General features: G+C 32.9%; 1 long non-coding RNA gene across 1 annotated transcript; it reads right to left on the bottom strand.

Annotated features, from left to right (window-relative positions):
- Nucleotides 1–32,593: 32,593 nt before the first annotated feature.
- On the bottom strand, nucleotides 32,594–33,400 carry LOC126890574 (uncharacterized). The gene is made up of 2 exons (XR_007700376.1): nucleotides 33,222–33,400; nucleotides 32,594–32,923 (listed from the first exon to the last, which is right to left on the bottom strand). It is a non-coding gene; the product is annotated as an uncharacterized LOC126890574 (long non-coding RNA).
- Nucleotides 33,401–72,089: the final 38,689 nt, after the last annotated feature.

Raw genomic sequence — 72,089 nt, 5'->3', positions numbered from 1 at the left:
GTATTTTAGGCAACCTGAAAATTTTTCAGGTAACTCTTCCATGATAACCTAATACAAAAATGCCGGTCTGGCTGGAGGGTAGCGGTTATTTTCCCCAAAATTCCCCCCCAAAGTTAAACAAAAGGGTAAAAATTGTCATTACAAAAAATATCATTGACGTGACTTTAAAGTAAATTTAAATATTCAAATATAAAGAAAATAAACAGGCCAGGCGATTTAAGGGCGATTTTAACTCTGGAAGATACTTGCATGGGCGCCCCAGGATTATTTTCAGGGGATGCATCTGAACTTCATAAGATTTCATCTGAATCTGTACATACTATTAACGAGTATAAAATATACAACTATACATGCATAGCTATGTACATTCTTTCCGGACAGGGAGGTGCAATTGTTATTTTGACAGGGTATTTTTAAATATTAAAAATAAATATTCTAAAAAAGACAGGTTTTTTTGTTGGAATTTTCCAACTGCCAGGTGATTAAACAAATTACGCGTGCATATAAATGAAAAGCGCTATAGGTAAGCAGAAGTGTGAGAAAGATCGTATATCGATAGCTGTTTGCGTCCTCTGTTGTAGCTAGAAAAATCACGTGACCTTTAGATATCCATGTTGTTGTTTCTCGAAACGTTAGAGTAATTATTATATATCATAGTTTTCTAATTTTTCTTAATTAAAGAAGAAAAAAATACGTACTATACAATAGATTTTGCAAATATGATAGAAAAAAGCCAAATTTATTATTATAAATATATAGGTAGAAAAGTATAAAACTATAAACTAAATTAATTATGTGTCCGAATCTTGTACTTCTTCTTCAAAATCCACATCTGAGCTTAAATATTCATTCTCTTCTTCTTCGTCAGACTCCCCTCGAGACTAAGATTCCTCTTCTACATGATCTGTAAATAGTTGTAATATGTATGTAGAATTATCTAAAAATTAATTAGTCATTAATTAGTTGAGTTGCTACGTATTCTCCGTCCATTTATAAGGAGTAGAAGCCTGGACAATCACGGGTGCATCTGAAGAAAGACTTGCCATTGTTGAGATGTGGAGTTATCGAATAATGTTAAATATATCATGGACACACGTAACAAGCACGGAAACATTAAGAAAGATGAAAAAGGCAAAAGAAATACTCAACACTATGAAGGAAAGAAACATGACCTACTTTGGTCATATACTACGAAATAAAAAACGTGATGTGATTGGTTATATAAGGAAAAGTATTGAGCATTGTATGTAAGCATGTGTTGAGTATTTCTTTTGCCTTTTTCATCTTTCTTGATATTTCCTTGTTTGTTAAGTGTTGTTTCCATGATATTTTTTAGATTATTCGATAACACCACATCTCAACAATGGCAAGTCTTTCTTCAGATGCGCCCGTGATTGTCCAGGCTTCGACTCCGTATAAAAGGACAGAGAATACGTAGCAACTCAATTAATTAATCACTGATTAATTTTTAATTAATTCTAAATACATATTACAACTATTTACAGATCATGTAGAAGAGGATCTGAGTCTCGAGGGGAGTCTGACGAAGAAGAAGAGAATGAACATTTAAGCTCAGATGAGGAGTTTGAAGAAGAAGTACAAGATTCGGACACAGAATTAATTTAGTTTAAAAGTTTTATACTTTTTTACCTATATATTTATAATAATAAACTTGTCTTTTTCTATCATATTTGCAAAATCTATTGTATAGTACGTATTATTTTCCTTTTATTAAGAAAAATTACTTAAAATACTGTAATATATATAATAATTATTCTAACGTTTCGAGGCACAACAACATGGATATCGCCAGGTCACGTGATTTTCTCGAGTGAACGGACTCGCTCAGCTACAACAGAGGACGCAAACAGCTATGGGTATACGCTCTTTCTCACACTGCTGCTTACCTATAGCGGTTTCATTTATATGCACGCGTAATTTGTTTGATCACATGGCAATTGGATAATTTCACCAAAAAACCTGTCTTTTTTAGAATATTTATTTTTAAAATTAAAAAATACCCTGTCAAAATAACAATTGCACCTCCCTGTGTCCGGAAGGAATGTACATAGCTACGCATGTCTAGTTGTATATTTTATACTCGTTAATAGTATGTACAGATTTAGATGACATCTTCTGAAGTTCAGATGCACCCCCTGAAAGTAATCCTGGGGCGCCCATGCAAGTATCTTGCAGAGTTAAAATCGCCCTCAAATCGCCTGGTCTGTTTATTTTCTTTATATTTGAATATTTAAATTTACTTTCAAGTCATATCAATAATATTTTTTGTAATAACAATTTTTACCCTTTTTTTTAATTTGGGGGGGATTTTTGGGGAAAATAACCGCTACCCTCCAGCCAGACCGGCATTTTTGTATTAGGCTATCATAGAAGAGTCACCTGAAAACTTTTCAGGTTGCCTAAAATACCTACTCAAAAATGTCTCACAGCTCTTATACTAATCATATTTGCTAGAACAGATGAAACAATAAAAATACATTTTTATAATTTCGTAACCAAACTTATGAAAATCTAATACAGCGGATTCAACGAAATATTGTATAACTCTTATAACTGCTCATTTTCCGCCATTGATATATCTTTATGCAGTCAATAAGTCTCAAGTACACTTCGCGTCATATAAAACTGGTACACTTTTTTTTCCCAATGTAAACCTGTGTTCAGACTGACAACTATTGTTCGTGAATCACTTCGTTGTTGCCATCACAGATAACGGAATTGCACTAAATCTAAATACAAAAAAATAACGTTTAAAATGTATATTTCGAATTGTAATACATATTTAAATTACACACTTGTTCACGGTAAAAGTAATTCATTTTGTATTAATTTCAAATTTAATTGTTAATTGTTCTAGTGTGTTTTATTTATTCTACACAACTTAATGCAGATTTGTCTAACAATTTACGAAAAACCAATCACACCTCTCGATTTGACATTAAACATAATAATTTAAAGTCATGTCAAGATTTATTATCTATCATTATTTTTGAATTTAAATATTTTCATAAATTATAATAAAACACGAATCAATGTATGGATACTTAATTGAGATGACGGAAAATTACAATTGTTTTTGTTTTTAGTATATTAAAAAATGCGGTCTGTCGCACAGCCCCGCTTTTACCTAGTTTGATATAATATTTTCGTTGAACTGGCAACGTTGCCCTAGAAATTAGAATGAAACTTGTGACAAGATCAACTTACACAACTTGAAAAATACGATTTTCGGTTATAAGAGTTGTACCAGTTTTTTTTGACGCGAAGTGTACATTATCAAAAAACACTTAAAATTCGTTATACAATAGTGACCACTTTCCAGTTTCTAGAACATCAGATCACAGTCACCCCGTGATTTCCAAATATATTAGTCCTGGAAATTTAAAAATGCCAACTGGATATCTTACCAATCTGATGTCGATCAAAAACTTGAAAATTTGCATTAAAGTATGTATATGATATTACCTTATTAACTAACATTATTGTAGAAGCAGCATAAAAAATGTAGGAAAGAAAATCTATATCTTCGTGGAATAGAGAAATTGCACAAGCATTATCATCTTATAAAAACACGTTTAATAATAAAGTTAAAAAATATAATACAGACGAAAACGTAATTATTTTATTATGTTATCTTAGGCCGGCCGCACACCAAAGAAACATGAAACGTAAATCACGTTTCATGGAAATCAAACACTGCTAAACAAATATACGTCCGGCCATTTATGAAACTTTCCGAAAATTAAAATGTGTTATGAGCATGAATCACACTCGTTTCATTGGTAGACGGACTTCAAGATTTGTTTAGCCGTGTTTAATTTTCATGAAACGTGTTTTACGTTTCATGTTTCATGTTTTTCGTTTCATGTTTCGTTGGTGTGCGGCTTGCCTTACTTATCATTTATCATGAAATTATTTTTGCTTTGCAATAAACTTCTCTACAGACCTTTTTACTCTTTTCCTTATCTGAATTTGTAGATACTTATGATATATTTCTAATTACTTCTTTTCTCACTATTTGCTTAAATTTTAATAATTCTGTTTTTATGTTGTCACCATGATTAACAAAATAAACTGCTCGTCAAAAGTTAGGGATATAGAAAATTATGCTTATTTTCATAGTTGATTTTTCCGCGAACAGAGGGATACCGCTATTTTTTTTATTTTAGATTTTTCTTTAGTAATTACACAATTGTGAAAAAGTTTACTCAAACTTATTTTTTGTACTTATACCGGATGGAATAAAAGAAATGTTTTTCTTATGTTAAGTTTGAGACGCCGTGTAAGGAGAACGAGGTACAAATGTGAATATACATCACAATTGTATTGTAGTCTTATGTTTTGTGAACATGTAGTTGTTTGAATGTCCCTGATATCTTTAGAAACAAAAAAAATAGACGATTTTGTCATTTAACATGTGTTTTAACCGAAACAAAAGTTTGAGACACCTTGTAGGAAGAAAAAGGCACATACCTCGATATTATGTTGTAGTCTTGTATTTTGTTAATATTTTATTTTTTAATTTCTCTGACGTCTTTAATAACAAAGAAACTAGAAGGTATTAGGTACTCTTTAATATGTGTTTCTATGTTTCACATGTGTGATGTGATGCATGTCGTCAGTTAAAACACATATTAATGAGTAATACCGTCTAGTTTCGTTGTTATTAAATATATTAGAGAAATTAAAAAAATAAAATATTCACAAAATATGAGACTACAACATAATATCGAGGTATACTCACCTTTTTGCCTTTTTCTCCCTACAAGGTGTTTCAAACTTTTGTTTCGGTTAAAACACATGTTAAATTACAAAACCGTCTATTTTTTTTTTGTTTCTAAAGATATCAGGAACCTTCAAAAAACAAAATGTTCACAAAACATCATAGCCTAATAAAATAAAAAAAAGTCAAAATGTAAATTCGTACAGGTTAAAACAAATCTTATATCAAATTTTAGGTGGGTACAAAAGATATTTTCAAGAAAGTATCCAAATCATACAAGGGGATCATTGTTTAAATAATTAAAAAGGGGTCATTTTTTCAAAAAAAATACTTTTTTAACTGCTGAGGTAATTCACTTATAAATAAAGGTCTATGGGATTTTTTTCTGCCAAGTTGAAGGGTAAGTCTTTCACATAAGACTTACTAAATTAAATTTGACCCCCTATTTATTTAAATAATTGTATATAAAACTTTAAAAACAAATTTGCAAAAAATTATTTTTAGCGTTTTAAATAAGCACTATAAAATATCTTATTTTACATAGTAAGTTGCACTATGTTACCAGTATTAAGCAAAAAAAAAGTTGGCCGAAAAATATTTAATATTTTTTGAGATATTGAATTTGTTTATTAAATGTTACTATATTTTCAATTGCAAAAACGCGGTTGTTGGCAAAGAAATATTCATCTGCTTAACATCTCACTATTTTTATTTTTATGTATATTTTCGATAGATATCTTGATAAATTCAAATTTCCATTAAACTCCCCCCTAAAATGGCATTTGAAAATTATTAAAATTTGTTTATAATTTTTTTTTTCAATACCGTCGCGGGGATTAAGTATTTTGAAATGCCGTTTCGATAATTGGGTTCCTGGGAATTTTTTACTAATTAACAAAATTTTTTTGTCGTTTTTATTCTTCTTTTTTTTTTCTTGGAGTTATATTACTACGGGCCCTTTTAGGGTTAAATTTTATTAAGAATCTCGAATCTCTGAATTGTAGAATCTAGACCTAAAAATATTAAGATTTAACAAAAATCTCCTAAATAAAATGTGGCTACTTACTGAGTTACAGGGTGTTTTATTTAAAAATTTAAAAATTATTGTTATCAATTACTTTAAAACTATTTGACGTATCCTTATCATACTTGGCAGAAAGTGTGACTTTTATATACCCCACTAAATTGTGATTAATAAACGTTTCTAACTAGTGCCAGAGGCGTACGACAGGGGATATTGAATGATTCACCCTTTCCAAATTCTACGCCACTGAGTGAATTACTATTTTAGCGAAATTTTTCGATTCTCCAATACTTTGTATGGAAATAACTTTATTGGTATCGATAAAGTCATAAGTTTGAGAGATATTGGAAGTTTAAAATGAATGAATGACTAATCAAAATAACTATGCCGTTTCATTTTTAACGTCCAATATCTCGAAAACTAATGACTTAATCGTTACCAGTAAAGAGTATATTATTTACATAAAAAGTATTGGAGAATCTAACAATTTCGCTAAAATAGTAATTCCCTCAGTGGCGTAGAATTTTGGAAGGGTCAACCATTAACTATTCCCTGTTGTACGCCTCTGGTAGTAGCTAGAAACTTTTATTTATCACAATTTAGTAGACTGTATAGTACTTACACTTTTTGCCAAGTATGATAACGATACGTCAAATAGTTTAAAAGTACTTGGTAAAAATAATATTTAAATTTTTAAATAAAACACCCTGTAACTCAGTAAGTAGCCACATTTTATATAAGTGAAATTAGACCCATCTTAATATTTTTAGGTCTAGAATCTACAACTTAGACATTCGATATTCTTAATGAAACTTAACCCTAAAAGGGCACGTAGTAATATAACTCCAAGAAAAAAAAAGAAGAAAAAAAAAGAAGAAAAAAAAAGACAAAAAAATTTGTTAATTAGTGAAAAATTCCCAGAAACCCAATTATCGAAACGGAATTTCAAAATAGTTAATCCCCGCGACGTTATTAAAAAAACAAGTTATAAACAAATTTGAATAAAATTTCAAATGCCATTTTAGGGGGAAGTTTAATTGAAATTTGAATTTATCAGTACATTTATCGAGAATAGACATAAAAATAAAAATAACAAGATTTAATACAGGTGAATATTTCTTTGGCAACAACCGCGTTTTTGCAATTGAAATTAGAGTAATTTTAATAAACAAATTCAATATCTCAAAAAATATTAAATATTTTTGGACCAATTTTTTTTTCGTTAATAATGATAAAATAGCGCAACTTTTCCTGTAAAACAAGATATTTTCTAGTGCTTAGTTAAAACGCTAAAAATATTTTTTTTCAAATTTGTTTTTAAAGTTTTTGTATAATTACTTAAATAAATAGGGGGTCAAATTTAATTTAGTAAGTCTTTTGTGAAAGATTTGCCCTTCTAGTTTGTAGAAAACAATCCTATAGACCTTCATTAGTAATTGAATGACCTCAGCAATTAAAAAAGTAATTTTTTTGCAAAAATGACCCCTTTTTAATTATTTAAACAATGATCCTCTTATATGATTTGGATACTTTCTTGAAAATATCTTTTGTACCCATCTAAACTTTGATATAAAATTTGTTTCAACCTGTACGAATTTACATTTTGATTTACATGTAGTGTAATTTTATTTTACTAGACTACAATACAATTTCGATGCATACTCACATTTTTACCTCGTCCTCCCTACAGGGCATCTCAAACTTAACATAAGAAAAACATTTATTTTCTTCCACCCGGTATAAGTACAAAAAAAAGTTTAAGTAAACCTTTGCACAACTGTGTAAATACTAAAGAAAAATCTAAAATAATAAAAAAAAATAGCGGAATCCGTTAATCTTTTCACGAAAAAATCTACTATGAAAATTCAGCAGAATTTTCTATATCCCTAACTTTTGACGAGCCATTTAAATTCTACCATATTTGAGCAAGTTGTTCTCAAAGATGTCTCCAAAATATAACGAATATTAGTAGCTATGACAATCGAATATTACCATTTAGAAATATAGAAACAATATCACATTGTCCTTTCACGTTCATCACTCTAAAGAATGAAACGGCCTTATTGCTCGAGTCTACACCCTTTACATATTGTTCAAAAATAATCCCGTCTTTTGCTTAAAAAGTTATTATTCCCGGAAAGGAAAAAAATTCAGAAGGCAATATTAAATCGGTAAACTCATTAATTTTTCATTAAGTCAGACAAAGGATGGATCTATAAAAAGTCCAGAAGAAGGAAACGGGAATGGCGCGAGACAACGGCCTGAGCCGACTCGGCAAAGTGTAAAAAGTCTGACGAGGAGCTGCTGAAATCGAAATTTTAATAAAATTACTCCTGCGAAATGGGAAAATTGTTTTTGGAGTGTATTGCAAATGGGGGAATCGTAACGAGAAAGGCTTGAGATTTGCTATACACTGGTCTACAAAACTATAGTTCTCAAAAACAATCGTTTTTAGAAATTACTAGTTTTGCTAATACAAATTATTCGTGTAGTCCGTTCTTTAACGGTAAAATATTGCAAAACCTCTAAATTTTAAAGAACCGCTTGGATTGACATGAAATTTGGCATACACACAGCTAACAAGTCAAAGAAAAGAAGTGATATTGTGCCGATATGTGCTTTTGCCCTGGGGGTGGTTTTCACCCCCTCTTGGGGGTGAAAAAATATTCGTCCAAAGAAAGTCAGGAAATGGATAAACTGGCTAATTTTAAGTAAGTTTTCTTCTATAGAGTTTGTTCACTAAATCAATACTTTTTGAGTTATTTGACAGTGAATATGTTCATTTTTTCAACAAAATAACCACGCTTTTAGACGGATTTTCGTAAATAACTCAAATAGTAAGAATTTGGTCGAAAAAATATTTTCAGCAAAAACATAACCTGTAAAAAATTTAAAAAATGGTGTATATATCACGTATCTACACCTAGTAGAAGCAGAGTTATAGCTAATAAAAAATAGGTTCATATTCGTAAAATTCCAAATGGAATACTTTAACGTGAAATAACCAAAAATTAAGCATATTTCGGGGAAAATTCATTACAACTTGTTTAAAGTGTTTAAAAAAAGCTTCATTTTTGTTTTATAAAAAAAATTTCTAACATCAAAATTAAACAAGTTACGCTCAAAATAAAGTTAGTCCCTTTTGGTTTTGGTAAAAAAATCGAGAAAATCACCCCCTAATTAGTATCTTAAATGAACTTAATCATTATCACTTACACTTACTTAATCACTTACAGATTCACAAGTTTCTTGACTCGTGTATATATTGTTTATATGATCTGTAAGTTTCATCGGTTCAAAGTCCTTATTATTCAAAGGGCTGTAGTTAAAAGGGGTTGAACGAGTCCCTGATCACGAATGTATGCAAATTTAGAAACACCATATCCTAATCAATTTTTGTCTAACAGAAAAACAAAAAAATACATGATATTCAGAAAAGCAAATGTGACTTTTTTGTTTATCGAGATTTTTGGTATCTCTAACAATTTTCAAATTATTTTGAAAAAAAGGATATTTTTTAAAATTTAAATTTTTAAAAATTTTACTTTGAAACCAAATTGTTTCAAAAATAAGCACTTTGACTCAATCAAACTTACAGATCATATAAAAACAACTTAAGTAAAATAATTTGTGGAGCGATAACGATTAATTTCCTTTAAGTTGCTAATTAGGGGGTGGTCTTCCCGATTTTTTTTTGCAAAAACAAAAGGGACCAACTTTATTTTGAGCGTAACTTGCTTAAATTTAATGCTCGAAACTTTTTGTAAAAACAGAAATAAAGCTTTTTTAAACACTTTAAAAAAGTTATAATGGGTTTTCCCCAAAAAGTGCTTAATTTTTTGGATACTTCACGTCGAAGTATTCTATTTGAAATTTGGTGAATATGAATCTATTTTTCATTGGCTATAACTCTGGTTCTGCGAGATCCAGAGGCCTAACGCGTACACCATTTTTTTTAATTTTTTATGTGCTATATTTTTGCTAAGAACGTTTTTTTGACAAAATACTTACTTTTTGAGTTATTTGCGAAAAACCGTCCAAAAATGTGGTTATTTTGTTGAAAAATGAACATATTCACTCGTAAATAACTCGAAAAGTGTTGACTTGGCCAAAAAGCTCTATAGAACAAAAGTTACTTAAAATTAGTCAGTTTACCCATTTCTGGACTTATTTTGGACATATATTTTTTCACCCCCAAGAGGGGGTGAAAGTCACCCCCAGGGCAAAAGCACACATCGGCACAATATCACTTTTTTTCTTTGACATGTAAGCTATACGTATGCCAAATTTCATGTCAAATCAAGCGGTTCTTTAAAATTTACAGCAAAAACTGTGAAAGAATGGACTAGTGATGGATTGTATTTTTACGTATTTTCGATTAAAAATATATTTCTATTAGTCCAGGAATCGAAGGTTTTCACCTCGCAATTTTTACAGAATAGATCGATTTGCGTGAAATTTGAGAATAAGTATAGGATGGTCCAAGGATAAAAATCTATATAATGCCGAAAGGCACTTTTATCATAGAGGTTTTTCCATTCAATTTCCTATCAAATTTTCCAATCAATTTTATTCTTAGGGTTAATTTTGTATTTGATACAATACCTGTAATCTGTGGATTCTAGTATTTCTAGTTGCTTACTTCTTCCAGGGTAGAAACAGGGAAATTCTTCTTCTTCTTTGAGTGCCTCTCCTATCGGAGATTGGATATCATTAGGGCGATTCTAATTTTATTTACTGCTGTTTTGAACAATTCGTTAGTGGTACAGCCAAACCACTCTCTCAAATTTCTCATCCAGGACATTCTTCTACGGCCTGGATTTCTTCGTCCTTGGATTTTTCCTTGCATTATATTTTGTAGGAATGTGCACTTTTGTCCTCTCATCAGGTGGCCTAAGTATTCAAGTTTTCTCTTTTTTATACTCCGTAGAACTTCTGGCTCGTTATTTATTCTGCGTATTACTTCTTCATTTGTAATTTTATCCACCCAACTTATTCGTAGTATACGGCGGTAGCACCACATCTCAAAGCTTTCAAGATTTTTAATATTCCTCTGTTTAAGAGTCCATGACTCAACACCGTAGAGCAAAGTACTGAATACATAGCATTTTAACATTCTAGTTCGTAGATGAATACTAATATCACGATTACAAAATAATTTTTTCATTTTTATATAAGTAGACCTGGCAATTTCAATACGTCTTGTTATCTCGTGATTTTGGTCACCTGTTTCATTGATAAGGGTTCCCAAGTATTTGTATTCGTTTACTTTTTCAAGTTGGGTACCGTTTATTGTGATACTAGTGTCATTTATTGGATTCTTATTGAAGGTCATATATTTGGTTTTTTTGACGTTCATCCTTATGCCGTAGTTATTACATATCTCATTCATAGTTTCAACTAAATGTTGTAGATCTTCCGCTGTTCTTGCCATTATCACAGTATCGTCAGCATATCGAATGTTATTGATAACTTCTCCATTGACAGGGAAATTGACAACACTCAAATTCATATAAATGTAATCTACTGTTTTTATCAAATGCCGTGTACATATGATTCAAAAATATTAAAATTTAACTTTGTTGCAACAATTCCTAACTTAATAAATTAAAACTCTAACTCTGATATCTCCTTGTTTTGACAAAATTATTTATTTAATTAATTTCTTATTTCCTCATACTAAATTGAATGAATTTTACTTTTCTTCTTTTGAATTGATTTCTCAAATTTGAAATGACTTAACTGCGTTACAAAAAAATTGTTCAATTAACAAGTAAACAAATATGGTCTTGATATAAATAACTTTTCTCCATTCAGACAAAAGATTTGACTAACCTTTTATTCTTCACTCCCTCGTTTTCTGGATTGCGCTGTCCTTGATTCTCTCAACACGTACTCTCTGGTTGTTGTGAAAAAGTCCCCATTGTCAAAACTGCTTCCAAGAAAAACACACAGGACTTGCTCGAATATCTCGTGCACAAACGGATAATAATCAGCTACTCGTTCTAGACAAAACAAAGTAATCCCCTCGGACCAGGAAAATTAACTCTTCAACCGGTCGACGATTTGGTTTCAACTTGACTCTGCTCGCAAAGGCTGATCACACCACTCTACAGTGATTATACACTTTTAAAACTCGACTGCTTTCTTCCGATGTCAATTAAACAGTGTCCGTATTTTTCTCTCAAATCCATACTCTCACATCCATTATCCCTTCTCCCCATATTTTTCGTCCACTCAACAACAACCTCTCTCAAACCATTTATTTCTTAAGAAACCCAATATTCTTCCACATAACTTTTCCAATTTGTCAAATTCAAGGAAAATCATAATTAGTTATTTTCTACTTTCTACTCTTACAACTAAAATAATACCGTTTGTATACCACATTAAAATACCTTCCCGGAAGGGTCTTAAAAACGTTATTGTCCCGTCAACGCTCTCTCCACTTTCTAATCACCGAAATGTTTTGTTAATGTCCCGTCAATTTTGTCGAATAATTATCACTAATCGTTTTAATTTTTCCGAAACACTTGTTTACTAGTAGAATTAAATTCTAAACAAATTTGGCCATATACAGGGTGATGAAAAACTATCATTTCATGGTCGTTGATATAAATTTAATTTTTTTGAATTTCCTTAAAAAAAGAAATTCCACAACAGTACATTGACTTATTTAGACATATTTAGACACGACTGGTATTACTTCTTTCAACTTATTATGGAAGAAAATATAGAAAGGAAGATGCAGCCCGGGTAGACGACAAATAACCTGGCTGCGCAACATCAAAGAATCGACGGGATTAGACTTTCAAAGTCAAATAAGAAAAGCCCAAAATAGAAAAGTCTTTGCAGAAGGCATCGCCAACCTTCGCTAAGAAGACGACACCCAAAGAAGAAGAAGGCAATAATTTTAGCAAAACGGTACACTTTTCAGACCGGCGCCAGATAGAGTAAAAATAGTGCACCAAAAAAAAAACAGATAATTTAGCGTTCAAATGTATTGCTTTTTAAAAAATAGTCTCGTTCATTATCACATTTTGTCGCAAGAGCCCTCTGTCACCAAAATATGAAAATGAACTCTATTAGTTTTTAGGCAATACGATTTCAAGCAAAATTATAGATAATTTTGATGTACTTATGTAACTTACCACGATAATCTCATGCTGTAAGCTTATAAATAAATAGACTAAGTTTTCACTCTAATGGCATATAAAACAACATAATGCTATTCTACACCCCACCAGAATGAAAACAATGGGAACCTTCTCTGGTTACACCTCCGCGGCTTCTACAATTTGCAAGCCATACGGATACTGAGACTAAGGAAGATGAGGGAATTCTACAATTTACAATTCACGTCCCATCGGCTCAGCGCGGTAAAGTTCCAACGAGAATGGTTCCTTTCATACTCCACACAGAGTAAATGTAAATCAAAACTGAATAACCATTTTCAATTTCGTTGCAAAACGAAAACACAGCCGAACTATATTCTAGTCCAATCAGAGAGTGATGCAAGCACCCCTACCGGTTTCGAAACTTATTAGTCTCTCATCAGGAGGCACATATGCTGCTCTCCCTGATCCAACCAAAACAAACCCCAGCGTGCAGTCCCGGATTGCAACGAACGAAATGGCATAGATGCCCTAGCGGCAACTGCTAGCAAAAAGACTAGAACATTAGAGTGAAAACTTAGTCTTTTTGCTAGCAGTTGCCGCTAGGGCATCTATGCCATTTCGTCCGTTGCAATCCGGGACTGCACGCTGGGGTTTGTTTTGGTTGGATCAGGGAGAGCAGCGTATGTGCCTCCTGATGAGAGACTAATAAGTTTCGAAACCGGTAGGGGTGCTTGCAGCACTCTCTGATTGGACTAGAATATGGTTCGGCTGTGTTTTCGTTTTGCAACGAAATTGAAAATGGTTATTCAGTTTTTATAAATAAATAGTTTTATATAAATTACAACCCCTAGTTGTATTTACACTCGCTATAGTATTTTTAATATATCTGCGCCAGTTCAGGTGCGTTAAGTCTCAACACGTTTTTTGCCATTTCACCTTTTAAAACTTTGAATGATGATATTTTTCAATGGCTCGTTATAACAGAATGGGAAACTTGCATAAAATTTTAAATTCGAAAAAATGGTATAAATCACAACAGAACATAATTTAGAACCTGTATCAAAGATAAAAAGCTTTGTTTGTCTTTCGTTTGGCCCCTAAAGACGACTAAAAATTCAACTTATACCAGCCACCCCAAAACGCGTCGTGACGTCACGGGGTTGTATGTTTACATTCTACACCAATTGTATATATAGTTTTAAATTAGACATTATAAACGTCAGTAAAAAATACAGTTATGTGACGTAAAAGTGCTTTTGATCGTTTGAACTATTCATAGAAAATTTTTACTTTTACAAAATGGTTTTATTTTCAATAGTAAACCTTCTTTCCTTTCCCTCAAAAACTGTATCAAACTCCAATCTCAACAAACTGGTATATATTATTACAACGACATATGATAAATGGCATTAGAATATAAATATTTTTCCTTTATTCCCTGACGACGAGCTGGCCAAATACCCAAGTAGGTGGAGGCCAATAAGCTAAAGAAGAAGAAGAATATACGTAAACATAACCATAAACGGAACCACAGAGTTAAATTCTGACGTCACGGGTCGTTTGAACTATTTTAAGATAAAGAAGACTTTAAATTTGTACTTAAAGTTATTATGAGTTTTTGAAGCGTGACATTTTGGAAATCTCATTTTTATACAAAACTGAACATTATTATGTAATAAAAAAATTGTTCACTATTATAAATCAAAATGGAGGAGCTTTTGCTGTGTATCATAAAAAACAATTTCCGATCATTATTCGTTCTCCCCCGTCCGCTTCTGAACTTCCCCACTAATATCAAATATGCCCCATCAAACTTTCTAACACACATCGTCCAACATATTAGGTCTCCTTGATGTGCTGTAAATCTCCGAGACGTAACTTTTCCAGTAACCAAATTGTTTCGATATAATGAACCCACCACTGAATTGTGGCATTCGGTTGAAGTTTATGAAGCATGGCATTAATTTTAGCAAAACGGAACACGTCCTGCTTCCACCTCAGCCTCAGAGACAGACGACACGTCACGAAGCCGCTGCAGGCTTGGAGGTGCGCTGCGGTGGCTGCAAATGTTGGCTATGTTAATGCTGAACTTGACGGGAGCATTCCGGCTACATTTTACTACAATATACCGCGCGCGTGCAGACTAAATAAATATTTAGTAAAAAATTAGTGGTTAGTTTAATTATTAATTAGTAAATCTCTTCTTCTTCTTCTTTTACTTCTTGGAGATCTTTCGATCTGTTTAATAGGGTGTGTCGAAAAAAAATAATATTTCATTTTTTAGTCGCTATACTGCGGAAAACTTGCCTTTGGGGCATATAAGTAAAATGCAAAGTAAAATAAAGTTATATATTGAACCCCCAGCTAGCGCATCATACTTAAAATTTAGTTTTTTTCAAAAATCAAGACATTTTTCAATTATTTTTACAATCTTTAGCCAATGATATTTAAACGTGCTATAGTGAAAACTGTTTAGTTAATAGTTTAAAAATTAGAAAATAAATTTGAAACAGACAATATCTTTTAATTTGCTGTAGGCAAAATACTTAAAAATTGGTAAAATGCACATATTAGCACCTTAAAAGAAGGTGTGGTCTAGTATGCTGTGTTGGGTGTTAATAGCACAATCCATTTTTTTCTCTACTTTACATTCCATTTAATTGGAATAGAATTATTATAGTGTGTATAAAGTTATAAAGGATATAAATAAAACAGCTTGTAATTTTAATAACATGTTTAATTGGAACAAAAGGAAACCAAATGGTAGCCAAACAATGTCAACAAATTAAATGAAATATTGACTTTAGGAAGAGTCTTTTACTCACTATTTCTGAGTGGGTACGTTAAAGCTGAGCTTGCTGTCAAACTTTGGCATCGAAGCTCTGGATGCTACGGCAGATCTTATTAAACCATCTCATTACTTAGCACAGACGACTTTTTTAGATGCTTCAGTCACTAACTTGACGCAGCGTTCCACTGCTTGAGTATGACATGGAAATTTTTTAAAGTTCCAATCCTCGGGTGTTTCACCAACATTGATTTAAGCCCAAACTTCATCATTAGAGACTCTCCTGAACAGTGATGGTGGTGTAATTTCAGTGGTGTTCCAATCAATTAATTCAGTATAGTCAGTCGCATGAAAGTTGATTTTTGGAAGTCGAAAAACTCTAATTGTTTCTGTTTCTGTAGCTAACATCCTTGCTTTGATTATTCTTCGGAATCCTAATTCTCTTATATGCTTGCTTTCATCCACTATCATCCTCAGTAGCAAATTTTCTGGGTGGGAAAAAATGCATTTCTTTCGATTACAGGATCAACTACTTTAATCAAATTCTCTGGTAGAAATTTGGTTGATTTCATAACCTCAAAAACGTGTACAGCTCCATCTGTTATGTATTTGCTGTACTTTATTTTGAACCATACAGGCATGTATGATTTAAGAATGAAGCATACTAACAATTTATGTTCAACTGAAGGCACTTCTACACTTACATACAGTCTCAAAACTCTGTTAGCTGTAGTCAATTATCGAGAGTGGGAAAGTGGACCTGGTTCTCAAACAGATAAGTCCACAGGGCAGTTACCTGACTTTATCACACAACATATGTCTAGAAGATACTATTCATCTTTACTCAAAAGATTGCAATTATCTAGTCCTCCTAGTGGTTAGGAACGAGATGGTTTCATAAGATCTACCGTAGCATCCAGAGCTTTGATGCCAAAGTTTGAAAGCAAGCGCAGCTTCAGCGTGCCCACTCAGAAATAGTGAGTAAAAGACTCTTTATAAAGTCAAAATTTCACTGTATTTGTTGACATTGTTTGGCCACAGTTTGGTTTTTTGTTTGTTTCAATTAAACAGGTTATTAAAATTATAAATTGTTTTATTTATATCCTGTATAACTTTAAACACACTATAATAATTCTATTCCAGTTAAACGGGGTGTAAAATAAAACAACAAAAAATGGATTGTGCTAGTAACACCCAACACAACATACTAGACCAAACCTTCTTTTAGGGTGCTAATATGTGAATTTTAACACTTTTTTGCGTATTTTGCGCTACCGCAAATTAAAAGATATTGTCTGTTTCAAATTTATTTCCTATTTTTTAAACTATTAACCAAACAGTTTTCACTGTAGCACGTTCAAATATTATTGGCTAAAGATTGTAAAAATAATTGAAAAATGTCTTGATTTCTGAAAAAAAACTAAGTTTTAAGTATGATGCGCTAGCTGGGGGTTCAATATATAACTTTATTTTACTTTGCATTTTACTTATATACCCCAAAGAAAAGTTTTCCGCGGTATAGCGATTAAAAAATGAAACATTATTTTTTTTCGACCCACCCTACTGTTTAATTCTAAAGCTGCCTCTGGGTAATTTCCTGGGAGGTAGATTGTCCCTCCATCTTTTAGGTGGTCTTCCGGGGGGTCTTGAACCGGGCGGGTTGTTTTCTAGGGCAATTTTTGGGAGTCTATTCGTCTTACATGGTGGTACCATATTCTCTTGCGCTGCCTTTCCCATCTTACAATATTTTGAATTTTGCATTGCTCTCTAATGTTTGTATTCTCACCCTGTCTGTTCTTGTTTTACCCACTATTGTTCTTAGGGTTTTCATTTAGGCAACTCTTAACATCTGGTTTACTAAAGAAATTAGAGATTTATTAAAAGAAACAGATTTCCAATTACTATTTAGACAAATATAAGGAATTAAGGAGTAGGGTCAATAAATTGAGTAAGTTAGAGGAACGTAAGTACAGTCGGAAAAATGAAAGAATACCCATGAACGAACATATAAAACACGCTGTATTTTCCTGTCACCGTGTCACAAATAAAATTGTCCAGTGCAAGTACATGTCACAATAATTATTACATGTACTTGCGCTGGCCAATTTTTTGTGTGACACGGTGACAGGAAAATACAGCATGTTTTATATGTTCGTTCATGGGCATTCTTTCATTTTTCGTACTGATAAGTAATATTGAAAATAATTTATCTACAGATATTAATTATTTTTGGAATCATGTGTATGGTAAGAAAAAGAATATCTCAAGTTTCAGCAATTACACATTTAAAAGAGAACAAATAGCAGAGGAAAGGGCTGTAGATGCATTTGCAGACTTCTTTTCATATGTGTATTCATTAATTAAAGCCTCATATAATCTTAATTTTCCCGAAAATACTGTACATAGTGACAGCTTTGTAATAAAATTCATAGCCGAGACTGAGTACAATAATAGAATAAAAAAGATAAAACCTAAGAAAGCAGCTGGGACTGATGGGATTCCACCGTATATTCTTAAAGCTTGTGGTGAATGGTTAGAAAAACCATTGCTTCATATATTTAATTTAATAGTTTCCTCTAATAGCTATCATGTAGTATGGAAAACTGGTATTGTAACTCCTATATTTAAAACAGGTAACAAAATGAATGTAGAAAATTATAGACCGATATCGATAATGTGTGCACCAGCTAAACTATTCGAACAAATTATTTATTCTAGTCTACATCATTATGTCGAAAAGTTTTTAGTATCTCAGTAACACGGTTTTGTAGCCAGTAAATCTACTAGTTCAAACTTTTTTATTTACATGAATCGAGCATATGAAATTTTAGAATCAAAGTCCCAATTAGATACTGTATATACAGACTTTCGTAAAGCATTTGATAAGGTTGACCATGACGTGTTATTATCAAAATTAAATAAGTTTGGTTTATCAAAAAATTTTATCGAATTAATAAAAAATTATTTGCAAAACAGATCTTTTATAGTTAAACACAATGGGAATACGTCAGGTAAATTTGAAGCTAATTCGGAGTGCCACAAGGTTCTAGTCTGGGGCCTCTTTTATTTGTACTTTTTATTAATGACGATCACTATTGAAACATTCAGAATGTCTTATGTTTGCTGATGATTTAGAACTCTTCAAACGCATACAAACTGTTAGAGACTCTGTATTATTACAAAAAGATCTAAATAATTTACTTGAATGGAGCTATTGCAACAAGTTATACTTTAACGTGAAAAAATGCTATATTTACCGTAACCCGTTTAAAAGTTCCTATTATATTTGAATATAAAATTAATGAAGAAACTTTACTGAGTTGTACAGAGGTAAAAGATTTAGGCATCACCTATAATAATTTATTATCTTTCGCTGGCCACATAAATAATATAACTAATTCTGCAAATCGATTATTAGGATTTATAATTTAGAGATTATAAAATTTCTAATTTTAGAAATATAGCAACTCTTAAAATTTTATACTATACTTTAGTAAGGGCAAAATTATAATTTGGAGCTCATATTTGGTTTGGTGAGTATCAAACTGCATTAGATACACTGGAAAAAATTCAACAAAATTTTAAAGATATATTTATTTAAAAAAATATCACATTTACGACCAGATTATACTGAAGTTAGAACCACTCGCCTTAGAAATGAGTTTAAAATATTATCATTAGAAGACAGACGGAAACTTACAGCTTTAATATTTTTACATAAAATAATTAACAATAAAATTAATTCACCTGAAATTCAAGCTTTGATTAGGTTCAATGTACCATTAAGATTAACTCGCAATATGGTAATTTTTAATATTCCACTATTATCTACTGCCACCAGGGCTCCTCTGGTGACCATGACCATGTTTCGACTAGCTAATAACATCAATACTCTAACTGATTTAGATTGGTCAGTCTCACAAAATATATTTCGGGGAATAGTGTTACGACAAATTATTAGTTTATCGGCATAGGATTAGTAAGTGTTGTCTTATGGATAATATTATATAAGAATGGATTGTATTATCTGATATGTTAGATCTACTACTTATTTTGGTTTTTTGTGTTATTTTTATTTTTTATTTTTTTGTATATTTATTTTAGAAAAACTTATTGTATTTTATCCTTGTAATTAGACCTTAGAGGTCTGTTGGGATAATAAATAAATAAAAAAACCATGAAATCCTTTATAAAGGTATATTTGTTAAAATCCCTATACAGGGCTACATCAAAGACATAACTAGTTTTCAATCGGTTGACCGATCATCATCAGTGTTTCCTAAAAAGTGTATAACCTGATAAAATGATGCAAAGTATTTAAAATTTTGACTATATACTCACTTGAATCATACATGCTAACCACCAAGGTAAAAACATTAGGGTAAAAACTCTTTAAAATTAATCCGTCATAGGAACATATAAAATTGATGTGATTTTACATATGAATGTACAAAATATCCAATATTTCACGCCCTAGGTACCATTGAGCTAAATATGACTTATTTACATCATGGCTGTGTAGAAGCAAGTGACTTTGATAGCGGAAATCCTGAATGGTGACCTGACAAAAATGACAGTTCCACAGGAAGGTAAAATTTCCCTGTTGGTTTTGTGATTATAAAGTTTGTTAAACTATTAACAATAAAAACAGTCGCTCCCACTGTGGTAAATACTCTGTTAGAATGAAAATGAACTTGATGTAAAAGTTAGAATATTTGTAATGAAAAAGATAGGCAAACCACATTACGCGTTGGAAAGAAAACTTAATAAACGTTATCAAGCCCTCTTATGTGGACATCTAGAGCTTAGAAAAGCGATTTTATGTTGACATCAAGTTATCGATATTATTCGAATGGTCGGAAGTTGCCGTAGTATGTGGAAGTACCATAAAAGATCACAATGGGGGAGACACAGATGTAGAAATATCTCAAAATCAGGGAGGGATGTATAAGATAAGCTCATATTCATTGGACGATTTCCCAAGGTCCATGAAGGCTACCCAATCAGAACTCTAAGGGTTCGACAAAACAGACCGTCATATGATATAGTCAACCATAGGAGAGAGGGTTGAGTGTTAGAGGTTTATTAGATTATAATGGAAATGTGACATGAACGGGACCCAGAAAGAGTAGTGAGACTGTTAAATTTGGTTATAATGTGAATAGATGGGGTGAAGATATATAAAGGATTTCATGGTTTTTTGTAATAAATGGTATACAGCCAACTACAGGAAAATTTTTTCCTCGTGGATTTTAATAAATAAATAAATAAATAAATAAAAATCTGTTTGTTTTTGTTAGTGCCTTCGAGCACTTCGGTGCGTTATGTCATGATCGGTCGTATACAAGTCTTGTAGAATCTAATTTTACTATATGTGCGCATATACGGATTTGACCAGACTATCTCCCAAAGACATCTTGACAATGTAGATGCTTTGCTGATCTGACTCCTTAGGTCCTTTACTACATCGTGGGTGCTTGATATATCTATGCCCAGATATCTGAATTGCATCACCTGTTCTATGGGGTTATTCTCAACCACTAACTTACATCTGAGCGGATATTTTGCTATTGTCATACTTTTAGTTTTGTTGGTAAAATTGCTTATACTTAGTTGGCGGCTTACTTAAAAGAACTAAAATAGCTGTCTCTGAAGATCATCCTTTGATTTGGCAATAATTGCTGCATCATCTGCGTAACACACCATACCAATAATTCTTTTGTTGCTCATTCTATTTCCGAGATTAAGAGATGTTACTTTGTTTATAATTTTGGCCATGCGTAGGTTAAACAAGAAGGAGCTGAAACTCTCACCTTGTCTAATTCCTCCCGGTATTGGAATGGTTTCAGTGGATTGGTCTTCTGCTCTAACTTTGGTTACGTTGTTGTTATTTAGGTTAAAAATCTAATATAATTAATAGACGAGCGGCATACCCCTAATTTGAAGTTTAGAAATCGAAAAAGCGACCATGTAAATGGTAAATTTTTATCATTCTTTATATTTTCTAGGCCGCTGAATTCGAGTATGAAGTTTATTTTTATCCAGAATTGGTGGAACATGTTTAAGAGCAAACAGTAGGGATCAACATGTAGCAACAAACGCGTTCCCAGATTGCCGCTGTAATTTTATAAATTTTGTCGAGGTATTTGGCACACTTATTTGTAATATAATAAAGAATGGCGGTACAGAGCCCAATTTCAGAAATATGTTTGTATGTGGAAATTACTCTATAACTAAATAAAATATTGCAAAAAGGAGCCTGTACCTCCATTAAGAAAGACAAAAAAATAAACTTTCTTCAAATAAACTTTTTTATCCCGTGCCTAGATTTTGTGTCACATTGGAACTACTAAAAATCGATTTTTTTATAACAAGAAATCGAACGTCACCAACTCGGTAATATTTCGCGCCTATGTGTATAAAAATTATTTGTTTTTGATAGTATAAACGTCACTGTCAGTGTCGAATTACCGACGCACTGTTGCCTCACTTTTGAAAGTTCGCAGAACTTTCGAAATCTTGGACCGCGTTTGTTGGTACCTGTTGATCGTTACTATTTGCTCTTAAAAATATAATTTTAAGCAGTAATGCAAAAAATGATGAATTTTCAAATTTAACTCGCTATATCTTTCGTCGCTGTAAATATTTCCTTTTGAAAATTTTACTGTGCCAACATTAAAGTATTTAGATAAAAACGACGTTTGTCCGAAATGTTTAAAAAAATTTAAAAAGGAGTTATTAATTTTTAAACGTTTTGTCGTCAGATTTCGTTAGTTTCGCGTTTACTTAAAAAAGTTGAGTTACAAACTTTTTAGTTTATAATTTTAACCAACACAGCATTAAAACATTTTTATAAATAAGTTTGCTGGAAAATTTCAAGTCAAAATATGCAACAGAAAAGTTATGTGACTTTATAGATAGGTGGCACTCCCCCAAAAAAAAGCTTATGTTTCGAGGTACTGAACACGGTATGGTGAATGGCTAATTTTGGTCATACTTTAGGTTTTTGACGGTGGTCAAAAAGGAAAAAGAGGTTTATTTTGAACAAAAATAGGGTTTATTTTAAATTTAATTTGGGGAAACATTGTCAAAATCGCAATTTTTCACTAAAAATAAAAAAAAAGAAATCACGTTTTTTGCGTTTAACTGGCTACAACTCTGTTCCATTTGAATATTTTTTTCTGAAATGTTTACAGTATATATTTTTCTGAAGACAATGGTACCTGTTTCAATATTTCAGTCTTATCAGCTTATTACAATAAAAGTTATAAAATTTTGAAAGTAAAAGGTGAAGGTTCCTGAATTGCAAAGTTTAATCGCACAAGTTGAGTGACAAAATTTGAAATTTAGCTTTTAATTAAGTTTCTGTTAAAATATACAGTACAAAGAACAAAATGTTTCATAGAAAAAAAATGGGGCAACTTTTAATTTCAAGAAAAACGTAATTTTATTTATTTTTCTTTTCTTTTCTTTTATTTTTATGTTCCTCCACCTAAAATTCACAATAAACCTCTTTTTCGTTTTCACTACTATCAAAAATATAAAGTATGATGAAAATTAGCCATTCACCACACCGGGGTCAGTATCTCGAGAAATAAGTGTTTTTTTTTTGGGAGTGCCACTCGTCTATAAAAACACATAACTCTTTTCCTATTGTATATTTTGAATTGAAAATTTTTAGAAAACTTCTTCATGACTTATGTTTTAATGCTGTGTTGGCTAAAATTATAAACTAAAAAATTTGTCACCTAACTTTTTTAAGTAAACATGAAACTAACAAAACCGGAGGACAAAATGGTTAAAAATTAACAACTCCTCTCCTGATTTGTTTGAACATCTCGAACAACACTCATTTTTATCTAAATACTTCAAAGATAATACGATAATATTTTCGGAGGGAAATATTTACAGCAACCAAAAATGGAGCGAGCTAAAATTGAAAAATCATCCGAATTGATTTTTCGCATTTTTGTATAAAATTTGATTTTTGAACATGTTTCACCAATTTAAGATAAAAATAAACTTCATATTCGAATTCAGCGACCTCGAAAACATAAAGAATGATCAAGTTTGTCATTCACCTGAAAGTTGATTTTCGTGGTCGGTTCATTTTAGTGGTTGCTGCCGCTCGCCTATAAAGCCTAGGACGACACATCAAGCAAAAAGGCTGTTTGTCCGTGAGATGGACTCCCGTATAATTTTATTATTTATTTGTTCGTCCGGTTTAACTATTCCCATGGGTCACGATTCATTTTCAAACAAATTAAGTCAAAACATAAAGTGAAAAGAGCGTCGATGTGTATATACATTTTGTATACTGTATACGCTGTGAGCTCGTAGGTAGAGGGATATTTAAAATTTCGCGAGCGCCAATAGTGACAAATCAGTGAACGTTCGGTGGAAAGAGATAAATGTCAAAGTGATTAATTTTAAACATTGAAATTAAAAACATTAATAAGAAAAAATATATTTTTTCCTTAAATATACTTACGTTTTAAATACTGAATTTAAGTTTTCTTAATATCGTAATATGTAATTATAAATTAATCTAAGCGCCATCTACACGATAATTGTGAAAGTATCCGAAGTAAGAAATTAATATTTCATTAATAGAACGTTTAAACGATTAGCAAAATCTTAAAAAAATAAATTACAATTTATTTACTTTTTTGCGTTGTAAATATTAAGCGATAACAATTAAATAATAAATTTAAAAATTACCGGCGAAAGTTGCATTAGTAATCCGCTAGTAGCGACACCAGCGAAGCTCAGAGCGTATACTACCAGTATATACTACAAACATCGGCGTACGTATCACTTTATGTTTTGACTTAATTTGTTTGAAAATGAATCGTGACGCATGGGAAAAGTTATAGCGGACGAATATCAACGTATCAACAAAGCATACGTGGTTTACTTTTGACAGAATTGTCAAAGTCGAACTGAATATTAAATTATTACTTAAAATATAATAAAGAGATTTTGCACCTCTTAAAATAACCGCTGATTTTGGCTCCGCTATGGTTAACTTTATTAAGCATAACGATTACGGCAACGTTAAAAAGCAGTTTTTGCAGCATGTCAAGTAGGTTTTTCGTGTCATCGTTATCGTTATTTAAACATAACCTCACTTCACAACGTTATTGTAATTGTAAGCATATACTTGAACAGTTTTTGATATTTTAATTTATGGGTAATCAAAATTAGAATCTATGTAAATGTAATTTTACTGATTTTTTTACATTCTGACAACAAAGCAATTTAACCATACCTATAACGATAACGATAAGCACTACTTTAAACCTCCGTAAATTACGGAATTCCTTATGTTTAATAACGATAACGGATCATATATTCGCTACTGCGCAGACGTAGTATAACGATAACCATAACGGAATTGCAAAATAAGAGGTGCAAAATCTCTCTAATATAAATAGACGGTCCTCAGTAAACGTAAATTTTCGTTGCTATTGACAAGCAGAAAACGCTTCTTCATCAAGTGATTTTGGAAAAAATATATTTTACGCCTAATTCTGATTAACATGTTATTAACCTTATCTAAAACCAATGACCAGAAGTAAGCATGAAAAATTACTGGACCGTGAAATGTTGGTGCTGTTGCAATGATTTCATGAGTAAAACACAGGCCAGAACCAGGTGAAAGGTTTGATATCACATATTTGATATTGGACGTGAATATGTCGAAAGATTGTTAGATAGGTCAGTACTGTTATTTGTTTATAGTTGTGGTTCGCTACCGTTTTATATTATAAACATAATGTTGTTAAATTGAAAAGGTTGACTATAATTAATTTAACTTAGTACCAAAAAGCAGTATCCAGGTTTCTTTGGCACAATTTGACAAATTGGTAGCTGATACAAATTTTTATTGAGATTTTCGCAATCCATACACACACGAATGCATAAAAAATATATAAAATTATTAAGGAAGACCTGTATTATTATAGTTATTTTCCTAACGCTTGCCGAAAGTCATACTTTTCCGCACGCGACTGCAGTTTGCCGAACGACGCAAAGCGGGAGTTCGGCAAGCAGTCGAGTACGGAAAAGAGACTTTCTGCAAGCGTTAGGAACAATATTTTTTCTATAACTCTTTAAAAAATGACCAAATCTTAATCAATTAATTTAATTAATATGAAAATACATACTTCTCCTTCTGATGGTGCCTATCCGTTACGGATGTTGGACACTAACATGGCTATTCTGACTTTGTTGACTACTGCCCTGAAAAGTCCGGTAGTGGTTAAGTTAAACCATTTTCGCAGGTTATGCAGCCAGGATATTCTTCTTAGTCCTGGACCTCTTTTCCTTTGCACTTTACCTTGAAGTATGGTCCGAAGTAGGTCATATCGTTGTTCATTGCGCATTACATAGCCCAGGTACTCCAGTTTGCGACGTTTTATGGTTACGACTAGTTCGCGCTCTTTACCCATTCTATGTAGAACTTCTTCGTTGGTAACTCTGTCTATCCAGGAAATCCTCAAAATGCGTCTATAGCACCACATCTCAAATGCTTCGAGTCTCTTCAGTGATGCTTCAGTTAAGGTCCATGACTCCACGCCAGATAAAAGAACGGAGAATACGTAGCACTTTAGTAAACGAATTTTTATTTCCAATTTTATATCGTGGATGTTGAAGATTTTTTTCATTTTGACGAAGGCTGATCTTGCCTTCTCGATCCTTATCTTAATTTCCGTCGATTGATCCCACTGTTCATTTAAGTTTGCACCCAAATAACAAAAGTTGGTGATTTGTGTTATAGGTTGTTGGTTAACTAGTAATTGACCAGGTGGTATCCTATTTTTGCTTATAACCATGTATTTGGTTTATTTGATGTTAAAATCAAGCCCAAACTTGCTACTTACTTCTGCCACCCTGGAGACAAGCGTCTGCAGACCTTCAAGACTGTCTGCAAAAATGACAGTATCATCAGCGTATCTTATGTTGTTCAATCGTTCTCCTTTTATAAGTATTCCCTCGTCTATGTCCGTTAGCGCTAGGTTCATAATGTGCTCTGAATATGTATTGAACAATAATGGGGACAATATACATCCCTGTCGCACACCTCTTTTTATCTTTATGTCGTCTGTTAACTGATCCCCTACTCTAACAGCTGCAGTTTGTTCGTAATATATATTGTTTATTATACGGCGATCTCTGCTGTCTAGACCAATTGAATTTAATATTTTCATCAGTTCGTCATGTTTTATTCTATCGAACGCTTTCTGGTAATCAACAAAACACACATATATATCACAATTCACGTCTCTATATCTTTGAAAGAGAACTTGTATTGCAAAAAGTGCCTCTCGAGTACCCAATGCATCCCTGAAGCCGAATTGTGTGTTTGTCATGTGTTCTTCACACTTTTTATATATTCTTTTATGTATAATTTTTAAAAAAGTTTTAAGGAGATGGCTCATAAGGCTTATTATTCGATAATCTTCACATTTTTTGGCATTGGGTTTTTAGGGATTGTTATAAAAGTTGATCTTAGCCACTCTTGGGGTATTTTTCCACTTTGGTATATTTTGTTGAAGATCAAGGTAAGTCTTTTTACTTCGTCTTTATCCATAATTTTCAAAAATTCTGAGTAGAACTCGTCTGATCCTGCGGCTTTTCCCTCCTTAATGTTGTTTATAGCAGCTTCTACTTCCGCTTCGAGAATAGGTGGTCCGGTATCGTCATTTTTATTTTGTGTGATGGTGACATTCCTATCGTCTTCAAATGTTGTTGTCACATAGTTCATCCATGTTGTTTTTGTTTCTTCAATATCAACTATTGGATTTCCTTGAGCGTCTGTTAAGTGTCCCGGCCTTTTTGATTTATAGATGCCTGCTGCTTCTTTGATCTTTTTGTGGAGGTTGAAGGAATCGTGTTTACGTTCCAACATCTCGATTTCTTCACACTGTTCTTCCAGATTTCTGTTTTTAGCTTCTCTGGCAGCTTTTTTTATCTCTCTGTCTAGAAACTGATATGCAACATAGTCTTTCCGCTTGGATTCTCTTCTTCTGTCCATCATCTGTAATATACCGTCGGTCATCCATGGTTTTTTCTTTTCTGTCTTTTTCGGTCGCAGGTATTGGTCTAATATTTCCTTCCCAATGTTTTCTAAGTGGTTTATTTCTGTGTCAACATCATTAACTACTTCTGACTTGGATATGTTGTTCTTCAGATATTCCCGTACTTCTTGCTTTATGTCATCATCTCTTAGTTGTTTGAGATCGTATCTTATAGGATTAGGTTTGTGGATTTTTTTAAATTACAGACGAAACTTACCGACAAGTGGGTTATGGTCTGACTTAATATCTGCACCAGGGTAGGCTTTCACTGATGTTGTAGAGTTTTTGAATCTTTTATTTATTAAAATATAGTCAATCTGGTTTCTTATGTGATTTTCTGGCGTGTCACCGGGTGAGCGCCATGTGTATAACCTTCTGTATGGTAATTTGAAGAGTGTATTGGTGATTACCAACTCTTCTTCTGTAGCAAATGTGAGTAGGCGTTCTCCTCTCTCATTTCGCTCACCCAAACCCCATGAACCTACTACTTCACCATAACTACCCTTACCGATTTTGGCATTAAAGTCACCCATAACTAGCGTTACTTCATTGGTTTTTAACTTACTTAGGACTTTCCTTAAATCGTAATAAAAAGCCTGTATTACTTCGTCTGATTTGTCTGCTGTGGGTGCGTATATTTGGATTATGTTGGTTTTTGCTGGGAATAAATCCAATTGAATGAGCATAATTCTCTCGGATATTGGAACAAAATTCGTAACGTATTTTTTTATTTGTTTATTTAAAATTACTCCGACGCCATGCTTATGTTGACCTTCTGTATTTCCAGAGTAATGTACTTGGTGCTCGTTTATTTGACATTTTCCGGCATCAGGCCATCGCATTTCACTGATGCCCATTATATCGATATTCAGTCTTTCCATTTCATGGATGGCATTATAAATTTTGCCTGCTTCGTACATGGTCTTGACGTTCCAGGTGCATATTGTAATAAACTGATTAATTTTTCTAGGCGTATCCTTTCCTTTTACTTGGGGGTTTCGCTTGCTAACGACCTGGGAGGCCCCATGGTTCTGTGTTGTTATTCCTCCCCTGCCGGATCTTGCACTCCGATATACATGATCAGTAGTCTTCACTCTCAAAGCTGTAGCCATGATAGATGTACAAGAGATATCCATATGGATCTTTAATGTAGTGGTTTCTCCTTGCCTTCTACATCCTTACGCCGTTGACCTAGTTCTCGGTTCATCCGCCTTTAGGGCCAGTTTCCCAACCCTAGGACAAAAGAGTGCCCTACCACTTACCCAACTCATCCGCCCGAAGCCGTTGGTAGGTAAGTGGGGGATTGCTTATACCGGCAATCACTCGGACGTCAGAGCCTCGTTTGTTATCTAGCAGGATGCACCGGATGATCAGAATCAAGATCATCACGCGGGCAGGTGAGGTTGACATTTGGATAGGAGAGGCTATACGTTGCGCATCACTATCCCTTACATCCCACAAAATACATACACAAATTAATTATTTGACAAGGTTGTCAAAACCAAAGTTTCAGCATAATTGGTTAGCATGACGACGATCTTGGTTTCCATGACGACGATTCAAAACCACTGTTATTGTCTACTTATTTGACTTTCGAATATTATGTCAAAATTATTTTATTTCATCGAATTCTCGCGTTAATTTCATTAAAACATGAACACAATAAGATGTTTTTTAAATAAATTAGTAAATAATATCTAAATATTAGTTTATTGCATGTATTATAATTACTTTAAGGCCATATTAACATATCTAAATTAACACGCGTGCGGAAAAGTAAAACGCGTACGGAAAAGTAAAACTTTCTAAACTAAAATGCGCGCACGAAAGTAGACATTTTTGCACGCTCGTAGAAAAAATTATTATCGTTGACCTGTCTAATTGAATATCCCAACACATTAATGGCAAATGGTTTTCATTTCGAATGCGAAACTATAAAATCATAGTAAGCATCATCCTACAAACGATTCCGTTTACCAAAATATTGACTAGTGATGGAATTAGGTCTCGGAAACATGAACCCGATTTGATAGCCAATCTATTTATCCATCCACAAACCACTTTTGTGAAAATGTGCAGCCGAAACGTGGGATTCGTTTAGTTGAAATGGCGAAATTTGAAATTAAGCTTAAAATAATAGATTATTAACCTGTTCGCTAATATTTAAACTCGGCATTTGATAACAGTTGAAGTTTGTTGAGTAGGTAATTCGATTTGTTGTGTTGTTGCTTTTGAACGATGAATTAAAGCTAAAGCACGACCGTTATTATCATATTATTAAATCATATCTGTAAGAACTATAGCTTTGTGGTTAAGCGGAAATAAAAAGCAACTAAATGCACTTTAACAAAACAAAATCAAAAAATTTGTGAAAAGTGGTGAATAGGGATATTCACCAAAAATTATAAAGTCATTTCAAACATGTAAAACGATTAAGAAACACCCTAGGAATAATTATCTAAAATTTAAAGAAAAATTGAAAAAGCGTTTCTTTAAAAAATATTTATTAGAAATCTAGCTTTATTTTAAATTTCAAGAACGCTTCTCTATTGGTCTGACGTCACTAGTCGTATACCCCAAGCGCGCGCCTTTCTCCCAGTGTTATTGTTTACCTGCTTGACGTTTCAGGTCATTTTATTTTGTTCTCTTCTTGTTTTATCAGGGTTAAAGTGGAGTTTTATACTGAACTTGTTTAGTTTAAAGTGGATAGACTGTTTGTCAGGACATATTTTGAGTGGTACAAAAATAAACAAATAAAATGGAAGAAGATTTTCAGAAAGCCAATTCCTCTAACCTACCGACTGTAGTGTAGATGTATAATAACAATAGTATATGATTCCTTGGCATCTTGTAAAGAAATAAATCAACCACAACTTTACTGAGTGTATATTCTATATAATTTTCCATGTCTTCTTTAAGCTAAAAAATAAATGCTTAATCCTCTACAAAAAAAATTAGAGAAAGTTGTATGCATGCATGGCTACATTGGCTGGTTATTGCTTTACCTTGCTTAGGTGTATTAAAAATATTTTTATTCTTTTCATGTGCCTTGTTTGTTGTGGACGTTGGCTATCATCGTGGCAATTTTAATTTCGTTTGCGGCATTTCTGAATAACTCGATCGATGTTTGTCCAAATCGTTGGCGTAAGTTTTGAAGTCATGAGTGTCTTTTTTTTTCGGGTCCGCGTTTGCTCTCTATTTTACCTTGCGTTATCAGTTGGAGTATACGATATTTATCATGTCTCACGATATGACCGAGGTATTTAAGATTTCGTTTCTTAATTGTAAAAGAGATTTCTTTTTGTTTCCCCATTCGGCGCAGTACCTCTACGTTGATGGTGTGAATCGCCCAGGATATTTTGAGGATACGTGGGTACACCCACATCTCGAATGCCTCTAGATTTTTCGATAATGTTTCCGTTCTTGTCAAGGCCTCTGCGCCATATAGCAAGACCGGAAATAATAACATTTTAGCAGCCGTATTTTTAGTGGGAGAAATATGTCTCAATGCTATTTAAATTCATTCATTTTTTTCGAATCCTGAGAAAATTAATAATAGGTCTACATCTCGTGTATGAAAAAAAAGTTGGTTAATAGCAAGCTGAAAATTTGTTAATAGCTTAAGGGTGTCTAGTCGACACACTTTGATATATGGGAACACTGGAACAGGGGGAAGTTTTAATTGTGGAACATGTTAAAAATTTGGAACGGTCAGACCCAGGTCAGACCACAAAAACAGCACATGTATTTTGTCCGACAGAACAGACTTGTAACGTTACAAACGTCACATCTTTGATATTTTATTTTTAAATAATTATTTTACCTTATTTCCTTTAATATTTCATTAATCATTATCTTCTTCTATTTGGTTTACCCATTTTCCCCTTTAATAAAAATCGGTTGGCGCTCGTTCTGTAATAGGCAACCCTATTTACATTGTATCATCTCTTGTGTTCCATGTTCGTGATTTCAAATTTCGTCCAAGGTTCGTTGTCATGTCATTTTAATGACAATGACAACCCCCATATCTCATTCTCAAAATGGAGGTGGAAATGTTTAAAAAGCAAAGCAGCTTCAAAAATAAATCATTTTATTTCAACAAATCATCTTCCTCTTGGGTTTTTTTGGAAAGAGATCAACCTTTCCCTCTTCGGGAACTTAAGCCTCACATCACCGGTGATGCACACTTGAAGGCGAAGACAATGACATCCAGACTGCACAACCACCACCTCTAGCTGCAGGGGCCTTGGGCCGAAGATCCGCCCAGGCCTACGAGAAGTCTACAACAGCAGAACCATACGACATCAAGAAGATACCATCAGCTACCAAAAGCCATAAGTATAATCCAGAATTGTTAGTTTTTGGCAAGAATTTAAATACATTTGTTAATGCAATTTACTAAGTCATTTTATTTATTATATCTTTATGAACAATAAACATGATTAGTTAAAATATATGTTTTGTTTGCTTCCATTCCGATTTTCAGAGTTCATTCTAAGGTTAGGACAAGACGAACACACACCTGAGTGACTGAGCTAAGCTAAGGGTGTAACGATGGCTATCTTGGTTATTTGAGGAATATTTTCGAATATTGTTTCAATTAGCTGGGGTAGTCCATCGCTTTTTCGTTACACTGGCGCCCCACGTTGGGCGCCAAAAGTGAGGCGATAAACTATCCCAGATAATTGAAATAATACTCGAGAATAATATTTCAATCAACTATGATAGCTATCGTCTACCCTAGACTAGCTCAATCTCCCAAGTTGTGAGTCCACCTTGTCCTAATCAAAAACATGAACAATGAAAATGCAGAATGGAGCAAATAAAACAATAATATTTAACTAATCATGTTTATTTTTCATAAAAGACATAATTAAAGTATCAAAAAAAATAATTTACAAGACCTTGCCGAAACTTTACAGATCAGAGATTATACTTATCGATGGCACTTGGTATCTGTCTGCGGGTTCTTGGTGTCTTGCTGTTGTTCTGCAACGGGCTCTGGCGACGTGGATGTTCTGGCCACCAGGCCTACAGGTGTTGGATGGTTGTTAGGAGTCTAGTTACTGCTGCATTGATGTATCGCCGGCGACATTAGGGGCTCCAGTTTCGGGGAGTCTCCCACGAGGTGAAGGGTTGATCAGTTTTTGCAATATGTCCAGAAAACTAGAATACATACAGGTACATTAGATACCAAGAATAAATGAAAGATATCCTTGCCATTCCAAGAAATAATCCAGAAATGTTGCAGAAAGGCAAGGTTAAACAGAATGAATAGTGTAAAATAATGTTAGTAGTTAAATAGTTGTGGATTACTACACACATATGAAGATAATAGATAATATAAAAATTTTATCATGTGGTACAACAATAAAAAGTACGAAAAGTAAGGTTAGATAGGAACATAAAAAAGATTACGGATATAGGCTTAGAAAAATGTGTACATTTATATTTAAACACTTACCCCAATTAAGAACGTCTGTTTGAAAATGTGGCTATGAGGCCAGACATTGCCTTAAGTAGATTTTAGAATTTAATGAAAAAATATTCTTCATTTTGACAAAGAGAAAGGGTTTGACTTGACATTGACAGAGTTCGTGAGTGGGGGCTTAAAATTTGAAACGAGAAACGACAGTGCGAAGTCACTGTCATGAACCACAAAACGATTGAATAAGAATGTGAATTCTGAGATAGAACAAGAATGTTGAGATATGCCTATAAATAACGAAAGAGGGCGCCAACCAATTTTTAACAGGAAAAAAGTTAAAATAAATAGAAGATGATTATTATTAAAGAATTATTAAAGAATATAGAATAAAATAATTATTTGAAAATAAAATAGCAAAGATGTGACGTTTGTAACGTTACAGACTTAAACTCTTCGAACAGAGATTAAACTCTCATGCAAAAATCAGACTGCTATTTATCACCAAATGGGCGTTTTAATGAGTGAAACATGTAGAATATGTCAAATGACAGGTGATAAATAGCAGTCTGATTTTTGCACGAGAGTTTAATCTCTGTTCGGAGAGTTTAAGTCTGTTCTGCCGGACAAAATAAATGTGCCGTTTTCGTGGTGTGACCGTTCCAAATTTTTAACCTGTTCCACAATGAAAACTGCCCCTGTTCCAGTGTTCCCATATATCAAAGTTGATCCGACTAGACACCCTTAAGCTATTCACAAATTTTCAGCTTGCTATTAATCAACTTTTTTTCATACGCGGGATCCAGACCTATAAGTATTTTTGAAAAATGTAAATGCAGAAAGAACAATTACATTATCACCAAGGGCCGAAAGTATCTGGAAAACTTCTATTAATTTTATTTTAATAAGTTACAGGGATGAAAAAAATAGAAAATTTAGTGTTATTCTAATTACAAATATTCCTTTCATTCCAAAGAAACTTTTTGTTTATTCTAGATCTAACGGATTTTCGGCCTTCTTTAATAATGTAATCTTTCATTCTGCGTTTAAATTTTTCAAAAATATATATCAGTTTTCTCAGGAATCGAAAAAAATGTAATTAAATTGCATTTGACCAAGATTTTGCGCCTACCCCCTTAATAAATAATTAATTTATCCACTTAGGTATAGGAATACGTTTTAATAAAATAGTACTGCTTTATAATATTTTTCAATGAATCCAAAAACTTTTTATGTACAATTCGCTACAAATTTAAATGATGGATGTCTAATTTATAGGGTCTGTCAGGTAATAAAAAATACTTTGTGACTATGTTACGTTATGGGCACCAAGTCTTTTAAGCCTCCCGACAAATTCAAATATCATAAACTATGTACTTTTTCATTTTTGTAAAATTTTTTATTAATAACCTATTTCCTTGAAATGATAACAGATAAATGGTGACAGATATTTTAGAAGTCCAAAATAAGAAGTTTCCTACTATAGTAAAATTTTTATAATTTAGTTTTTTATACACAAGCTAATTTAAATCTAAAACATATATCATAGAATTGGGTAAAAATAATTTAAAAACTTATTTATTTAGAAAAAAAATATATGAAAAAAATAATTAAGAAACGTTTTTTTTTTTAGTTACGAGTGACTAAAATTAAAAATATTATAAAAAAAATTAACTAAAAAGCAAAAAATAAAAAAAATTGAAAAAATCTAACACATTCGTCAAAGAAAAGCGTGGCGCGTCTTCATTGAATAAACGGTTTTCGCCCCACGCTTTTCTTTAACGAATGTGTTAGATTTCTTCAACTGTTTTTATTTTTTGCTTTTTAGTTGATTTTTTTATAATATTTTTAATTTTAGTCACTCGCAACTAAAGAAAAGCGTTTCTTAAAAAAAATGTTTTCATATTTTTTTATTTTTTACTTTTTAGTCATCTTACACTTTTCAAACATTAAAATATATCGTCATGTTTCTTAAAATATGTATAAAACATATGATGTACTAACATGAAAAGTAGTCGGAATTGGCAAAAAATTTGAAACTGTATTGTTTATTTATGAAGCATAACGTAAACAATTAACGTAAAAAGTCAAATTATCTATAGTTCATATCATTAGCTACAACACGTAAAAGTTTCAAGTTTGTACATTGTAAAAAACAAGAGAATTTAAGCATTTTCCATTAAAACCGTTTTTTTTTTATTTAAACAAATAGCAAACATTAAAAACATTTTTATTGATTATTCGTGTATTGTTTCCGCGAATGCATATGTCTGCAAATTTTTATTCATTTGGATTGGAGAAAAGGAACTCAAATTAGCGTCTAAAGATTTGACGCAAACTATTGAACTAAATAAAAGCGTTTAATAAAAGGGTTTAAAAAGATCCATAACTTACAATAAAGTGATCTTCACAACAGAAAAACCTGGTTTTTATTAACACTTCTTTAATGTTCCTTTCTAGCTGCAACAAATCATTTCTTTTTCTGTTTTAAATTGGTTGGAGCGGTAATAAAAATCTTGTCAGAATTGTTTTTTGATGTATTTACACACCCAGGAATAAAACACCACTTATTTTGCTTCATTTTTACTAATTAAATACATAAAAAACTGCGCAAATTAAAACACACTTCGTAAATAAGTATACAAAACTAGCCGTCGATTAAAGCCGATACGACTACTGACGTCACAGGCCGTAGCCTCGCTGCAAGGAGCCGTTTTTCTAGCCCGCAAGGAAATCGGCATTATAAACTCATTTATTTTAAAAAATATACATTTTTAAACCGTTTTGAGATTGCTGCGTTTTTATATACCTTATAATCTATTTAGTCCAGAAAGCCACTGCACATCCGCTAGGAAATATATTCTGATTCGGATTTTTTGCACAAACTTGCACAAAAAGCATGTTGCCATGACCAAAAGGTGGTCAAAAATTTTTTAAACGTTTTTTTTTGTTTTTTTCCTAAAATTATTTTTTTTGCATGAAAAAAAGTTTTTTTTAGGTTTTTGGATCATTCCAAACAGAAAAGGTCTTTAGTGACTTTTCTCTAAAAATTATAGTTTTTGACATACAGATTAAAAATTGAAAAATTGCGAAATCGGCCATTTTTAGCCCTCAAAAACTATGTGAAAAACTGAAAATTTGAATGTTGCCAAGGTAGGTCGATATTTTTTAAACATCGATTGATGAAATCCCGAAGAGTTTTTTGCAATAGAATATTCAAAACTCCTTTGTTTTTAATTGCCAATCAAGCGTGCGCGAAACTATTTTCCACCGACAGTATGGTGCAAATGAAAGGAATAAATTCGTTATTTCGTAAACCGGCGACATTAAGGAAAAATCCCGAAACAGGTTGATTTTTATTTTTAAGTTATGATATTGTGGCATAGGTATATGGTATACTAGTGACGTCATCCGTCTGGGCGTGATGACGTAATCGATGATTTTTTTAATGAGAATAGGGGTCGTGTGGTAGCTCATTTGAAAGGTTCTTTAATTCTCTATTCAGTAATGTAAACATTTACATAATTATTTATACAGGGTGTCCTTCTACTTCTTTTTTTGTCAAATAATTGAATTTAATAAAATTTTTTGGACACCCTGTATAAATAATTATATAAATGTTTATATTACTGAATAGAGAATTGAAGAACCTTTCAAATGAGCTAGCACACGACCCCTATTCTTATTTAAAAAAATCATCGATTACGTCATCACGTCCAGATGGATGACGTCACTAGTATACCATATACGCCACAATATCATAACTTAAAAATAACAATCGACCTGTTTCGGGATTTTTCCTTAAAGTTGCCGGTTTATGAAATAACGAATTTATTCCTTTCATTTGCACCATACTCTCGGTGGAAAATAGTGTCCCGCACGCTTGATTAGCAATTAAAAAGCAAAGGAGTTTTGAATATTGTATTGCAAAAACTCTTCGGGATTTCATCAATCGATGTTGAAAGAATATCTACCTCCTTGGAAACATTCAAATTTTCAGTTTTTCACATAATTTTTGAGGGTTAAAAATGGCCGATTTCGCAATTTTTCAATTTTTAATCGCTTATATGTCAAAAACTATCATTTTTAGAGAAAAGTTGCTAAAAACCTTTTCTGTTTGGAATGATCCAAAAAACCTAAACAAAACTTTTTTCCATGCAAAAAAAAAATAATTTTAGAAAAAAAAAAAAACGTTTAAAAAATTTTTGACCACTTTTTGGTCCTGGCAACATGCAAATTTGTTAAAAGGAGTCCTTTTTGAGTAAGATTGTGCAAAAAATCCGAATCAGAATATTTTTCCCAGCGGATGCGCAGTGGCTTTCTGGACTAATTGAATTTAACTATATTTAAAAATTACTGAACATCCCTATTATTTCTAATCATTCTCGTTTTATCTCGATATACTTGAACCAGAGATTGACTTTTTCAACCCGTCTGAAAAAATACGTTTCCTCGAAGTCTGAAAAGTAGGCTTTGCAGACTTCGATTTACTTACTTACTTAGTCTTAAGATATTCTATCTTTACTGTAAGGTTTATATTTATATTTGTGTTAGGTTTCTTGCACTTTCCAATTACTCCAGGGTAATAAGCTAGAAATAGACCATGATCGGGATACTCAAAGATCCAAGTAGCTGACTACTTTTTTAGTTATTGTATAGCTATAGGATGAAAACCTACCTGTTTCCTGTCTAGAGTTCGCGGCCGTTTTTTAATTATTAACAATTTAGTGCAAAAATCGCTATTTTTTCGAATTTTTGCACCCCAGTCAAAAGCTAAAGAGTTGGCATAAATATACAAAATTTAATTTTTTAGAACATTAAAAACCTTCAAAATGCCGATTTTTGAAAATTTTGATAGCTTAGTCTATTCGATATTCACTGACGCATCCACAGAGAACGGCAGTTCTCACCAGTGGCGCACAACACCCCTACAAGCGACACTATATATACACGAAATTTTCGATTTTCTAAACCTGACTAAATGGAAAATTGGGCCACATCCCATCTTAAAGTTTACGAAAAGACTCGTCCATCCATAAGTTACTTCTCCATTTTGGTCCAAGGGTGTGGAATTTACGGCCCTTCCCATTTAAAGCCTGTTTTTCGTTCTCGTCCCCAAAACTCCCAAAAATTTCAAAAATTTAAACCCGACCTTTGCGGCTTCTGATAGCATAGATCATTACCTTTCCAACGCATGTTTAATTTTGAAAATCGGTTGTACCATCCAAAAGTTATCGAGCTCAGAAATATGACTCAATTTTTATTTAAAAAATGGAAAATGTTTGTGGATATGTATGTTTGTATGTATGTATTGATGTGATCTTGATTATTGATATGAGATAATATTCTTATATGTCACTTAATTTAATCAATGTATTAATACTAATCTAATTAATTAACCAGATCACATATCAATATGTTTTCAATCTCAGGGCGAATTATAAATTAATTACTTACTTCCGTGGCTTCTAAATATTTCTTAATGGTTCCTAATCGGGATAGAAAAGAAAAGAGTAAAAAAAAAATACACATATGGGTTACAATTATAATCAAAATATTTTTTATTTTATTTAAAAGGCAATCAATGCTTAATATTTGCTATTTCTTATTATTCCTAAACATAACATTTACAAATGGGAATCTTATTTCCTTTTGGTTTTCAATTGAAAGTTTTTATTAACATTTAACTATTAGGAGTTATTAGGAACAACTCTATTTAAGTTTGATGAAGCTTTTCTGATATTATTGATTATGTTATTCAATTTTTTATGTGGAATTTAATACGAAAAACCCATACATTCATGTCCAAACAAATGAGACTGACCTTTTCCTGGTGAACTGAAAATGTCCTCACACAAAACCCGTTCCTGCTATCCTTGGCTGCGATCAAACCTCGTCCTGGCTTCCAGTAATGTACTCCTTTGAAAAACTAGCTCGAATAGCTCTCGTTCCTGCTTCGGTCGTGATGCTGTGTTCTACCTTTTTCGAAACTGCTATCAGCTACCGGGACACTCTTGGCTCAAGGAGGTTCTTTTACTCTCGACCTGGCCTACTTCTCGTTCCACGATAGATACTCCACACTCACGGAACTACACCGGCTTTCTCACTCTCCGTACACTACCGTCTACTACTCGACTTCACTTCTCGACAGCTCAAAACATTCTGATCTCTATTTGTCATTCATTCCCCTACTTTCTAAATATCCCTTCCAGATTCACAAATCAAAATTCCACCACCAACTCTCATTCGCAGTATTCCTCAAAACCAATTTTTAAACTTTCTAAATATGCTTAATGGATTTCAAAGAAAATAGTTAATTCCCATTCTAAAATTACTTTCTACTATATACAAATTTTAATGACCTATTCTCTATTTCCACTTAGTCTTATTTAGCATCGGCTAATGATCGATCCTTCCGCGAAAAACGATAATGACCTATTAACGATTTCACTTGAGTCTTATTTAATCACTTCTTAAAATTAAATATAACAATTTGTTGTATACAGGTTGTTCTAAATTTATATGCCCGTGGTTGAGAAAATTGAAAATATTTTATATTAAATTGAATTCTGTTTATAATTATCAAATTTTAATTTTCATATCACATAGAAATATAACAAATCCCCGCCTTGTATTCGATAAAATTTATCTGCATTTTTAAATAAATTTTCTCGAGGCAAAACCAACTCCCTGTATATTTCCTTACTTTAATCTACGTCTTATACCCCTTCTTCTTGTATTACTCTAATTAGTCCCACCTGTAGAGTAATTGTTTCCTTTTTTTCAGTGTCCTCATCCTGTGTTAGAGTGTCGGCTATTATGTTGTTTTTCCCTTTTTCCCATATCAATCTTCTGTCTTTTTCCTCAGATTTTTCACATACTTTTACCGTGTATTCTGCATCCTCGTTTTCATATGCCTCCTCTTCAAATGCCACTGTTTCGATCATATCTTTTTCGCTTTCATTTGTTAGCTTTATTTCTTCTTCTCCTGAGCTCATCTCTTCTTTTGAGGAATCCCAGTTTTCTTTTGCTTTTGATACTCTCAATTTTTCTTCTTCTGGGCTCAACTCTTCTTTTGAGGAGCCACAGGTTTCATTTTCTTTTGTCTTTTTCTGACTTTTTCTCCCTTTTCTTCTTTGTCCTTGCTTCGTTGCCAAATTCATTTCCACTGTTTGTTCTTTACCTGATTCGTCCGTATTTTGTTTCTCCTGTTCCTTGTCCTGTTCTTTTTTGCTTCATCCATTTTTTGTGACTGGAGTTGCATCAGTTGTAATAGTTTATCTATTCCTGATAATTCTTGCTGTTCTGATGCCATGATTGTCGTGTCTAAAATATCTTCTTGGTCTGAATGTTCTTTTTGTTTTTTGTTGTCTTTGCTTTGGCTTCTTGTCACAGACATTTGTTTTCAAGAAGTACTATCCCCGCCAAATATGAAATTTTACTAGTGTTACCAAGACGACTTTTTCTCACCCAAATATTATAAATTGTCAATAAATATATCAAATGTAAATATCGTAAAAATAAATTATTACATCAGTTATGTAAAATTTGTACCTAAAGAGATCTAAAATTTTATGTTATCAAATGTAAGTATCTCACTTTTTACCACAGGCATATAAATTTTCAAATACCGGCATTACTCTTTCTATCCTTCAAATTTGCCACTAGAAATACTTTACAATGCCCCACGTTGGGCGCCAGTTGATGTGATCTTGATTATTGATATGAGATAATATTCTTATATGTCACTTAATTTAATCAATGTATTAATACTAATCTAATTAATTAACCAGATCACATATCAATATGTTTTCAATCTCAGGGCGAATTATAAATTAATTACTTACTTCCGTGGCTTCTAAATATTTCTTAATGGTTCCTAATCGGGATAGAAAAGAAAAGAGTAAAAAAAATACACATATGGGTTACAATTATAATCAAAATATTTTTTATTTTATTTAAAAGGCAATCAATGCTTAATATTTGCTATTTCTTATTATTCCTAAACATAACATTTACAAATGGGAATCTTATTTCCTTTTGGTTTTCAATTGAAAGTTTTTATTAACATTTAACTATTAGGAGTTATTAGGAACAACTCTATTTAAGTTTGATGAAGCTTTTCTGATATTATTGATTATGTTATTCAATTTTTTATGTGGAATTTAATACGAAAAACCCATACATTCATGTCCAAACAAATGAGACTGACCTTTTCCTGGTGAACTGAAAATGTCCTCACACAAAACCCGTTCCTGCTATCCTTGGCTGCGATCAAACCTCGTCCTGGCTTCCAGTAATGTACTCCTTTGAAAAACTAGCTCGAATAGCTCTCGTTCCTGCTTCGGTCGTGATGCTGTGTTCTACCTTTTTCGAAACTGCTATCAGCTACCGGGACACTCTTGGCTCAAGGAGGTTCTTTTACTCTCGACCTGGCCTACTTCTCGTTCCACGATAGATACTCCACACTCACGGAACTACACCGGCTTTCTCACTCTCCGTACACTACCGTCTACTACTCGACTTCACTTCTCGACAGCTCAAAACATTCTGATCTCTATTTGTCATTCATTCCCCTACTTTCTAAATATCCCTTCCAGATTCACAAATCAAAATTCCACCACCAACTCTCATTCGCAGTATTCCTCAAAACCAATTTTTAAACTTTCTAAATATGCTTAATGGATTTCAAAGAAAATAGTTAATTCCCATTCTAAAATTACTTTCTACTATATACAAATTTTAATGACCTATTCTCTATTTCCACTTAGTCTTATTTAGCATCGGCTAATGATCGATCCTTCCGCGAACAACGATAATGACCTATTAACGATTTCACTTGAGTCTTATTTAATCACTTCTTAAAATTAAATATAACAATTTGTTGTATACAGGTTGTTCTAAATTTATATGCCCGTGGTTGAGAAAATTGAAAGTATTTTATATTAAATTGAATTCTGTTTATAATTATCAAATTTTAATTTTCATATCACATAGAAATATAACAGTATGTATGTGGAAAAGTTAAACCGATCTGAATTTTTTTTCTGTGTTTCAAGAGGGTGTGAGGGCCGATTCAGAACCGGTCTAATTTTTGACTTCTGACTACCCGTAAGTTAGCTAGAGGACTAAGTAGATACAAAATAGCATATTTTTTGGGCGTATATATCTTAGGTTCAAGAAAAGACAGGAAAACCGCAAATACACCAAATTAATAGGGTTGAGTTAAGCTTTCAAATGGCCCTTAAGCGATCAAGCTGAGACATACGCACTGCTCACCAAAGCCAAAAAACTGAAAAATTAAACTTTGAAAATTTTGGTTTTTCGACAATTACTCAAAATTTCAACCTACGAATTGCGCCAATAAACGAATTGCGCCAATAACTGAGCGTTTGTAGAAGGACTCAGGACGCGTCTAACGGTGTATACCTGATATCTGGGAAAATTCGAATTTTTAAGTTATAGGGTTCATAAATATGATCAAATCTATTTCTTATGGGAAAAACGGTTTTTCAAGCTCAATAACTCCTGTAATACGTTCAGTTATCATACTCGATCTTGGATGCATCAGATACTACTTGTCAATACGTTTCAAATTCATGTTTAGTGATCAACATCAGGTAAGGCGTTCAGAAATTATAGAGCTCCAAAGGTATAATTAGTCCAGGAACTGAAATTTTTCATTTCGCAATTTTTACAGAATGGATAGATTTGTTTAAAAATTTGACAATAAGTAGTGGATAGTCCAAGGATCAAAATCTATATGATGCCGAAAGACGCTTTTACCAAGGGGGTAGTTGCCACCTCATCTCGAGGGTAGAAATTTTTTTTTTACATTTTGACCGCAAATGCTGGTAAAAATATTAATTATAAACAAAAAATGTTCATTATACATTTTTTTGATAAAATTAATAGTTTTCGATTTATTAGTTATCGAAGCTGTTAGTTTTATATCGGAAAGATTACCAGATAACGGCAGTTCTCGCCAGTGATTACACTATTACATCGCACTATTACATACACGAAATTTTCAATTTTCTAAATCTGACTGAATTGAAAATTGTGCCAACTCCCATCTTCAAGTTCAGAAAAAGACTCACCCATTCATATGTCAACCATCCATTTTGGTCCAAGGGTGTCGCTTTTACGGCCCTTCCTATTTAGGGTCTGTTTTTCGTTCTGGTCCCCAAAACTCCCAAAAACTTCGAAAATTTAAGTCCAACCTTTGCGGTTTCTAATAGAACTGATCATTACCCTTCCAACGCATGTCTAATTTTGAACATCGGTTATACCATTCAAAAGTTATAGAGCTTAGAAATGTGACTCAATTTTTATTTAAAAAAGGGAAAATGTTTGTGGATATGTATGTATGTGTGTTTGAAAGTTAAACCGATTTGATATTTTTTCTCTGTATTTAAAGAGGGGGTCAGGGCCGATTTAGAACCAGTGTAGTTTGTGACTTTTGACCACCCATAAGCCAGCTATAGGACTTTGTAGGTACAAAACGGCATATTTTTTGGGGGTATATATATATATTCGGATCAAGAAGAGGCATGAGAACTGCAAATATATCAAATCAATAGTGTTGACTTAAGCTTTTAAATGGTGTCCAAGCCGTTAGGATCAGACGTACACACGGCTCAGTATAGCCGAAAAACTGAAAAACTAAACTTTGAAAATTTTAGTTTTTCGACAATTACTCAACATTTCAACGTACGAATTGTGCCAATAACTTAGCGTTTGTATAAGGACTCAAGACGAATCTAACGATGTATACCTCATATCCGGGAAAATTCAAATTTTTAGGTTATAGGCTTCATAAATATGATAAAATCTATTTTCTGTGGGAAAAACGGTTTCAAAAGCTAAATAATTCCTGTACCTAATAGTTTCAGTTATCATACTTGACCTTAGATCCATCAGATACTACTGGTCAATACGTTTCAAACTTATGTTTACTGATCAAAATCGGTTAAGCCGTTTAGAGAAGTTATTAAAATACAAAAGTATAATCCAATTAACGATTATTCCCCAAATGGTTTATGGGTTGTAGTGGTTACGACGCTAAATTTGATCTGGCAACGGGCAATCCGACTTCATTTGCCGGCCATTTCAATATATTTTTTTTCAATCTATTTCGAATAGAAAAAAATCTAGTGTACATTCGATGGACACTAGATGATTTGGGAGATAATGCAACAAAGGTGACCAATTATAAAGCGTGACGTGTAATAGAGGAACACTGCATTCAACTTCATACATTTAATTTATAAATAACTTTGAAAAACTCCTGATACAAGAATAAAAAACCGCTAAACGCCGTAAAAATGAGGCGCATAAAATATTCCAGCCACAAAAGATCTGATATGAATGTTACGTGGCGCGAAAATGGATTTTCATTTGATGCAAAACAAAATTCTAGTTTTATTTTAAAAGATTTTTCCATAATATTTGCTAAATTTGAAGTAAACGCGCCACAAAAGAGTTTAAAAATTCAAACTGTATCGTTACTCTTTTGTGGCGCGTTTACTTCAAATTTAGCAAATATTATGGAAAAATATTTTAAAATAAAACTAGAATTTTGTTTTGCATCAAATGAAAATCCAATTTCGCGCCACGTAACATTCATATCAGATCTTTTGTAGCTGGAATATTTTATGCGCCACTCATTTTTACGGCGTTTAGCGGTTTTTTATTCTTGTTTGTTATACTATGAAATTTACAAAACAAAGTTAGTAAACTAAAATGCAGTAACTCTAAAAACAAAAGAAAATGTTGTTGCCGCCTCTGCAAGTACAGAGTATTTCAAATTAGCTTTAGCAGTCTACTAGAGGCAGCTAATTGATCACCGCCAGAAGAGTTCCCGATAACATTAATATCTGCGTCGATCTGGTTGTAATGCGCCTGCCTCTGCACTTCTAATTAAACACCAAAGGTAAATAATTTCGTTCGATTTGCCCTACCGACGCCTTATAACCGATTCGACAAACTGCCAACTGCGAGGGTTTATCTTTCTAAGCCACGGCATCTCTAATTCGGCTCCTACAACTTTTTCTCAAAAAATTACGAGCTAAAAATAAACAGCAATTCATTATGAGTTTACGGAGCGTCGTTTAAGTGAGCAAGTTTGGTGTAGTACGAATTTTATCTACTCTAGAAAGATTAAAGGTTCATATTTTAAATATTTACAGTCAATTATGCAGTTAATGGTAATCTTAAAAAAAGCTAAATGCATAAAGTGTACAGTTCAAGTTAAAACAGTTTCATTGAAATTTCTTGATGTGCGACGTTCAACGTTACGAGTTAGACCGGTTACTGAGATGACGACGCTTTGCATGCCATCGACGTGTTTGTAGATTTCTGATTCTTGCTCACCAGGCTGAGCTTGTTTAACTGTCTTCTTAGAATGCCCTCTTCATTTCTGAAGGTTGGCACGAATCGACTGGAAGTTAACCCTCTGCGTAATCACCTTTCTTATTATAAAGGTTGCAATCCAAGGAATTTTATGTGGTAGCGAGGAGTACGGGTCTTAGTTTTAGAAGAAATTTTCTTGCCACACCAGTCAAATCTTAATCCTATAATACAGTAACAATGAGATTCGAATCTAGGAAGAGATGAAGAATATGGTAAAAGTGTTAAAAGTGAAACTAATAAAAATATAGAGGACGCATTAGGTACCAAATTAAGTTGGGTAACGGAACTTACAGAGGTTGCACAAAGGATGCAACTTACCGACGCATTTGAACTGATTGGACAAGCTGCCAACTGCTAAGGTTTATCTTTTCAAGTCACGGCATCCCTATATGGGCTCCTACAACTTTTTCTCAAAAAATTACGAGCTAAAAGTAAACAGCAATTCATTATGAATTTACGGAGCGTCGTTTAAGTGAGCAAGTTTGGTGTAGTACGAATTTTGTCTACTCTAAAAAGATTAAAGTTTAATATTTTAAATATTTACAGTCAATTATGCAGTTAATGGTAAACTTAAAAAAGCTTAAAGTGTTCAGTTCAAGTTAAAACAGTTTCATTGCAATTTCTTGATGAGCGACCTTTAATGTTACGAGTTAGACCGGTTACTGAGATGACGACGCTTTGCATGCCATTGGCGCGTTTGTAGGTTTTTGATCCTTCTCTTCATTACTCCGTCTCGACACGATTCTTGCTCACCAGGCTGAGCTTGTTTAACTATCTTCTTAAAATGCCCTCTTCATTTCTGAAGGTTGGCACGAATCGACTGGAAGTTTAACTCTATGCGTGATCACCTTTCTTATTATGAAGGTTGCAATCCGATTCTGTGGTAGCGAGGAGTACAGGTCTTAATTTTAGAACAAATTTTCTTGTCACACCAGTCAAATCTTAATCCTATAATACAGTGACAGTGAAATTCGAATCTATGGAGAGACGTAGAATACGGTAAAAGTGTCAAAAGTGAAAATAATAAAACTATAGAGGACGCATTAAGTAATTACATTTCAGTTACCAAATTAAGTTGGGTAACGTAACTGACAGAGGTGGTGGCACAAAGGATGCAACTTACCGACGCCTTTTAACTGCGACGACAAGCTGCCAACTGCTAAGGTTTATCTTTCCAAGCCACGGCATCTCTAATTCGGCTCCTACAACTTTTTCTCAAAAAATTACGAGCTAAAAGTAAATAGCAATTCATTATGACTTTACGGAGCGTCCTTTAAGTGAGCAAGTTTGGTGTAGTACAAATTTTATCTAGTCTGGAAAGATTAAAGTTTCATATTTTAAATATTTACAGTCAATTATGCAGGTAACGGTAAATTGAAAAAAGCTTAAATTGTTCAGTTCAAGTTAAAACAGTTTCATTGAAATTTCTTGATGTGCAACGTCCAATATTACGAGTTAGACCGATTGCTGAGATGGCGACGCTTTTCATGCCATAGACGCATTTGTAGATTTTTTATTCTCTTCTCTATTCCGTTTCGATTCAGGCCTTACTCACCAGGCTGAGCTTGTATAACCTCTACCATACCTAGTCATCTAGATTTCGAAGTTCTTCACAACTGTTGTTCACAACTCAATTTCTAACGGAAAATAAATAAAATACCAGAGGAGGCCTATTTTTATGGAAGATATTTAAATAAAAAATATTCCGTTGAGTTGGTATGTGTTGTGAACAGTCTCTGGAAACATTTTCAATCTTTCGGTTTTTTTTTAATTATCTTCTATGTATGCAAAAAAAGCCACCGACAGTTTTAGTCAAAACAATTAGGTGGTAGTTTTAACAGGGAATTGTATTATGGCAGTTAGGGGTATAAAATGATTTATTAAGAATTGAACCTAACAGTTGTTTTATTCGACAATTACATAATGTGTAGATGAGAGACTGGCACGTATGACTTTAGCGTGTTAAGATTGATCGTCTTTATTATACGAATCGTTAACAATTGTTGTTGAACAATTGTAAAATGTTTATTTAGTCTCTTTTATTGCGGTAATTTTATTTTCCTCCATCGTTAGTACAATTTTTATGTTGTGGTTATCGATCGTCTTCATTGTTTTTATAAAGGCTTCCTTAAATGTTTTGTGTAAATAAAAAGAATGTGTGTGTACTTTGTGCGTACGTACGAAGTTATACTTCTATTATATGATTTCAACGAAATAAATATACTTAAAACAGTTTACTTGTATTTTTTTTAATATTAAACTAATTTTAAGACTTACTAGTTTCCAAAAAAATTTATTAAAACAATATCAAAAATAAAAAAAAAATAAAAAACACAAACGCATTGAAAAATGCCACAAACAAATGATTTCGGAAAAACTGTTGGCAAAAATTTTAACTACATATGCATTTTCTGAAAAAAAAATGTATATAATGTTATAATTACATTCATAAAATGTATAAAAAAATAAAAATAAAAATTTACATTGGGAATCGAACCCGTGTATATTAAGCCCAATTAGACACGCCAACTGAATGTTTTAAACTTTTTGACAGTTGGTCGTATTTGCTTATTGTCTGAGTTAATCAAATTAGTTTGAGTTTTGTGGAATTAAAATATTGGAATGCAACAAAATTATATAGACCGGTCTAGTTAGACTCAAAAATAGGAGTGAGGCTACAATAATTACCATCAAGCTGAAAATTGGCAGGATTGTTCAAAATACCATCATAAATGAAATCTAAAATGTCCTCATAAATCCGACCCGTGCTAAAAAATTTACGGGGGGTCTAAGGTCACCAAATATGGTTTTTAGCGATTTTCAGCGAAACGGTAAGTTTTATCGTAAAATTAGCTCTAACAAAAAATGTATATTAGATAATTAGCTATAAAAAATATCATAATAGTTTTTTTTCTAAGAGCCACGGTTTTTGAGATACAACGATTCAAAGAGTTGAAAGACTTCTAATCGTCATAATATATGTATTAGTACACCAGGTATATACATAACTTAACTTATATTACACATAATAATATAAGATTATAAATATGATAATGTTTCTACTATACAGCTTGCGGTCTACCGAGGGATTCAATCCATAAGCTGTATTATATTACAGTGCCAACAAAAAAATCTTTACAAAGTGAATGTAACGCGAAAATAATAAGAATTATTTGAATTTTACGGCTTAATCCCAACAAAAATACACAACAAAATACAATAAATGACAAAGTATTAACTCATAATAATTCTTTTTATTTATGCGCTTTAGTTACATTTGCAAAGATGGGTTTTGTCGGAATAAACACGTTCGTCAGCTAATCTAATCACCCTACCTATTCTCTTTTCCGAAGGGTTTGAACATAATAATGAAAGACAACTTTCTAGGCAAAATGTTTATTGCTAAATACTAATAAATACTTATGCAAATTACACCGTAATTTTCCTGGGTGGTGAAATCCTTCAGGTAGATGACACCCTCGAGGTATTAATTAGTCTTGAGTACTACTTCGGAGTGAAAATACGTGTTAAACCTATATTTTTTTATCGTGTATTTCATGTTATTTTCATTGTTATAACAAAAATGTCAGAATATTATTTTATTTGCGCGTATTTGCGCGTATTATTTGACGTAATGATAATTGAAACAGCCATAGAGCAATTCAATTTAACAAATACAACTATTGTTGTAGGTGAAGATGTAGACTTGCTCGTATTACTCACTGGTAGAACTAAAATCGAAAAACTATCTTTTTTTTTAAACCTGGAAAAGCTCAACACCAATTGGAAATATATTCATCGAAAAATTTATCTACTTTTGCAAAATGTCAAAATCATATACTATTTTTACACGCAATAACTGGCTGTGATACGACATCTGCATTTTTCAGGAGGGGTAAAACGACTGTTTTTAAAATGTTTGAAAAACAAGATTTACTTGAATGTTTTTAAAAAACTAATTCAACTCCACAAGAAGTTATTTCCAAAGGAATTAGCTTTCTTCTCTCTATGTATGGAACGCCTAAGAAAACTACGTGCTTAGATAAGTTTCGATATGCATGTTTTTTTAAAAGTACTCGAAACAAAAAACAAGTGCAGTTATCTTGTCTTCCTCCAACCTCAACGGCTGCTCATCAACATCTTTTTCGGGTATATTACCAAGTTCAAATGTGGCTTGGTTATCAGCTAGATCCAAAAGACTGGGGATGGAAATTAGTCGACAGTTCATTAGAACCAATTCAAACTTTACTCCCCCCTGCGCCGGAAAAACTCCTGAACACAATTTTTTGCAACTGTAAAAAGGGACGTAGCGCTAAATGTGGTTGCAAAAAAGTTGGACTGTTTTGTTTGGTAGCATGTACTAATTGTCAAAACCGGTCGTGCTCCAATGTTGAATCACCAACAATTGAGGATTCATTTGATTCTATCGAGGAGCCATGCGATGTGTCATTATTGGGACAATTTACTTGCACTCAGGATGAAAAAGAAGAAGAAGAAGAAGAAGAATAACAAGAAGAAGAAGAAGAACTAGAAGATGAAGAAGAGGAAGAAGAACAATGAGAGGAAGAACAAGGGAAGCAGAAGTATTAGAAAATTTTGAACCAGTTTCATAAATTTCCCTTTTTTTTAATTTATACCGCTTTATATAAAGTTTAATCATTTTTAACCCTTGCCAATATCAATTATTAAATAGCTTTAAATTAAACAGGATCATAACAGATCCGTGGAATAGGCCTACTGGGGAAACCACGTTAAAAAACGCGCTAAGTACACTACCTCAAAGGTGGTATGGAAACGTGTGCGCATATTATGACGATTACCACTTTTTGAATCGTTATATCTCAAAAACGGTGGCTCCCAGGAAAAAAAGTAATAAGACATTTTTTATAGATAATTATCTAGTCTACATTTTTTGTTAGCACTAATTTTACCATAAAACTTACCGTTTCGCTGAAAATCGCTAAAAACCATATTTGGTGACTTTTGACCCCGCGTAAAATTTTTAGCAGGGGTCCAATTTATGAGGACTTTTTAGATTTCATTTATGATGGTATTTTTAACAATCCTGCCAATTTTCAGCTTGATGGTAATTTTTGTAGCCTCGGATGCGTAAGTTGACCGGAGTGATAGTAGGAAAACAACATATTAGATGAAGATTGGTAGAAATTTTGTTGGAAATCAAATTGTGTAAATCGAAGCACTACTATATTTTACATTTCCCCAATAGTTATATAATTTTTTATTACAATACTAAAACATTTAGAGGAAAGTACATACCTGTTACTTTAAAAAACTATTTAAAAAGTCACAACTATAAACTTACTTGTATCTGTGTTCTCACAACAATAAAAACTAAAACACATTTGTTTACTCATAGCGGCCATATTCGATAATTTTTGACAGGTCACCGCAATACCCAGTCAGAGCAAACGTGTGATCATCTGTGCGTAGGGCTAAAAATTTTTGATGAATTCGCGCACATTTACACCTGCTCTCAATCTCGCCTAAATTAGTATAACTTCAAACATAAAACTTCTTTTTTTGTCGTAAAAACAACCTTCTACGAATTGATAGGGAGTCACAAAGCAAACAAGGAAATAATAATCAACTAAATTTCTCAAATATTTCATTTGTGGTTTAGTTAAAACAGTCGCAACTTTTATTTAACTAAAGTAAACTTAATCACCGGCCTAAAGCTACTTAAACTATTATGCAAAATTTGCAGTCTTGGAATATTCAATACCCAAAGTTAAATTCAGTGTAATGCTACTTAACGAAATTGAACTTTCTGATGCGGTCATGTCTTTATGGTGCATACGATAGCATCTCAATTACCGCAGACAATTTCGATGTAATTTGTCGAGTTATCCCTCCCTAGCATAAATTGCTGCTCCACTTTTAGTACAGGGTAATAAGGTTTTTTCCATGACACTTCAACAGCCAGGGTACTGAAGCATTTTTTCGACAGGTAATACATATAAGAACAAATTATAACTATTTCCTGCGTAGGATCTGGCTGCCATTTTTATTTATAAACAAGTTACTGTCAAAAAACGACATTTTCTACTTTTTTTTTCAAATCAATGGAAAACAGTGAAACTTTTTTTTAGTGGTAATGGAAAACAGTGGTTTTTTTAGTACAAACATCTTCGAGAGCATGGAAAAGGATTTAAAATGGCGTATTAATAAAGGTAAAAAAAAATTAATTTCGCAATAATTATTTTAAAAATTAGAGTATAGCCTTGAAATTTTTGTCAAATGAAAGACCGGTGCAAATAGCAAAAAAACAATAAAAAATTAATAGCAGGATGAGACCAATTCCAAATGAAAGTACACATATTAGATAACATGTGGAACATTTTTCACCAAATCTGGATGAGCGGAACATGGGTTGGGGGAGCGCTTTTAGGGGTGAAAACGGTTAATTACGATTTGCGGCAAAACGGCACATCCTATCGAAAAAAGTTAAATCGCAAAGTTGTGGGCTATAAGAAGATCTACAACTTTTGTAAATAAACATTTTTCACATAACCTCAAAATATCCGAGAAAATTGGAAAATTCGATGTTTTTGATTTTATTTTTTTTCTCACTGAAAAAAATTTTTTTTTACCAAATATGGTGGAAACTTACCTCTTTATGTCCCAAACACGTTGTAATTTTTTTGTATAAAAATATTTTTTAAAACTCTTGTTTTTTATGTTTAAGGGAAAATGTAAGCATTTTCTCAATTGAAAAATCTCCCGAAATTTTTTTAGCTTTTTTAAAGAAGTTGGCATTTTTTTTTTTTGTTTAATGAAACCTCTATTTTCTGATGGTGTAAAAAAATATATACGTTACTGTGGAAAATTTTGTCACAAAAGGCAAAAATCGGAAATTTATTTTTAACCCCTCACCATTTTCAGATTCTCAGACCTAATGTAAGTTGCATAGCTGCGGAAAGCTGCATAGAGGAAACTGCAGAATCTGTGAGCATTATCGAATGTGATGAAGAAATGCCATCAAAGAAGCAAAAACTTAATTAATTGATGAAAAATTGGCCATTAAAATTATAATAATTACTTTCTTTTGTATTAAATATACTTTTTCGTTAAAAAAGTTGTTGCGACTTTTAATTTGGTTCATGAGAAAAGAGTTTAAAAAAAATGTAGCTTATAGGTAAGTAGGCCGACTTTAAAAAAAAATATAGTTTAAAAAAAATAAAAAACACGCTTTTAAACATTAACAATTTAAAAATAACTTTTAAAATTAAAGCTAGTAATATTTTATTTTTAATATGTTAGTGCTTTAAAAGCGTGTTTTTTATTTTTTTTAACTACAATTTATTCACAAAATTAAAAATCACAGACAACGGCATTAGTGTAGTAAATTTTTAACAGAGGTTCGTTGGTTCCTGCTTGCTATGCAACTTATATTACGTCTGAGAATCTGAAAATGGTGAGAGGTTAAAAATAAATTTCGGATTTTTGCCTTTTGTGACGAAATTTTCCACAGTAACGTATATATTTTTTTACACCATCAGAAAATAAAGGTTTCAATAAACAAAAAAAATGCCAACTTCTTTAAAAAAGCTAAAAAAATTTTGGGAGATGTTTCAATTGAAAAAATGCTTACATTTTCCCTTAAACATAAAAAACAAGAGTTTTAAAAAATATTTTTATACAGAAAAATTACAGCGTATTTGGGACAGAAAGAGGTAAGTTTTCACCATATTTGGTAAAAAAAAATTTTTTTTTCAGTGAGAAAAAAAATAAAATCAAAAACATCGAATTTTCCAATCTTCTCGGATACTTTGAGGTTATGTGAAAAATGTTTATTTACAAATGTTGTAGATATTTTTATTGCCTACAACTTTGCGATTTAACTTTTTTCGATAGAAGGTGCCGTTTTGACGCAAATCGTAATTAACCGTTTTCACCCCTAAAAACGCTCCCCCAACCCACGTTCCCCTCATCCAGATTTGGTGAAAAATGTTCCACATGTTATCTAATATGTGTACTTTCATTTGAAATTTGTCTCATCCTGCTATTAATTTTTTATTTTTTTGGTCCATTTTAGAGCTATCTGCACTGGTCTATGAGGGTTATTTGGTGCTTAATACATGATAAAATTCAAAGCGATTCATTCAATTGTTTAAATTTTATTAAAGTTGTTTATCCCAGACAGCTTTTTTTGCAATAACATAAGTCAGAAAAAGATGATGTTAGAACCATTCTACAGGTGTCAAATGAAAGAGCATGAGCTAATCTTTCAAATTGATTAAAAAAAAGTGAATAAAAAATGCGTTTATTAGCAATAAATAATGATGCAAAAATGTCGTAAATTTTCCTTATAAACTTTTTGAATAACTTTTTTCGAAAAATCCTATTTTTAACCGTGTCTTAGGTGCACAACTACCAAGTAATATTGTGTACACAATAATTGATAAAAAAATTGTAATAAATATAATAATATGTAATTTCTTATATAAAAAATAAAAACTTTATAAGGAAAAATTGACGATACTTTTGCATAATTATTTATTACTAATAAAGGCATTTTTATGGACTTTTTTTAAACCAGTTTGAAATCTTAGCTCATGATCTACCATCTAACATCTGTAGAATGGTTCTACCATCATTTTTTTTCCGACTTATGTTATTGCAAAGAAAAGCTCTCTGGGATAAACAATTTGAATAAAATTTAAACAATTGAATGAATCGCTCTAAAATTTTTGTCACATAGTAAGCACCAAAGATCTATTTTTTGACAAAAATTTCAAAGCTGTACACTAATTTCTGCAATAGCTATTGCAAAATTAATCTTTTTGAAATTTCGAACTTTTTTCGCAATTATATTAACAATAAATGAGTCCATAAATCTTTGTAATACGCCATTTTATTACGTTCTTTAAATTTAAAATATTGCAAAACCTCTAAATTTTAAAGAACCCCTTGGATTGACGTGAAATTTTGTAAACACATAGCTAACAAGTCAAAGAAAAAAGTAATATTGTGCCGATGTGTGCTTTTGCCCTAGGCGTGAGTTTCACCCCCTCCCTCCCCCCCCACATTTGGGGGTGAAAAATATATGTTCGAAATAAGTCCGGAAATGGATAAAATGACTAATTCTAAGCAAATTTTGTTCTATAAAGTTTTTCACCAAGTTAGTACTTTTCGAGTTATTTGCGAGTAAATATGTTAATTTTCCTACAAAATAACCACGTTTTCAGACGATTTTTCGCAAATAACTTAAAAAGTAAGTATTTGGTCGAAAAAAAAATTAATATCAAAAATATAGCACGTAAAAAAGTGAAAAACGTGGTGTATATATTAGGTCACTATACCTAGTAGAAACAGAGTTATAAGTAATGAAAAATAGGTTCATATTCGTCAAATTCCAAATGGAATATTTCAACGTGCCATAACCAAAAACGAAGCACTTTTATGGGGAAAGCTCATTTTAACTTTTTTAAAGTGTTTAAAAAATGCTTATTTTGGTTTTTTAAAAAAGTTTTTTAGCGTCAAAAGTAAATAAGTTACGCTCAAAATAAAGTTGGTTCCTTTTTTTGGTAAGAAATCGGGAAAATCACCCCCTAATTAGCATTTCAAATGAACTTAATTGTTACCACTTCACAAGTTTTTTACTCGCGTATGTATTGATTATATGATCTGTAAGTTTCATCGGTTCAAAGTTCTTATTTTGAAAGAGCTGTAGTTAAAAGAGCTTGAACGAGTCACTTATCACAAGTGTATGCAAACTGAGAAACACCAAATCTCAATCAACTTTTGTCTTACAGAAAAACAAAAAAATAAAAAATATTCAGAAAAGTGAAACCGACTTTTTTATTGTATAAGATTTTTGGTATCTCTAACAATTTTTATTTATTATGAAAAAAAGCATTTTTTTGAAAATTAAAATTTTTAAAAATTTTATTTTAAAACCAATTTTTTTCAAAAATAAGCACTTTGAATCGATGAAACTTACAGATCATATAAACACAACATAATCAAAGTAACTTGTGAAGCGGTAACTATCAGTTTCATTTAAGTTGCTTATTTGGGGGAGATCTTCCTGATATTTTTTTTGCCAAATCAAAAGGGACCAACTTTATTTTGTGAGTAACTTGCTTACATTTGATCCTAGAAATTTTTTTATAAAAAACCGAAATACGGCTTTTTTAAACACTTTGAAAAATTTTAATGTGTTTTTCTCAAGAATGCTTCATTATTTGGATATTTCACATTGAATTATTCTATTTGGAATTTTTCGAATATGAACCTATTTTTGATTAGCTATAACTCTGCTTTTGCTAGGTATAGAGACCTAATATATACATCGTTTTTTTCACTTTTTTATAGGCTATAGTTTTGCTAAGAATATTTTTTTCAACAAATAGCTTACGTTTTGAGTTATTTGCGAAAAATCGTCTAAAAACGTGGTTATTTTGTTGAAAAATGAACATATTCACTTGCAAATAACTGGAAAAGTATTGATTTGGTGAAAAAACTCTATAGAACAAAATTTGCTTAAAATTAGTCAGTTTCTCCATTTCGGGACTTATTTTGGACATATATTTTTTCACTCCCGAGATAGGGTGAAACTCATCCCAGGGCAAAAGCATACATCGGCACCATATTACTTTTTTTCTTTGACATTATTATTATTATTATTATTACATAACAAGTAAGGGCAGAGGAGCAAGCTCCTATTATGCCCAAAAACAAAGAAAAATAACAATGTAAAATAACTACTGACAGTTACATAAAATAAGAGATATTAGTAAAATATCCATAGAAAATTTAACATCGTGCAATTTTTATGTATGAAATATTGTCGTATCCAGTCTGTTTTTAAACGTATTCACTGCAGTTGCTGATATGGTGTCTCGATCTAAATTATTCCAAATATTAAATATCCTGTTAGGCAAGAAGTTTACTCTGGACCGTGCTATTGCCTGCTCCTTCTTTAATTTGTATTGGTGGCCTCTTAATCTATCATCTCGGTTTATGGTAAACATGGTATTTAGGTTTCCAAAGTTGTATTTCAGAATTCGGAAGCACAAAATTAGATCACCTCGAAGACGTCGACGCTCGAAAGTCGTTAGATGAGCCATGGTGAGTCTATCTTCATAACAAGGTCTTACGCGGCCGAATGCGAGTCTTGTAGCTTTACGCTGCACATTTTCGATTAATACCTTGTCACGAGCGAGATCTGGATTCCAAACCGGTCCTGCAAACTCAAGAGTAGGTCTGACGTATATTGAATAAAGTCTGCACATGGAATTTAAAGAAATACGTGTAAAACACTTACGTATTAGAAATAGTTTCGAGTTTGCACGTTTACACACCGACACAATATGCTCCGACCAATTTAAGTCACTGTTAATTATCACTCCGAGGTCGTTGTGGGAGGTTACCGAGCTTAAGGGATGTCCATTTATAAAGTACGGTAGTGACGGGTTGTTCTTGCCAATGTGTAGTACAACGCATTTCTCAATGTTAAGAGGAAGTAACCATTCCAAGGACCACTTCAATATTGTATCGAGATCATGTTGAAGAACATGTTGGTTAACAATAGGATTAACGTACAACTTGGTATCATCAGCGTAAATGGAAACCTTACTAGATATAATGAGTGGAAGATCGCTTGTATAGACACAGAAGAGAAGTGGTCCAAGTACCGATCCTTGTGGAACTCCGCTCTTGACAGGTTTATCTGATGAATATGCTTCCCCAACACGAACTCGGAAATACCTATCAGATAGGAAATTCTGAATCCAAAGGTTTAACTTTCCGCGGATACCAAAGTGATCCAATTTAGCTAGTAGTCGACGCTTGGGAACACGGTAGAAAGCTTTGGAGAAGTCTAAGTAGACTACGTCAACAGGATGCCGATCGTTTAAAGATGACGACCAATCGTTAACACAATGGAGTAAATTCGTGATTGCTGAACGACCTTTAATAAAACCATGTTGTTGGTGAGGAATCACATTTTCGTGAAGGAGAAACTCAGACATAGCTTCGGAAATAATGGCTTCCATGATCTTGCTGACAATAGGTACTAGGCTGATTGGGCGATAATTATTGCAATCAAGTTTATTGCCTTTCTTAAAAATAGGAGTAACCGAAGCCAATTTCCACGATGAAGGGAGATAACCCTGATTAAAGGAAGTATTCATCATAAGGGATAGAGGGATTACTGCAGAATCTGCGCATTGTTTTAGGAAAAAGGAGGTTAGTCCGTCCAAACCAGGCGATGAATTGTTGCGTAGTTTCCGTAAATGTTGTTTAATTACCTCCGGTGTGAAGGAGATGTCATTAAGAGTTGCATGCAAACGTGGACACATTATTTGAGGAACGGCATCATTAGGTTCATCTGTAAAAACCTGAGTGAAAAACAGCGATAAAGCATCAGAGGATTCTTTATTCGAGGAACATAAAGACCCGTCGGCTTTTTGAAGCAATGGTATGGAGACTTTAGATGATAAAGATGTGCGAATGTACCGGAAAATTTTCTTACTATTATCACTTGCAATGATAGATTCTTCAAAATCTTTCCTTAGGTTTAGCAAAGATTGTTTTACTCTATTGGAAAATCTACGGTGAACAAGAAAATCATCAAGGGAACCTGTGCGTTTATAAGATTGCCAAAGCTTCCGTTTATGTCGAATTAAGCGTGTAGCGGCAAGGTTGATCCAAGGTTTTAATTGATTTCTAAACAGCTGACGTTCAGTTGTATGAACTGAAATAGTTCTAGTTGTAGTGTCAAGAAAAGTGTCCCACATTGACGAGGGATCGATTAAGTTATGAAAAAGGTTATTCCAATTAAGTTGATGTAAAGCGGAATTAACTTTAAAGAAATCTGTAACTGTTATAGTCTTTGTATACATTTTGTTAAGACTTTTCGATAAGTTAAACTGAATGTGGAAAGTTATCACTGCGTGATCGGATTTTCCAATTGGAGAAGATATGTCTATCGTTGAAATTAATTGTTCTTCGTTTGTAATTACCAGGTTGACCGTTGATGGTTGATTATTAAGTCTAAATCTAGTAGGTTTGGTGATAAGTTGCGACAGGTTGGAATTTATAATAAAATTTTTAAATAAATTATGAGAGCTAACACCGTCAGATAACGAAATAGCTGGCCATGAGATATCGGGAAAGTTAAAGTCACCTACGATAACAAAATTGTCAAGAAGTGATATTTCCTCAAGTAATTCAATAAAAAGATTATCAGTTCCTGGTTGGGTATCAGGGGGACGATACAAGCAAATTAGATTCAGGGTAAATGAATTTCTGGTGATAGTCAGGTGAAGAATATCTAATCCGGCAGTCTGAATATCTTTAGCACAAATAGAAAAGTTATTAGTAATTAACTCCGAAAGATAAATACAGACCCCACCTCCTACGCGATTTTGTCGGTTTTTACGATAAATAGTGTAACTAGGTATGGCAATTAAAGAGTCAGGAATATTATTATTCAACCAACTTTCAGCTATACAGATAATATGAGGTGTTATTAATTGAATATTATATACAAATTCAGTAAATTTAGCATTAAGTGAAGCAATGTTTGTATAAAGAAGTAGCCAATCGTTGAACATAGAGGAGTTTGGGTCAATGGCGAAATGTAGTAATTTTAGGAATGCCTTGGATGTACTTAATTGTCAAGTCCCGTTCACCATTGTTTTTTCTAGTTTCCAGTTCGCTTCGAAGGTCTTTCAGACGTTGTTGTTGAATCGGAGTTTTGTCGTCAATTATGGAGAAGGATTCAGTGTCTTTATCTTCTAGAAGCTTGGATTTGTTGCGTAGAATTTGTTTAGCAAAATAGTCGGAAGACATAACCACTTTTAACATACGAGGGAAACGTTGATTAGGTTTGCCAACCCTGTAAAAACTCAGCGGAGTTTCATGACACCCAACAGAACTCAATACCGATGTAATAACATTATTGTCATGATCTTTTTTAGCCTGAGATGTAGAACCCACTTCGGGGACGCCTCTGATTAACACATTTTTGGCTCTTGTAATACGAGCAACAGCTTCGTTAGCTATATTATCCGCAAATTCTACTGATTTAAGAGAGTCAATCTGCTTTAATTTTTCATTTAATTCGGCCAGTTTATTATCAAATGCATCCATTTTACTGTTAATATCTAATTTGAGATCAGATAAAAGATCCTTAATTTGAGAAATGTTAGCAACGTTTGTGTTACAAGAGTTGCACAGAATACAAATACCACGAACTTTCTGTCTGGTTACCCGATCGTCAAGTGAAACCTCTGTGCAGCCCATGTGAATTTGTCGTTTACATCCATCGCACTGAAGTTTTCGATCGTTGGCAGGTATCGGTTTTAAACAATTCCCACAATTAGGTGACGTAGGCATTGTAAAGTTTTTACTGTGAATATGCTGATAAGGTTTACGAATATGATAAAGTGTACTCACAAAAACTGTTCCAAAAGGCACTTTAGATTGCAAATTTTACACTAACTAATTAGCACTTTTTGTAGAGTTTATTGCACTTAATAGGATAGTTTATGTCTAATGAATTAATAATTAGTATATTATACAAAATCAAACGATTTGTTCGGAGCTACGAAATACGTGGCGATTGACTTGCCAGTAGCCGAAAAGATGAACTATGACGAACATGTTAGCTATGCGTATGTCAAATTTCATGTCAATCCAAGCGGTTCTTTAAAATTTACAGCAAAAACCGTGAAAGAATGTACCATTTTAAAGCTTTTTCTATGCTCTCGAAGATGTTTATACTAAAAACCCATCATTTTCACTGTTTTCCATTCATTTGAAAAAACGAGAAAAGGCCGTTTTTTGACACTAAATTGTTTATAAATAGAAATGGCCGCCACATCCTACGCACGAAATAGTCACTTAAAGAAAATTTGTTCTTATAGGTAGTACCTGTCAAAAAAGCGCTTCAGTGACCTGGCTGTTGAAGTGTCATGGAAAAGACCTTATTACCCTGGAGTAGATATCATCTCAATTACCACAGACAATTTCGATGTAATTTGTCGATATAATATCCCATTCTAGCATAAATTACTGCTCCAGTTTATAATAGGTTTTACAACGGAATGTACAACATTTTAAGACATCGTATCGGGTAAATTTGTTAAGGACAAATATATAGGGAGAAGCAAAATTATGGAATAAATTCAATTTCTCTAAAATTGGCGATTTTGGAGATAAATTCTAAAACAGGTCGATTTTTATTTTTAAATTATATTTTTTTGGCCTATATATCATACATTTACATATCAGAGTTATTCAAGTCTGTGTCCAAAATCATTTTTTTAAATTAAATTAATTGGCACAAAAAGATGAATGTATGTAATTTATTTGCTTAAAAATATATGTTACTGCTGTCAGAAAACAGAAAAAATGTTTATTTAATAAAGAAACATTGCTTCTTTTTTTAACTCAATGTTCAAGCAGCCACCCACCTGCCTCTTGTCAGTTTGAACATTTGATTTAAGCGAAAAGCATTGTTTTTTTCTCAAATAACCTTTTTTTTTTTTTGTTTTACGACAACAGTAAATTGTATTTTGAAGTAAATAAATTACATATAATTTTCTTTTTGTGTGAATTAATTTAATTCGAAAATAGTTATTTATGAAACAGTTCGTGAAGTATGCTTTTTGCGAACGCACGCAATTTTTAGAGCACGACCGACAACGGAGCGAGTGCTATACATCGCGTAAGTTCGCAAAAAGTACTTCACGTACAGTTTCATACAATATTTTATCTACGATAAACAAATAAAAAAACTGTAACTCTTCGTCACTGCAATTCATTTCTATTCTACAATTGTTAGAACTTTGACATTTAAAAATCCTAACTACTTTCAAACCACAAAACTGTCAAAAATTTTGTTGTAAGTCATTGCTCATATTGTCATGACCATGACAACGCGACAGTTTAGGATATTTTATTATAAATATGAAAGCGTGCCAAAAAACCCAGTGCGAAAGTGTGCGAAAAAGTAAATCCCATTTAAGATACATTGTTACTTCAAGCACACTTTAAACCCTTCACGCGCTGCTATCTATAATGACAGTTTTCACAAACTAAAAAAAACTTGAAAAAAAATACATAATATGGCATAGAATAGATAAAAATATTTTTTGACACCCTGTATAAATAATTATATTATTATTTATATTATTATGTAGATAATTGAATAACCTTTCACATGAGCTAACATACTACCCCCATTTTCATTTAAAAAATGAATGTGTGTACTTTGTACGCACGTAAGAAGTTATACTTCCTTTATATGATTTCAACGAAATCAATATACTTTAAACAGTTTCTCTACTACTTTCCAAAAATTTTTATTAAAACAATAATTGTTGCCAAAAATTTTAATTAAATACGTATTTTCTGAAAAAAATTATATAATAATATACTTACAATCAAAAAATCTATAAAAAAATAAAAAAATGATATAACTGGCATTGGGCTTGAACCTACTTCCCGTGTATCCCGCCGTACGAGAGTCGGAGTGATTTCAAACTGCACCACCTTCGCGTTTACGTCATGTGGGAATATACACAAACTGAACAACTTTTTGATATTTTGTTTATATGAATTTTTATTAGTTTGATTTTTGTCGAATTAAAATACATCAATAAGTAAGAAATGAAATGATGAGTAAGAAAACGATACGTTAGATGAAAATTTGTAGAAAGTTTGTTCGTAATTAGATTATGTAAATTAAAGCATTGCCTACTAGGGGTATAGCATAGCAAGTACTAGGTAAGTACATTATTTTTTTTACATTTTCCAAATAGGTATGAAGATAATTTTTTATTGGAATACAACTGAAACATTTAGAATTAGGTACGTACCTGTGGCTTTTCAAAACTATTTAAAAAGTCACTTTAATTATAAATTTGATTTTATTTCTGTCCTCACAACAATAAAAACTAATATATTATACAACATTTTTGTTTACCGATAATCTCCATATTGAACAATTATTGACAGATCATTTCAACACCCAATCAGAGCCCGTATAAAGACTAATACCAAACTGTCGGTGTGCACATGCGCGCAGATCAATATAAATTCACCCTCAATCTCAATCGCGCCTAAAGAAGTATAACTTCAAAAAATTATCGTCTACGTCATCACGCCCAAATGGATGACGTCACTAGTACGATATATAGGCCAAAACATCCTAATTTTTATAAATAAAAATCGACTTATTTCGGGATTTTTCCAAGTGGCCGGCTTACGAAATAACGAATTTATTCCAAACATGTGCACCATACTGTATAGAGAAAGAAAACATCGATTTAAAATAATGCCTAATATTTTAAAACATAACTCGCCCTTTATAGAAATATTTTTTGTTTGACGTGGCACTTTAGCCCAAATGAGGAATGAATATTTATAATTTCCTGCTATATTTATGGAATTAATTTAATAAAATCTGGCGTTAGTCATTTATTTGATCCAAACATACATTAAACGCTATAATTGAATTATATCGCCAACAAAATGAAACAAATATAGAACGCTTCGATATCGACAAACAAAAAAACCATTTTATATTTAGGGTATTTCAAAATTTACACAGGTAAGTTTGGTCTTAGAAATGCATTTAGAAGAAATAAAGGAATAAAAATTTGTCTATCAAGAATTAATCTTATATATAAAAATCAATTGCTGTTCGCTAGTCTCGCTAAAACTCGAGAATGGCTGGACCGAATTGGCTAATTTTGATGTTGAATTATTTGTGGAAGTTCAGGGAAGGCTTATACGGTTTTATATTGTCATTTTAGTAGCCACTAAAATTTGTACATCTATATTTATAAAACGCTCTTTTTACAGTGATTGTTGCCATACTCCTCCGAAACGACTTTACTGATTTTTATGAAATTTGGCAGGTATATTCGACCGGCCTGGGAGTAGGTTGGCATCTATATTTTATACCCGTAGGTCATAAGGGGCTTACCCATGACGCCATAACTCTCACAATAATGACGTGGAAAATATGAAATTAAGTAGGTAGACTCTTTGCTGAATTCCGAGCCGAACCGTACTAAAATTTTTTCTCTAGCTCAATGGCTGTCCGAAATACAATATCTTAAGCCGTAGAAATATTCTGAGAACAGAAGAAGAACGAGCAACAAGAGCACACGGGAAGAAAAAGCAGAAAATTATAAAAAAAATTATAAAAAAATTATAAAATTATTATTTAATTTTAATTAACACGTTGACAGACAGAACGTCAATAGACGTCTAATTTCCATTGATGTAATGTGACACAACGTCTATAAACGAAGTTTTTAAAATAACGAGTTGTTACAAACAACCGGTATCAAAAAATGTCACATTACATTTACAGATGCATATTACATGTGAGAGGATGTCCATGGTCGTCGTCCACATGGTTGCAAAAAATGTTAAAAAACTCACTATTTCCATAAATTATAAGCGCTAAAAAAATTCAGTTATTTCCCTATCTACTTTGCAAAATACAAATAGTGTCACAACACTTGCTTATACATTGGACGTACTGTCCGTCAACGTGTTAATTTTGTTTAATTTTATTTTCGTATTTCTATAAAATTTCTATAAAATTATTAAAGAACAAACCAAAAAACACAAAGGTAAAACAAACGGAATAAAAAATAAAGAGGGAATACGGAAATAGTCATTGTAGAAGACAATGAATATAAGCAGGTATGGGCAGATCACTACAGAGAACTCTTGACGGAGGAATACAATGGAGAAGAAATGCACGAAGAAGAGGAAACGGTGGACGAAGAAGCAGAATAAATACACATTGAAGTTTCAAAAGAGCCAACAATAGATGAACTCGAGGAAGTAATAAGAGCAAAAATGGAAAAGCTCCAGGAAAAGACGAAATTAACATGGAACTTATAAAATATGGAGGAAAGGAACTGAAGGAAAAAATACTATCACTATTGAAAAATATATGGAAGGAAGAGAAGATGCCAGGGGACTGGGAGATAGGGCAGGTAATAACAATACATAAAAAGGGAGACCAACAAATTTGTGAAAATTATAGAGGAATAACACTACTAAGCACAACATATAAAATATTGACTTCAATAATGAGAAAAAGATTGTCAAAGATCACGAAGAAGAGAGTGGGACAGTACCAATGTGGATTCACAGAAGGAAGATCAACAATATATGCTATACACACAATAAAACAAATAATGGAAAAAGCAAATGAATACAAACTGCAATTAGAAATGCTATTAATCTATATTTTATATATATTAAGAAAAGAGATGAATTTGAGGTGTTCGGTTATTTTATAATCTCTCTCCAGACTAATTAAGAATTGAATGGCAATATAGACATTCTTAACTGGTGCTTAAAAAAGGAAATACAAAAAGTTTATATTACGCGGTTGATTTCACACACTTTCATATAATTACCTACTATCAACAGTTTTTTTTAGTTTTATAATAAGGGAGTGATACAATATGACTTCCTTTGTATTTGTGTTTGTTTTCTACTTAGGTAATCTTCGGTTTAGCGTAAATTTTGAATTTAAATATGTATATTTTTATCAGTATCCTATTGGGACCGTGCAAATTCGGAAAAGCGGCATCTGGTTTCATAGCTCAGCAAAATGTTTAGCACTTTTAATTATATTAGCCAATTATATTAGTCCTGGTTGCTGGATAATTGTCAAGGCCATAGCGCAAAAAAATTATAAGAAGAAAAAATAATATTAAGGTTATGTTATTAGAAGGTAAACAATCGTATGTAGTAAATAAAATTAATTATTAAAATGCACCACTACAAGCAAAATGCCATTAATTAAACTTACTTTTATATAAGTAATAGTTGCATATAATATTAATATTGTGGAGCAACCTATAATTTTTCTTCTTCATTGACAGTAAATATAAAATATATGTCAATTTGACAATTTTAATTGACAATATGATTTTTTTTTATTTGTAACTTGCAAATTTACAATCTACTCTACAAAGGAGTATTAAGTAAAACTGATAAATTATGTAATGTTTTGTAGGTGTTGCCGGCCAGTGCCGGTACACCTTATTCACCACTGTATTCACTAAAGCCTGGGTTTCCTCGAAAGCGGCACCGACAAACAGCGATCGTAGCACTGCGATGAATTACGTCAGATTACGGTGAAAAATTCAAGGTTCTTCACTGGGGCAATGGAATGTGCAAGCTCAGTAAGCGGTGGCTTCCAACACATCCTTGGAAACCAACGCTATTGTTTTGCATGGTACAGTTTTTTATGATGTCATTCATCGCAGTGTTACGATCGGAGGTTGTCGGCACCGCTTTCGAGGAAATCAGCGCTTAACACAAATGTCACTCACACAAGTCTTCTGGCCACTGTCTCTTGAGTCTCCGAACTGGTAATTGACGATTGGTAAGCGTGGAAATCAGCTCGTTGTTGTGATTGCTACTTCTTTTTCTATGTTTGGTCGCATGCAGTCCTATTACATCTTTTGTAAATGGTATTTTTAAGTATTCGTAATGTAATGTTTGGTTTAAAATATACCAGGGTGCATTTGCAATGATTGTTAAAGTTTTTGATTGGTATGTCTGCAGAATTTGGTGTTTGATGGTTTCGTATATCCCCATAGTTCAATCTAGTAGGTCCATATAGGTTTTAGTATTACTTTGTATATTGCCAGTTTGTTTTCTATGGATAATTGTGATCTTCTACCAAGAAGCCAATTCATTTGTCTGGTTTTTAATTGGATATGTTGTTTTTTAGCTTGAATGTGCGCTTTCCATAATACCTAAATATTTGACTTCGGTCTTCATTGGGATAACTTGGTGGTTTATTGTAACATGTGGAAAATTTACTTGTCTGTTCGTAAATGTTATGTGAGCCGATTTTTCGTGGTTATCTTTGATTTTCCATTTTTGGAGCCAGTTTTGTAATCGATCTAAATGTGTTTGTAGCTTGTTGGAGGCTGCTACTGGATCATGGTCAAGCGCAATTATTGCTGTATCATCGGCAAATGTGGCAGTAGTTGTTTCGTTAGTAGTTGGTATATCAGCAGTGTATAATAAGTACAAAAATGTTCCCAAAACACTGCCTTGGGGTACTCCTGCCTTTATGAGTTGGTAGCTTCCGTTATTTTTTTCCATTTTGACATCGAAATGTCTGTTGGAAAGGTATGAATTATTTGAGAAAGTTGCTAGATTTCTCCACTATTCACGCACGATCGTTTCTCGTGTCCCCTCCAAGTACTTGCACACGGCAAATACAAAATATGTTTATCAAAAAAGAAAATAAAGTATTATTATTATTAAAACTACGAACATGTTAAATAAATGAAAACAAGCAGAATCATATTTAAAGAAATTTATAAAACAATAATCCACTGCTTTTTAAATATTTTACTTTGTTTCCATTTGCATTAAAATAATAATAAAAACTAATGAAAACAAAGCGCCTAAGCAGCACTATAGAGAATAAAATATCACATCTAAAATTATTTAAAATGGTTCAAAGCCAGTTTTTCCGCTAGTTTGTAATAAAACAAGTCAAGGGGCAACAGAGGCCGAATAGCGGGTAACAGGCATTAAACATAAAAAGCACAATAAGGACAGTTAACAACTTTTTATTTTCAGGCATGTAGTTTCGAAATTAATATTAAATAAATGCTTTGTTTCAGGATATGCTCTGCATTTGTATAAAGGTGAGTTGTTTGTTTTAATTATTTTAATGTAGCTATAGTACGATAGTTTTCGCTCTGTTTTAAACAATATTACTTCGTGAATTTTAATTAATGAAAATTTGCCCAAATTAAGATAAGTATATCTGCAGTATGTTTGGCAGATTCCAAAATGGATAGCGCTAATCGAAAGGGAACCAATCGTCAAAAGTTGATTTTGAATAATTAAGGGTACAAAAATAAAAAATATTTTTCCTTGTAATTTTCAAGATATTAGAGACTTTTTAAGGTATGATACCGCGTTCGAAAGCTAATATTAGACACTATTGCATTTTTTTCATAAGTTAACTTTTTTTGTTTTTTGACAGTGTTTTGGTGGTTAGGTCTTTTTCAATTATTTCAGAAAAAACTAGTGTAGTTTACTAGTGTACATAAATGGAACCATGAGACACATATGGTTCTGTTTAGAGATTAAGGAAATCTAGAATTGTTCTTTCTAGAAATTTTACTTTAATACTTTAATAATATTAGAAAAAGAAAATACTTATTACTAAAAAAAATTTCATAATTTTTAATCAAGAAACCTTTAAACTATAGAAGAGTAGAAATGGGAAATACGATATTTGTGGTAAACATTTATATTTATTTACTTTTAAGGCAACAAAAACTCGAAAGTTTCAACCAAACATTAAACTTATAAAACTAAAACTCATAGTATAGGTATGGTTTTACCTATCTTTAAAAAATATATATCTTTGGTTATTTTTTTATTCTTAATTTAACCCGCCATTACACGCGCTATGAGGGAATCCCTCACCATATTTGTTTATAACCAATGAAATTGTGTAAACTAATACGATAACCTTAAGCACCCAGGAATGCCTTTAGCATGGTTCATGAGAGGGTAAGAAAAAGTTATAGAATATTTCAGGCGGTCAGTGTGCTGTGTGATAGTTGAAAGAAGAGACATCCCTCTTCAAGTGAGGGAATTCCTCACTGCGCGTGCAGTCACAGTGAAATCACGAAAAGAAACTTTTAGGTTTTTATTTAATATTTAGGTTGGTTTAATTAAAATATTATTGTTTGGATTAGGTTAGGAACAGTGGCGCACCGAGGGGGGTTTGGGGGTTAAAATCCCACCCAGTGCATATAGAAATATATATAAGAGAAAGTAGGAAAATGTAACTTGTCTTTCACAAATAATACAAAAAACTTTCGGTGCCCAAGCAAACCCCCCTCCCATTTGGGAGGGGGGTTTGCTGATGGGTTAAGAACCCATTTTTAAATTTACCTATTCTAATTGGGAAATAAGCCACAATTTAACTTGAAAAATTGATTTTATTGACGTTTCGAATTCCACCTCGGACGTCGTTATCAAAATACAAAATATTAATAGTTAATTACATAAATTCCACAAAGAAATAGCTTCAGAACAGTTGTTAATTTTAATTTGTATTTTTAGTAAAATGAATTCGCGTAAACAACGTTAATTTCTTCAGTGGCTTGCTGAAATTGAAAATTAAGAAAACTTGCTTTTGATCTATATTATTTTTACTTTTGTTTTGTTAAATTAATAAAAAAAATTGGTTTACGAGACTTTCTATAATATGTGAGTACAACCCATTTTATATTTATACATGTTGACATTCATTCTTCCTCGAAATAAGTCGAATTTATGTAGGTGAGGGCGACGCTCATACGCGTGCAACCACGTCACAATAGAAGATGCGTGTAACGGCGGGTTAAGTAATAGTACGTAATCTTAAAACTCATAAAATCAAAAATTTTTAACTAACAAAAAACTCTCTAAAACTAATCATACTCAAGTGTAGGAACGTAACTTTTCTTAATCTTTTTTTTACAAAAAAAATATCTGCGTTAATTTTCATATTCTTAAGATGAGTACCTAATAAATCAATCTTAAAAAACTCATAAAATGAAAAATTCTAAACAAGCAACAAATATTTTAAAACTAATATTCAAGTACCTATAGAAACGTAAGTTTTGCTAAAATATATCTTTCTTTAAATTTCTTCTGCGTTCAAATCAAAGTCAGGCAAGGAACCAAATCCTTGAATATCATGCTCATAATCCTCTACGTTTTTAGTTTTGTAGAATTGAAGGGCATCTTTTGGAAGAAACTGGAATAAAGACTTAATGTTCACAATAATGTAAAAGGAACCAACCGCCTTGCATGTCGTTCGGTTGAAATATTTTCAATAATATAAAAGAAATCAACCGCCTTGCATGTCGTTTGGTTACAATATTTGCAATATTATAAAAGGAATCAACTGCCTAACAGGTCGTTTGGTTGCATTTGTTGCAAGAATATAAAAGAAACCACTGCTTGGGTTTGTTTATATTAAATAAAACTGCCCGATTTTTCGATTGTCGCTTGGACCTTTTTTCTACAGATGTCGCTAGAAGCTCCGTAGACGTACGGATTTTCTTACATATATAAAGTGAATGTCTGGCTGTCGTTTGGTACAAGTTAGTAGTTTCAGAGTTTTTTAGTAAGTCTGGTGCCGACCACTGGACTAGTAACTCGCGTGCGAGCGGAGCGGAGCAGAAGCAGAGAAGAGAAGCCAACGAGAAGTGGGGATAGCTCGGCTGTGGACTTTTCAGTCCTGCCTTGAATGTAAGCAAGGCAGCAGTTGAGCGTTTTCACTCTCTGAGGCGTGAAGACGACGAGGAGCCAACGGTGGAAGAGGTTGTACGACTAGCAGGAATTTTCATTCCATCACGAATGTAAGCGTGATAGCGAAATCGTGCACTTCTAAGCCTTAGGCAAGAAGGAGAGGCAAAGGCCGATCGACTGGATGTGGTGAAACTTAGGGAGTTTGATTTTATTGGATTCTCTGAGACGCCACAGCTAGAGATCGGTTAGCAGAAGAAGCAAAGCGGGCTCGACGGGAGCCCGCTACGGGATTTTTACTGTGCCTCCGTAAGGGTAGACACTGCAAGGTGTAGTTCTATGGAACCTACATCGGGCAGCCCCGGCCCCTAGGTCAGTAAAAACGAGAACATCAAGAGGATCCCGTACCCAGTTCTGTCTGGGTACGTGAACAACCGCGATAGGGGTAGGGAAACCAACCCTGAAGCCGAGCTGGCGTCGGGCCAGTCGGCGGAAAAAAAGGTTCGCCAAAATTAGGGATTCTCCCCCCCCAGACGATTGATCGAGCTAAGTCTCGATCACCCCTCCCTATGGCCACTCCGCCAACACATGAAGATCCACACAAAGTGGATCTTAGCCTTTTACAGGAACAACAAACCGATGAAAGCGAAGAGGAAACCGAAGAAGATACCGAGATGAAATCCGAGGATATGGAAAGCGAGGCAGATAGAAAAAATCAGATAGAGGAAGTCCTCCGACGGGCAAATGAGACGCAACTAGCATGTGCAAAGCTTCGTCTAGATATTGAAAAAACAGAGGCAGAGCGAATAAGGGAAGACTTGAGATGGACGAAAGACCAGCTTGCGAAGCAAGTGCAGGAAAAGGACGACGAAATAGCCCGACAAAAGACCGAAAGAGCGGAACTACAAGAATCGATGAGAAGGACGAAAGACCAGCTTGCGAAGAAATTGAAGGAAAAGGACGAAGAAATAGCCCGACAAAAGACCGAAAGAGCGGAACTACAAGAATCGATGATGAAGATGAAGAGCCAGATGAACGAACTGATCAAAGAGCTACGAGAAGCCCAGAAAAACCTGATGCTAGAACGCCAACAACAGGCAAGGCCCATAACGAAGGTAGAAAACAACCAAGCGACCGATAAGCCACCGCCGATTAAAAAACCGAGGGCAAAAGAAGACTTCCCACCACTGTCACGAAGACCAAGCACAGATGGTGAGACGCCTGCCTTGGAGCGATCTGACGATTCAGAGACAGAGGACGTGGTAACAAACGAAGAAACCACCGTGCTGCCTGAACAACAGGCAACACCTCACAGACAGTCGCCTGTAATTAAATTACAGAGCGTGAATGAGACAGGGGCTATCCTCACCATAGTCCAAAGTTTAAAAGTCTATACGACTAACAAAATCTCCAGGAGCGGTAAAGAAACACTCATCCAGGCGAAAAACCTTGAAGATTACAAGAAAATGGTGAGGGTAACAGAAGAATACGCAAAGGCACACAAGGACAAAAGGCTACAATGGGTAGCCTTCCCAGTAGACGAGGATAAAAACCTAAAGTGGTTTTAGAGGATTGCCCTCAAATACCACCGAGGAGGAAATCCAAGAAGAGATGGAAGCAAGACACCAAATAGTCTGCCCAGCAGCCAAGAACATGACCACAAGAGTCGGCCCCAAAAGGCAGTTACCGATGTTCGTAATGACTCTGAATCGTGAGGACGTAGAAAAGGTAAGCTGATCACCAATCTGTGTCACATGAAGATAGAGGTAGTAGACCTAAGAAAAGCGACAGAGCCAACGCAGTGCTTCAACTGCCAAGGCTTCCACCATGCGCAGAACGCGTGCCACAAACACCCCAAATGCGTGAAATGCGGAGAAGACCACCACACGAAAACGTGTAAAAGAACCAGAGAAACAAAGGCAACCTGCGCTAACTGCAAAGGAAGTCACCCCGCAAGCTACAGAGGATGCCCGAGAAGTCCAACCTGGTATAGACCACAACAACAGACCTACAGACGACAACAGGCAAACGGAGTCTCCTATGTCAATGTCAGACAGGGCAAAAACCAACAAGCCACCACAGCGATCCTCCCAGACGATGAATACCTGGTCAGACTAGTCACCAACATAGTGACCAAGGTAGTTCAGGAAGCCATCCAAGATACCAGACAGACGATCAGGTAAAACCACTATACAA

Source organism: Diabrotica virgifera, chromosome 8 (genome assembly GCF_917563875.1).
Source record: "Diabrotica virgifera virgifera chromosome 8, PGI_DIABVI_V3a".
In the NCBI taxonomy this organism is placed as follows: Eukaryota; Metazoa; Arthropoda; class Insecta; order Coleoptera; family Chrysomelidae; genus Diabrotica; species Diabrotica virgifera.
The sequence above is the reverse complement of the archived record's forward strand: the minus strand, read 5'-3'. Positions and strand labels throughout refer to the sequence as shown.